Source organism: Natrix helvetica (assembly GCF_964273705.1).
Source record: "Natrix helvetica genome assembly, contig: HAP1_SCAFFOLD_224, whole genome shotgun sequence".
In the NCBI taxonomy this organism is placed as follows: Eukaryota; Metazoa; Chordata; class Lepidosauria; order Squamata; family Natricidae; genus Natrix; species Natrix helvetica.
The window spans coordinates 1-71,849 of NW_028113552.1; the positions used below are offsets into that span (position 1 = coordinate 1).

Below are 71,849 nucleotides of genomic sequence, written 5' to 3' on the forward strand. Positions count from 1 at the left end.
GGAAGGGAGGAGGAGGAGGAGAAGTGGAGGAGGAGGAGAAGAAGAGGAGGAGAAGGAGGAAGGAGAAGAAAAAAGAGGGAAAGGAGGAAGAGAAAGAAAAGGAGAGGGAGAAGAGAAGAAAAAGCAAGAGAAGGTGGAAGAGGAGGAGTAGGAAAAGGAGAAGAAAAAAAAGAGGAAGAAGAGGGCATTCTTTTCCCCCCCTCAAATGCCCAAAAGTGTCCCATCGCTTTCGTTCACCCCAAACAATTCAAAACAGAAGAATAACTCAGATCAGGTACCCGTGAAAATGCTCTGCCGTTTTCCTTCTCAGGGACTCCACCGTTTCCTCCGAATCCGCCCATTCCAGCACCAGCCTCCTGCCGTACAGATGGGTACTGTGGCACAGGGCACCGAATGCTCTCTGCAGGGCAGGGAAAGAATAAAACAGAGTCACCTTCAGAAAGTTGTCCGAGAAACTTGCTTTGAGCCAACTTTTGGTTTTAACTCAAGAGTCCTCTGCCAACTGATTAGCACCAGCCTCCAACAAGGATCTTCTCCAGACTACCTAGAGCTCTCCTGAGTTGAAACTTGGACCTCTTAAGATTCAAAGTTGGTGGTCTAGCACAAAGTTCTTAAAGATAAAGGTTCCCCTCGCACATATGTTCTAGTCGTTCCCGACTCTAGGGGGCGATGCTCATCTCCGTTTCTAAGCCAAAGAGCCAGCGCTGTCCGAAGACGTCTCCATGGTCATGTGGCCGGCATGACTCAACACCAAAGGCGGACGGAGCGCTGTTACCTTCCCACCAAAGGTGGTTCCTATTTTTCTACTTGCATTTTTTTTACATGCTTTCTAACTGCTTGGTTGGCGGGAGCTCACTCTGTTACGCAGCGCTAGGGATTCACACCGCTGATCACATCCGGAGATGTTGACAATTGTGGGGTCCTTGCTGTTGTCTGAGCTTGGCGGCTTTCTTGCAGACGTTTCATGACCAAACTAGATAACACTGAAACCACCAAACTCCGAGAGCACCAAGGATTCCACAGTTCAACCCTGAAGAGGAGCAGGAGCACGGGAAGAAGAAGCGGAAGAAGAAGAAGAGGAGAAGGAGGAGGAGGAGAACAAGATCGCAAAAGAGGATCTTCTTGACACATTGCAACTGTCATAAATAGAGGAGGAGGAAGAGGAGGTAGAAGAAGAAACAGAAGAAGAGGAGGAGGAAGAAGAGGTGGAGAAGGAGGAGAAGATCTCATGTTGGTGATGATTGTCAATGATCACATATTGAAGTACACTTTGCCCCCCAAATAATACATCGTTGGCCAGTGCATTTGTGAATGCTTTCCCATCTCCCCATCTTAAAAGACCTACTTAAAACTAAACGTTGCACTTCAATCATACATTCAAATGCTCACTAAACAAACAGTTGCAAGTCAAAGACTTCTCCTATGAGGTGTTTGGTGTGTGTGTGTGTGTGTGTGTCACATCTTGAGACGTTTTGAGAAATGCCATAAATAATGTGTCCCAATGGATCTCAGGAACTCTCTCCAGAACTTCCTTTGCAATCTGGAAGATACGCAGGGAAGTGACTCATCATTAGCTTCTTTTCTCAAAAGGCTACAACATTTCTAGGTCCATTCCCAATAGTGAAGATAATTAACCCAGATTACAGTTCAACTCAGTCTACCCAGAAGTCTTGGGATACGCTGGTTATAACTCTCTATCAGAAGGGGTACATTGTATTTCTGTAGTAAAATAATAGTGTGGCAGGCCAAAGATCCTAAAATGAATATGACTGCAGGCCTGACATAATGCTATAACAAAAAATCAGCTTCAGCTGAAAAGTGATAGAAGAAATTCAGAAGAAAAGATACAAGACCTATAAAAAGAAGAAAAAGAGAAAAAGAAAATCTAGGAATTGGAGATTAGTAGAATGAAATGATAACATTTTAAACATGGCAATTGTATGTATCTAATTAGGATGCTCAATACCTTTATGTGTGCAAAGTAATTATGTTAAATGCTTACTATATTAAAAAAAAAGCCTGAATTTGAAGATGCACGTGGCTTGCAGAAAATAGATGGAAAGGGAAGGATGAATTTGGTTTATCCTTAAAGGAAAGGGGAAAAAAATGATATTGTTTGTGTTTATAATAAAAATGACAAGTTGGAAAATATGAGAAGAAAAGGAATACGGCAAAAATTGGAAATGGAAATATAATGTAAAATGAATTATGTATATATAAAAATGTTAAAGGGGAAATCCGGACAACGCTTTGTCCATAAAAGAATGTTTAATTATGTAACAAAATAAAAATAAAAAACGTTTTAAAGAAAATCAGGTTCAGAACCCTGGACAGCAACCTAACAGCAAAGACTACAAGGACTTATTAGGAATGTAGAGATCAGCTCTCTTCACATGGAGTCAACTGTTTGCGTTGTATCATTCATTAAACCCACACCACACCTCAAGCCGATTCAGTTTTTCATTGGGGACAATGATTAGATTCAGGAGCATTCAGTTTTGAAAGTCAAACCACCCGTCTTCTCCTCCTGCTACAATTTAACGTCAGCACCAAGTTAAGAAGAGACCGTAAAACCGCCACCTAGCGGTTGGCAGGGAGCTGGTGTAATTGTGCAACCTTTGTGTAACGCACACCTGACAACCGCAGGCTTCCATGTCATGAATAATTACAACAGCCACAGCCTCGGGAGCCTAAGAAAAACGATCTATTCCAGCAAAAGATATTACAAGTGGGTCATAATGCCATTTGGGTATCGTCGGCGTCTTTACCAACCGAAGCGCAAAATGTTTATATTTCAAATCTAAGAGGCTCCATTTGGGGAGTGAAACGTTTTCAAGTATTCTGAGCTCAGCAGAGCATGCTTCGAACTCAAAACGGCCGTCTGGATTTCGGAAGCCTTCCAAAATGATCAGGATGGGACCTTTCCAATTTGGGAGAGGGTTTAAATGCGATACGTTTTGCTAATCCAAAACCGTTGCTTCGATTCTTGCTGGACTTCAAAAAGTGCAATCCAAGGAGAACGACGTTTCAGAACTGTCAACATTTTCCTCGTCAGGAAGCCGCCAAAGGGACCATGCAACTTGCACCCAGCCTCAGTACGAGCAACAACTGCCAAGCGCCTGGTTTTTTTGGATCAAGCGACCAGAGCTGCAATGGCTGTTAAGCGTGAAAACTTGTCGTAAGTCCCTTTCTTCCAGTGCTGTCATAATTTCGAACCGTCACTACATCTACGGTTGTCCAGCCAAAGGTCTACCTGTACTTAAAGAGCGAAGGGGACATCCACACGAGCGTGCAAACAACCCACAGCATTGTTGGCACAGCCCTTTGGGCTGACACACAGATGTACCGTATTTTTCGGAGTATAAGACGCACCTTTTCCCACCCCTCAAAAAATGAGGGCGAAAATCTGGGCGCGTTATATACACTGAATACAACATTTTTGGCCTAGTGAAACATGGAAAGGGTTTGGGAGGCTTGCAAAGTGCAAGCAAAGTTGCAAGCGGGTACTCTACAAGCCTCCCAAAGCATTTGCATGCTCATTTTTGAAAAAAATGGCCCGCTTTTACAAAAAAATGGGCCCTTTTTTGCTCATTTCTGCCCCCCACCTCCAGCCCCCAGGAGCAATCTACAAGCCTCCCAAAGCTCTGCATGCCCATTTTATTTCATTATTTTGTTTTTTGCAAAAAACGAGGAGTGCAGAGGATTTAGGAAGCCCGCAGAGTACAAAACCTTTTTTTTTTAAATGTACCTCTTCAAAATCATGGTGCGTCTTATACTCCGGTGCATCTTATAGTCCGAAAAATACGGTAAGCTGGGCGGGAACTGTCTGGGCTTCTCCCACGACGGATGGCAACGGGTCATAACGTTCTAACTTCAAACCGTTACTAAATCTACGGTTGTCCAGTTTGGTATATTTTCCCTTTAAATAAGAGAGCGAAGAGGCCATCCACAAGCGCGGTCAAACAACCCACAGCATCTTTCGCCGGGCCCTGCAGGCTGACACAGATGTAAGCCGGGCCGTGCGAGCTGCCACACAAGATGTAAGCCAGCCGGGAACCGTCTGGGTTCTACGATGACGGACGGCGCAAATCAAGCAAGGAAGCCTCCGGGGTCACCTCCCCGAAGGGCTCCCCAGCTCCCCAGATCTAAATGGTTGTAATTTGGCGGATGGGGCCACTCCGTCTCCTCTTTCCCCGTTGCCCTATTAAATGCTCATCCCGGCAAATCCAGAGGGAGAAAGCCATTCGTCAGATGCACAAAGAGTCGACAGCATTAGGGGGTTGATAGATTTCTCATTCTTCCTCCAAAACAAAAGGGTGAGCAGAGCAGAGGGCACGGCCAAAGCATGGCAGCTGAGTCTTTTCTGTCAAGAGGGAGAAGATTCATTCCTTAGTTGGAGGGGTTTTTGTTGTTGTGGTGGTGGTGGTTGTTTTGTTGGGAAGGACGGTTGACTTTTTTTAAAAAAAAGTTTTTTATTTTTCCCTTTCAAATTCATTCACAAATATACCTTCTTAGAATTGCTATTAGCATTGATCTATCCGTCATTCATCTTTATCGTTATTTTCTTACAAAATATATAGGATACAGTTTGGGTCACTTTCTTGTCACCCCGCGCAAGAAATCTTATTTTACAACAACCTTGCTCCTTCCATCTGCTTAACCTCCCTTCTCTGCCTTCTTCTTTCCTCCTCTCCTTCCTCTTTTCTTCTTCCCCTTCTTTTCCCCCTCTTTCTCTCTTCTCCTCCTTCTTCCCTTCTCCTACTCTTAATTCCCCTCCCTTACTTCCTCTGCTTTTACCCTTTCTTCCTTTCCCTCCTCATCCTCCCTCCTTTCTTCTTCCCCTCTCTTTCCCCCACTCCTCCCCTCTTCTCCTGCTTCTTCCCCATCTCTCCTACTCTTAATTCCCCTCCCTTACTTCCTCTGCTTTTACCCTTTCTTCCTTTCCCTCCTCATCCTTCCTCCATTCTTCTTCATTCCCCCTAGAGTCAGGAAGAACTAGCACATATGTGGTCATAAGAGTGGGGCAAATCTCGTTTAACAGCCACTCTGCTTAGCCGCAGACATTTTGAGTTTAGCTGCAGATGTAAGCCACCTGTTGTTCTGACCTTGGCTTCCCCAAAAAGCACAAAGAAGATTCCTGGTCCCGACAAAACAGGCTCCAGCTGTTCTTCTGCCCCACTGATGTCCGAAGGCAGCTGATAACTGTCAGACGGCTCTGGCCCTATCTCTGTCTCCGACACAGAGCCCACATCAGAGCCTTCCCCAGACTCCAGGACTGGCCCATCTTCCTCCCCAACCTCCTCACTGTCCAAATCTGCTGCCAGCTCTGCTGGTGGGCCACAACATCTGTGTCACCCTGTATCGAGACCACCCTGTATCCAAGAACAGGGGATGCGCATGGAAGAGTTCGCTCACCTTCGCATCCTGCTTGGTCAGGAAATCCACAAAGCCGAAGCCGCGATGAGCTCCCGTCCCGAACATTTTCTTTGGCAGGCGGACTGTCTTCAGCTCTCCAAAGGTGCTGAGGCAGGAGGGAAAAGGAGGAGAAGAAGAAAAAGGAGATGAATTTCTAAGTAAAAGTCCAAAAAATCTAAGAGGGACGCAAACCCCTTTTGTGACCTTCTGACCAACCAAGTCAACGGGGAAAAGATTCACTTAAACCACTGTGTGACTACGTTAACAACTCCGGCAGTTCATTTAACAACTGGTGACGAGAAGTGTCATAAAACAGAGCCAAACCCGCTTAACAAATGTCTCACTTTGCGACATGAGTTCTATTCGGCTCAATTGTGGTCGTAAGTGGAGGGGTACCTTTCCAGGTAATCCTCCACTTAACATTCGTTTAGTGACCGTTCGAAGTTACAATCAGAACGTGACTTATGGCCTGTTTTCACACTTACGACCCTTGGTCATGCAATCACAATTCAGACGCTTGGCAACTGACTCGTATTTATGACGGTTAGAGTGTCCTGGGGGTCACACGCACCCCCCCCTTTGTGACCTTCCCAGCCAGCTTCCGACATACAGAGCCAATGTGGGGGGGGGAGCAGATTTGCTTCACGACCACGTGATTTACTTAATGACCGCAGGGATTGGCTTAACCACCCTGGCACAGCAGGTGCTAAAATGGGTCGAGACTCCCTTAAACAACGAACTCACTTGCTCAGCCACAGAAATCCGGAGCTCAATGACGGTCGTAAGTTGAGGACCCCTTATATGTAGATATATGCAAGGAAGGGAAAGTGGCACAATTTCCCGGGCTGATTCCACAACAAAGCAGCTGTTTTCTCCCACCGCCCCAACTCCAAGTCAGACCCATTTATCAACCCCGATGTGCAAATCGGAGATTCCATGAATATTTGATGTGCACTCCGACCGGAAAGGTGTTCTGTTTTATCCAATGTTCTCCCCACCCCCCACCTCCCCCGCGAAAGCACAGGGCTCGGGGAAGCCGGATCACGCACATCGGGGAATAAACACGGTAAAAGTGTTGTCAACGCTCTCGTGAAAACGATGGAAAGCTAAATCCGAGAAGTTAACCCCTCTGCGCCAACGGCATGACCAAGCATCCATCTGCCGAATTTCGCCGGGGCGGGGCGGCGGATAAGTGGAACATGATGAAGCCTCTACATGAATCCACACGTTTCCCTCTCTCTCTCTCCTCGGAGTCCCTCCCTGGAGGACTCCTCGTGCCTCCATTCGCCTTTCGGCATTAACACACACACACACACACACACCAAAATCCAGTGGAGGAGACAACATTGCTGTCTTGAAAGAGCAGCTTAAAGCAGAGCTGGAATCGCGCAAGGCGAGGATGGAAAAAGGGAACGCACAAATGTGTGGTGGCTTTGCTTGTTATAAAAACACACACAAACGTGATGGGTTAACTAGGAGCCTGTGATTCTCTTCTGCCCCCCCCCCCCCACACACACAGTTCCCGGTGCTTTGCATCTTGTCCTTTCCACTTTCGATTAGCATTCAGGGCACCCTGGAGAAGCAAAGGGGCTCAGACGTGCTGACCCAAAATTCCAGGCTCTGCACGCCACCGATGAGAATCTGTGCATCTCAAGGATAACATTGGGATAAGAGTAGAGTAGAGCAGAGTAGAGTAGAAAAGAATAGGAAGGAAGGAGAATAGAATAGAATAGGAAGGAAGGAAGGAGAATAGAATAGAATGGAAGGAGAATAGAATAGAATAGGAAGGAAGGAAGGAAGGAGAATAGAATAGAAGGAGAATAGAATAGGAAGGAAGGAAGGAAGGAAGGAAGGAGAATAGAATGGAAGGAGAATAGAATAGGAAGGAAGGAAGGAAGGAAGGAAGGAAGGAAGGAAGGAAGGAAGGAGAATAGAATGGAAGGAGAATAGAATAGAATAGGAAGGAAGGAGAATAGAGTAGAATGGAAGGAGAATAGAATAGGAAGGAAGGAAGGAAGGAAGGAAGGAAGGAAGGAAGGAGAATAGAATAGAATAGAATGGAAGGAGAATAGAATAGAATAGGAAGGAAGGAGAATAGAATAGAATAGAATGGAAGGAGAATAGAATAGGAAGGAAGGAAGGAAGGAAGGAAGGAAGGAAGGAAGGAAGGAAGGAAGGAAGGAAGGAGAATAGAATGGAAGGAGAATAGAATAGAATAGGAAGGAAGGAAGGAAGGAAGGAAGGAAGGAAGGAAGGAAGGAAGGAAGGAAGGAAGGAGAATAGAATGGAAGGAGAATAGAATAGAATAGGAAGGAAGGAGAATAGAATAGAATAGAATGGAAGGAGAATAGAATAGGAAGGAAGGAGAATAGAATAGGAAGGAAGGAGAATAGAATAGAACAGAATAGATTTGAGGAATGAGGAAATAGATTAGAATGAAAAGTAGAGTAGAATAGAATAGTTAGAAGGGACCTTGGAGGTCTTCTAGTCCAACCCCTTGCTTAGGCAGGAGACCCTACACCTCTTCAGACAAATGACTATCTAACATCTTCTTAAAAGACCTCCAGTGTTGGGGCATTCACAACTTCTGGAGGCAACTTCTGTTCCACTGATTAATTGTTCTAACTGTCAGGAAGTTTCTCCTCAGTTCTAAGTTGCTTCTCTCCTTGATTAGTTTCCACCCATTGCTTCTTGTTCTACCCTCAGGTGCCTTGGAGAATAGTTTGACTCCCTCTTCCTTTGGGGCAACCCCTGAGATATCGGAAGACTGCTCTCATGTCCCCACTTTAGTCCTTTTTTTCTTCATTAGGCTACACATAGCTACTTCCTGTTCCCCTATAGCTGCTCCTGCTATATATTTGGCGTTCAGGTCATTTAGATGATCTATAGCAGAATAGCAGACTTGGAAGGGACCTTGGAGGTCTTCTAGTCCAACCCCCTGCTTAGGCAGGAAACCCTACACCATTCCAGACAAATGGTTGTCCAATCTCTTTTTAAAAACTTCCCAGTATCAGGGAATTTCTCTGTAGTTCTAGGTTGCGTCTCTCTTTTGATTTGTTTCCATCCATCGTTTCTTCATCATTCTCCTCCCAAAGGAGGAGAACCATTTTGAGATTAACCCCTGGATGTTCTACTCCCCCAAGGGAGCCATTAGTTATTGCCTCGGGGTACAAAGACTTTCGGGGGGGGGGGGAAGGAAAGACTGTGCTGTGGGCTCATTAACTTTAGGCTCAATTTTTCAAAATGCCTTTTAAGATCTTTTTTAATTCTGTACACCACCCAGAACCCCACCGTGGGGGAGGGGGAACTGGACACTTCTTAAACAACATCAATACAACATCATTTTAAAATATCTCCGCTGGGGGAAGGCATAGAAGCCCACCACCACCACCCCAAACCAAGAATTCCAACAGGCTTCTCCATCACCCACCTACCGCCTTCGGCAGCGGGAGAGAACAATGGGGTAAGTAAGGATTCCCAGAGCGGGGAGGGGCAAGCTCGCCCCCTCCCTTCCCCGCTGTGTTGATAATTAGAATCCATAACACGGCCATAGACATCTCCGAAGCTGCAAAGATGAAACGCTTTCATGCTCCCCTCTTCCTCCTCCTCCTCCGAGCCCGAGTGAGTCTCTCACACCTCTTTTCCAATTACGATATTCACCTTTTAAGGAATCGGAGGTGGCACCAATTACCCTCTCCGGAGCTCGTGGGTGCCCTGTCTACGAAGCATAATTTATGTTTTGATCAACAAGGAGAGTTCTCACATTTCTAATTTGTTATGGGGGCAAGGGATGGGGGCTCTCTCGGCCGTGGGCGTCTGGGGAGGGGTGCGTGTGTGTGTTTGCGGGTGGGGTGGGCCTGTGGCGGGGGGGGAGAGGAGGGGGAGGGGGAATGAAGGTGGTAGGATGTCCTGATGGGACCGAATAATTCTGGTTTTTCTCCAACAGCCCCAAGGGGCAGGCGTGTGCGAGAGGGCCCCTATTTGTATGCAGATGAGTGTGTGAAAAGAATAATTGGGGAGGGGGTGTGTGGCACTCTTCTCCCTCCCCCCCGGGTGGTGGGGAGGAGAACGAGCTCATGCCAGCAGGCGAGCCGAAACATGCTTTCCGAAAGGACATGGAGACATCCAACTCTTCGTCCTTCCTGCACATTTTCCAAAGGCTCCGTTTCGTTTCGACCAGCTCTGATGATGTTATGACCTACTTTAGGTCATGAGACATTGGCAAGAAAACGAGCAAGCTCAGAGACCACCCGGGGCCCCTCCCCATTTCATTTCGTCGGCTTTCATGCCTCTGGCGGAACTAGAACTCACGATGTCTCCTGGTGATTGGCCCAAAGTCATCCAGTCGACTTTCATGCCTAAGGCAGGACTAGAACTCACTGTCTCCTAGTGATTGGCCCAAAGTCACCCAGCTGGCTTTCATGCCTATGGGAGGACTCCCCGTCTCCCAGTGATTGGCCCATAGGCACCCAGTCAACTTTCATGCCTAAGCTGGGACTAGAACTCACCGTCTCCTAGTGATTGGCTCAAAGCACCCAGTCGACTTTCATGCCTAAAATGGGACTAGAACTCACCGTCTCCTAGTGATTGGCCCAAGGCACCCAGTCGACTTTCATGCCAAAGGTGGGACTAGAACTCACTGTCTCCTAGTGATTGGCCCATAGGCACCCAGTCGACTTTCATGCCTAAGCTGGGACTAGAACTCACCGTCTCCTAGTGATTGGCCCAAGGCACCCAGTCGACTTTCATGCCTAAGCTGGGACTAGAACTCACCGTCTCCTAGTGATTGGCCCAAGGCACCCAGTGGACTAGAACTCCCTGTCTCCTGGTTTCTGGCCCAATTGCCTTAACCACTACATCAAATTGACCATTGGGGGGGTGATTCCCCCCCCCTCCTAGCACAGATGTGATCCAGTGGTTGAGCAGTTGTTGTTTTTTTTAAAAAAAACCTATTTCTCTCTTGGCTTCTGAATTACCTGGACATCCCAGCTGGCCCCTTTCTCTTTTCAATCCTTCCCCAGCTTCTTCCGTACTTTAAACTCAATCCTTCTCTTCTGTACTGCCAGGAAAATTGTCTCAATCTTTGGCAAATTGTTCTCTTTTTCTCCCCCCCCCCCCACCGTGCACAATAAATGGGATTGGGGGGGGGAGAGATATTATTTTGTTCTTCAGCCCTGAACAATGCCACCGATCGAGGGAGTCTCACTGCAGTCGTGAAAAGTCTTCGCGGGATTTTCTTATCCCTACCTTCCCTTCCCACCAGCCGACTGGTTTCCTGCTACCCCCCCCCCCATGCAGGCAGTCCTCTTAGTTACGACCCTAAGGGAGCCTGCTGGGATGGTTGCAAAGTGGCTCATCGGGCGGCTAACCTGATTTTTGCAACCTTTTTTTGGGGGGGGGGGGTCCTTAAGTGAACGCTGGGGTTGTAAAAGGAACCAGTCGCTTGCTACGGGTTGCAGAGGTAAACACGGATTTCTGGCAAAAATTAGCCATAGCAATAGCACTTAGAATTATTAGCTGCTTTCCCATTGCTTTATGGCCGTAAGACGAGGACTACCTGTATTTGTTATCGTCCGATTTTCTCCTGGTGTGGAATCGTTGTAGGTCAAGGAATTAAAAGGGGTGGGCTAGGAGGAGGGGAAGGAAAATCCCCGTTTAAATCCTTTCCAATTATACTAACGTTACGCGTGTCTTTGGACCAGAGAGAGGAAGAGAGTAAGAAGGAAGAAGATGAAAGAGGAAGGGAGGGAGGAAGAAGGAAAGAAGGCAGGGAGGGAGTGGGAAGGAAAATGAAGAATGGAGTAAAAAAAGAAAAAGGGAAGGAAGGAAGGAAGGAAGGAAGGAAGGAAGGAAGGAAGGAAGGAGGGAAAAGAGAAGGAAGAAGGAAAGAGAGAATGTGGAAGGAGGGAGGAAAATGAGAAGGAAGGAAGGAAAAAGAGAAGAAAATGAAGGAAGGAAGGAAGGAAGGAAGGAAAGAAGATAGAAAGAAGAGAAGGAAGAAGGAGGGAGGGAAAAGAGAAGGAAGGAAGGAGGAAGGAGAAGGAGGAGGGACGGAAAGAGGGAAGGAAGAAGGAAAGAGGAAGGAGGAGGGAGGGAAAAGAGAGGGAAGGAAGAAGGAAAGAGGAGGAAGGAGAAGGGAGGGAAAAGAGAGAGAAGGAAGAAGGAAAGAGGAGGAAGAAGGAGGGAGGAAAAAGAGAAGGAAGGAAGGAAGAAGGAAAGAGGAGGAAGGGAAAAGAGAGGGAAGGAAGACCCCCCAATTATTGTACAAGATGCCTCTTGCAAAGAGAACCTTCAGAAGGAGACAATGCCTCCCTCCAACCTCCCAAATCGCACAAGTCTGAACAAGAAAGCTAGAAAAAATCTGTGCTTGGGGGGAGTCTGTGTGTTTGGGGGCGGGGAGAGAGAAACCTGCCACAATCCTTCAGCTCTCTCAGCTGCCACCAAATAGCATTTTTCTCCAAAGTAGCCACGGCCAGTTCCCTTCCAACTATTCTATTCTACTCTTCATTCTATTCCATTTCCTCATTCCTCTATTCTATTCTCCTTCCTATTCTGTTCTATTTTACTCTTCATTCTATTCTATTTCTTCATTCCTCTATTCTATTCTATTTTATTCTATTCTCCTTCCTATTCTATTCCATTCTATTCTACTCTACTCTTCATTCTATTCTATTGTATTTCTTCATTCCTCTATTCTATTCTATTCTATTCTATTCTATTCTATCCTATTCTATTCTATTCTATTCTTCATTATATTCTATTGTATTTCCTCATTCCTCTATTCCATTCCATTCCATTTCTATTCTATTCTATTCTTTTCTACCCTACCCTACTCTATTCTTATCCTATCCTATTTTCTGGATCAATACGCAGTCCTCCATCCTAGGGTCCATATCTTCACCCTAAGAACGGAAACCGGGACTCTCTCCTCCCCCCCCAAAGAAATGACAGGGTGGGGGGAACCCCCCCCAGGAAGAATGGTGCAATTGGCACAAAAGCTGCCACAGCTTTAACAGTGCCAGTTTCCTTCTCCTGCCCACCCCCTCCCCACCCTTCCTAACCTGCTTCGGATTTCACCCCATAACACCTTCATGGTTTGGCAAGATGTCACGAGGCAGGTGGGATCGTCTTGATTAAGAAAGAGAAAAAAAAAAAGGCACCGTCGAGATATCGTAATTACAGCGGTCATTAGCAAAGCACACAGCAGAGGGTCTTGTAAATGAAGTGCAGATTTGAGTCTCTTTTCAACTCACCGGGAGTATGAACAGTCAGTCCGATTAGTTAATGGGACCAGTTTCTTAGAGAAGCAGGAAATGGGGGAGGTTGGGAGACACCACTTAAAGAGGAAGAAAAAAAATCGCTAATGAAGCCAGCGATGTTTGATGAGAAAAGGCAACGCTAACTCTCATTACCCATCTAGGTAACATTATCCATGCTAGAAGGGAGTGGGAGAAGAAATTGGGCAACCATTTGTCTGAAATGATTCCTGCGTGAGCAAGGGGCTGGATGAGAAGACCGCTAACTCTGTTGTTCTGTTATACGTCTCCTAAATGATCTTCCACCAAAGACATATGAATAATATCTTTATCACCCTTGCAAAATTGGGGAGCAGGAGTGGGAATGGGAAGAGGAAGTAGGCATGTATAGCCTAATGAAGGGAAGGACTAGGGGAGACATGATAGCAAGGTTCCAATATTTGAGGGACTGCCACAAAGAAGAGGGAGTCAAGCTATTCTCCAAAGCATTTGAAGGCAGGACAAGAAGCAATGGGTGGAAACTAATCAAGAAGAGAAGCTGGAGAGAGGAGAATGACACATCTGGGGAGGTGTGGTTGCTGTGCAATAATTGAGCGCAACTGAGCTGGCTCTTGGAGGAGAAAGCTCACCACGGAGGGGATGAAGGAGAAGGTCAGCAGAAGCATAGGGGCTGACTTCGAATTTTAAAAAAATCCACCTTCTCTGAGAGAGAGGGCTCTCTCTGACCCCAATTCCTAAACTTACAGGGATGCTGGAAACATTGCCTCTCAGTTGGCACAGAAGTTCAAATCCCAGAAGGGTATGGCTAGCTTGTTGTTAGTTGCAAAGTTGTGTCCGACCCATCGCGACCCCATGGACCACGTTCCTCCAGGCCTTCCTGTCCTCTACCATCCTCCGGAGTCCATTGAAGCTCACGCCGACTGCTTCGGTGACTCCATCCAGCCACCTCCTTCTCTGCCGTCCCCTTTTTCTTCTTTTGCCCTCCATCATTCCCAGCATGAGGCTCTTCTCCAGGGAGTCCTTCTTCCTTCTCATTAGGTGGCCAAAGTCTTTGAGTCTCCTCTTCAGGATCTGGCCTTCTAAAGAGCAGTCAGGGTTGATCTCCTCTAGGACTGACCGGTTGGATGGCCTTGCAGTCCAAGGGACTCACAGGAGTCTTCTCCAGCACCAGAGTTCAAAGGTCTCCGTTCTTTGGCGCTCAGCCTTCCTTATGGTCCAACCTTCACCGCCATCCATTGCAACTGGGAAAACCACAGCCTTGACTAGACACGCTTTTGTTGGCACTATAGTACTGAAGGAAGCACCATCACCTTCCCACCAAAGGTGGTCCCTATTTTTCTACTTGCATTTTTTACCTGCTTTCAAACTGCTAGGTTGGCAGAAGCTGGGACAAGGAACGGGAGCTCACTCCGTTACGCGGCGCTAGGGATTCAAACCGTCGAACTGCTGACCTTTCTGATCGACAAGCTCAGCGTCTTAGCCACTGACCATAGCTTAGTGCAAACCTGGACCCAGCTAAGGACAGAATAAATAAGAATGAAGAATGACAGTCGCAAGTATGAACCACTTGTCAAGCATCTGAATTTTGTTCACGTTGGCCGGGGGAGGGGTGCTGCAAAGGTCGTAAGTCCCTTCTTTTCAGTGTTGTCGTGACTTTGAATGGTCACTAAATGAAGCATCGTAAGTCGAGAACTACCTGCACATGGTTACAAAACTTGCTTCAAGAGGTTTTTTTTTTTTAAAAAAAATAAAGTGTCTTTTTTTAAAGACATTTCTAAATCTAAAACTTATTGGACTTTGATGTTGGCTTTCTCTAATTCCACCCAAACTGGCATCGTCTTCATTAATTGCTTTAACGAAGAGAGTAAGTCGAATTTGCAGAGAAGATCAAATGAATGCAAATCCACTAAGGTGAAGAGAAATCTCATTAAGTGTCTCCATTAAAGAAATGAAGAAGTCTTGAAAATTCAAAAAAAAAAAAATCTTTAGAAATGAAGGAATGTCTATCTTTCCTCTTCGGGGCCTTCAGAAAAAAATCAAAAAAATAATCCCAAGAAGCTAAAGGGGGAAACAGAAGCCCAAAGACTCCCAAACTATCTTGAGAGAAAGAGAAAAAAACAAACTCTGCTTTTCTAGCTAAACTGCCATCTCAAATACAGGCTGTCCTCGACTTACGACCACAATTGAGCCTCGAATTTCTGTCGCTGAGCCAGACCTTCGTTAATTGACCTTCGTTTGCCCCGTTTTACGACCTTTCGGGCCCCAGTGCTTGAGTCAAAATCGAATCGAGTTTCTTAAAATCAAATCAAGTTTGTTACAGTCGAAGACCAGGATTCTTAAACCGATTCCTTGCTTGAGAGAGGGAGAGGAAAGAGAGAGAGAGAGAGAAGGAGAGGAGAGAGAGAGGAAAGAGGAGAGAGAGGAGAGAGAGAGGAAAGAGGAGAGACACACAGAGAGAGACAGAGAGAGGGGGAGCTTGAGAGAGGAAAGAGGAGAGAAAGAGGGAGAGAGGAGAGAGAGAGGAAAGAGGATAGAGAGAGGGAGAGGAAAGAGAGAGAGAAGGAGAAGAGAGAGAGAGGAAAGAGGAGAGAGAGAGAGAGAGAGAGAGAGAAAGAAAGACCCCCTTTTGCTTGTGCTCCTCTGCTGTTAATCAGATTCTAATTGCATTCAGCACGATGCCAGAGGTGCCTGCAACCAATAAGGAGGTGATGGCAAGCAGCTGACAGAAGCTGTCAAAATAGGCCCCGAAAAAGGGCGTCCCAGGCAGGGGGGGAAACTTGACGATAATGCGAAAATGAGATACAAAACTAGGGGGCAGAGAAGGAGGTGTGGAAATGGAAACACACACACACAGAGACACACACACAGACACAACTTTCCTCTGGCTACGGGCAATATTTACTATAAATTTACAATGCACAGAGAACGCTTTAACATTGCGACCCTTTTATAAAAGGAAAAAGAAAAGAGTCACCCCTGGTGGAGGGAAGATTCTGAGAGAGGGGGTTGTTATTATTCCCATTTCTCTGACGGGGAACTGAGGCCCGAAGCGGATAAGCAGGAGGAGGAGAGGAAGAAGCAGCAGCAGAAACGGCTGAAAGGGAAGCCAGTCTGGACTAGTGGTGAAGGCTCTTGGTTAGAACCAGGAAATGGTGAGTTCTAGTCCCGCTGGGTGACTTTGGACCCATCACCAGGAGACAGTGAGGGAGAAAAGAAAGAACCTACAACAATAGAAGAAGGAAGAGAGGAGAGGAAGAGGAGGGGAGGAAGATGGAAGTAAGGAGAGGAAGATGGAAGGGAGAATGAGAGAAAGAGAGAGAGGAGGAAGGGAAAGAGGAAGAGAGGAGTAGGGGAGAGGTAAGGGAAGAAGGAAGGGAAAGGAGAGGAAGGAAGAAAGGAAAGAAGGGAGGGAGGGAGAAAAGAAAGAACCTACAACAATAGAAGAAGGAAGAGAGGAGAGGAAGAGGAGGGGAGGAAGATGGAAGTAAGGAGAGGAAGATGGAAGGGAGAATGAGAGAAAGAGAGAGAGGAGGAAGGGAAAGAGGAAGAGAGGAGTAGGGGAGAGGTAAGGGAAGAAGGAAGGGAAAGGAGAGGAAGGAAGAAAGGAAAGAAGGGAGGGAGGGAGAAAAGAAAGAACCTACAACAATAGAAGAAGGAAGAGAGGAGAGGAAGAGGAGGGGAGGAAGATGGAAGTAAGGAGAGGAAGATGGAAGGGAGAATGAGAGAAAGAGAGAGAGGAGGAAGGGAAAGAGGAAGAGAGGAGTAGGGGAGAGGTAAGGGAAGAAGGAAGGGAAAGGAGAGGAAGGAAGAAAGGAAAGAAGGGAGGGAGGGAGAAAAGAAAGAACCTACAACAATAGAAAAAGAAAGGAGGAGAGGAGGAGAGGGGATGAGAGGAAGAGGAGGGGAGGAAGATAGAGGGAAGGAGAGGAAGATGGAAGGGAGGAGGAGAGAGGGGAGGAAGGGGGAGAGGAATAGAGGGATGGGGAGAGATAAGGAAAGAAGGAAGGGAAAGGAGAGAGGAAGGAAGAAAGGAGAGAAGGGAGGGAGAAAAGAAAGGGAAGAGAAGGTTGTGTCAAAACAGGGGAGGAGTGGTAAACAAAGGAACCCACATGGTATGTTAGAACCCTGTAAGTGGAACAACAAAAGTATAAGAACGAGGGATGTAAAAAAGAATAACAACGATGTGAATATATACCTACAATTGAGAACAAAAATTTAAAAAAAACTTTGCTGGAAAAGAAAAGAAAAAGGAAAAAGCCCAAGATGGTTTAATGAGATCAAAAGCCTCAGAAGGAAAAAAAAAAAACACTTCTGCATTCAAATATTAAAGAACAAACAGCCAGACAGCAGGTGGGTTTTTTTTTTTTTAATGTTGTTATTTCTACTTCTCCTACTCAGCTCCCAACTGGACTTTTTAATCTGTTCAAGTACCTACCAATTTCTACCCAAGAGCTGCTATTAGGTTGAGTCAGCCCACTGGCTCACCTCCCTCCTTTGGCAAAGCTCGGGAGCGCCCCCTGCAGATCCAAGAGGAGAAACGCTAACGGCCCATCCATTTTTCAGCAGCTGGAAACAGCTGGTTAAGTAGATCCTAAGGCTAAGGCTGTGGTTTTCCCAGTTGCAATGGAGGGCAGTGGAAGCTGGGCCATAAGGAAGGCTGAGTGCCAAAGAATGGAGGCTTTTGAGCTCTGGTGCTGGAGAAGACTCCTGCATTGAGTCCCTTGGACTGCAAGGCCATCCAGCTGGTCAGTCCTAGAGGAGATCAACCCTGACTGCTCTTTAGAAGGCCAGATCCTGAAGAGGAAACTCAAAGACTTTGGCCACCTGATGAGAAGGAAGAAGGACTCCCTGGGGAAGAGCCTCATGCTGGGAACGATGGAGGGCAAAAGAAGAAAAAGGGGACGGCAGAGAAGGAGGTGGCTGGATGGAGTCACCGAAGCAGTCGGCGTGAGCTTCAATGGACTCCAGAGGATGGTAGAGGACAGGAAGGCCTGGAGGAACGTGGTCCATGGTTGATACAACTTTGCAACAAACAACAACATAAATTGTGGCTCATCCAGAATTGGATTTTGTTCTGGTACATCTCCAGACAAGCCAAGTTACCTTCAGTGTGACATTTATAAACACCGTCTAGTCACCCAAAGCGTAACAATACCCATACAGTGACTCCTCCCACACCCCACCTCGGAGACCAGTGTTGTTGCTGTTGTTTTAATTTTGGCAACTTTAAGATGGGTGGACTTCGATGGCCACAATTCTGGCCCTTGAGATCCACCCGTCTTAATCAAAGAATATTTGCAGTTCAACTGTGGGATCGTTGGGTGTGAGCCTCTGAGCTTGGTGGTTTTTCTTACAGATGTTTTGGTACCCAACTAGGAAATGTCATTGGGGCTAGAAGGCAATGGGGTTTGCAGAGAGGAGGAGAGGAGAGGAAAGGGGAGGAGGAGGAAGAGAAGGAGGACGAGGAGGAAGAGGAGGAAGAGAAGGAGGAGGAGGAAGAGGAGGAGAAAGAAGAGAAAGAGGAGGAGGAGGAAGAGGAGGAGGAGACTGAGACTGCGGGGACTTTGGTGAGGTTTTTTGCAGACATTTCAATACCCAACTACGAAACTTCATCAGTGCTAGAAAGAAATGGGGTTTGCAGAGAGGAGGAGGAGGATTTGAGTTTTCTTGCAGACATTTCATTACCCGACTAGGTAACATCATCAGTGCAAGAGAAGGTGGCCTTTGCTCCTGGCAAACATCTGAAAGCAAACAGCCAAACTCAAAAGAGCACCAAAGACTCCACAAACTAATTGAAGAAAATATTTATAGCTGTGGGGGTTCATGATACCTTCTGAGCTTTGGTTTCCTCGGATGTTTCATTATCCAACTAGGTAACATCATCAGTGCTAGTTGGGATAAGGTTAAGCTGGTTGGGTAACGAAGTAACCAAGCTCAGAGAGCACCAAAGACCTCACCGCATCCATTTCTTTGGCTACAAAGGGCAGCCCTCATCCTTACCTGAAAAGTTCTCTGATCTCTTTCACCGAGGCCTGGAAGGGGATATTCCGCACCAAAATCTTGGAATTCACTTGCTTCTTGCTGACTTGCTTCTTACGAGCGGTTGCCACGGTGGACCTGGTGATCCGAAAGAGACGGGCATCAGTGCTGGGAGCCAGGATATTTTTGTTCTGACCGAGGCTTCCCGAGAGCCTGAAGCCAACTCCTGGTCCCAACAAAAAAACCCTTTTATGAATTGACTGTGAATTCTGCTCATTCACATCCAGCAAAGTCTTTCGAGGGAGGATTTACAGTCACAGACCTTCTCTGGCTTGGAAAGCTGCCAGGCTGATATCTGTAAAACGTGACAAGGAGCCTCGGAGAGTCACAAACCAATTAAAGGAACTAATTGTCTCCTGCAAACTCCACTCCCCTTTCGCTCCTCTTTTGTTTCCTCTGGGAGGGGCCGTTCATCGTCCACCTGTGGCCTTACTCCCAAGTTGACCCGTTTTCTTAGTTGTTCTTGCCTTCTGGCAACTCTGCGCATGCACACACTGGGAACAGGCTCCAGCTGTTCTTCTTCCTCACTGATGTCTGACTCTGACGGCAGCTGATAACTGTCAGATGGCCTTGGCCCCCTCTCTGCCTCCGACACAGAGCCCTCATCCGAGCCTTCCCCAGACTCCAGGACTGGCCCAGGTTCCTCCCCAACCTCCTCCCTGTCCGAATCTGCTGCCAGCTCCACTGTCCGGCCACAACAGTTTTCTTGGGTCAAGCATGAGATTGAAGCCAAGTCCGTTGGCATTTTAGCTTAAGGGGACCTCCAAGATCTATTGAGGATTGCAAAGAAGCCAAACCACCCACCATCTAACTGTTTTGACCCAGCTCCCGAAACATGACACACCCTCTGACGTGAACTCAAAAGATTCCTTTATTAGGAATGCTGGCAGTCTTGGCAAAAAGTTTCTCTCACACAGCAGGCTAACAAGTCTGTCCGGCCAGGAGATGAAAAGTTGCCTGCCACATCTATTCATCTCCGCCCCTGCCTTTTATCCCCAGAGCTAGAGTGGGACTCTGCTTAGCAGTGGTGGCTCTTTCGTCCCAGGGACCGGCCCATAGATTTCCACTGCTCTCCTCTCCTCTGCCTTCTGCACATTCGCACGTCTGGCACTGGACTCAGCTGTTCCTCCTCTTCCTCATCAGCCACCTCCAGACCTGGGGGCTGTTGACTCTCCATCGGAGGGCTGACAGACGCCCCAGGCTCTGCCTCTGCCTCTCTCCTTCCAGCTCCATTCCCTCTTCCCCCTCGGAGCTCTCAAGTTGCCTTGATGCTGACCCAGACTCCCACGTGGCCTCCTCCTCTGATTCCACTGCTGGAGGAGCCAGTGGCCAACAGGACTACACTAACACAGGACTAACGCCAGGGACCAATTCCCATCACGATCTGGGGAACGGTCCAATAAGAGGCAGCATCGCCTACAACTGGATAGCAGGCAGTTTCTTGGACTGTAAAGGAGATGGAGAAAGGTTGTACTTGCAAGATTCAGCCACTCACATACACACACAAACGTTTTACAGCCAAAGAAACTAGGCAGGGTACCTTCTGAGCCTTTCCACCCCACTACCCACTCTCTAACTAAGGGCTAAGATAGTCCTTTATCGGATTGTTCCCTCCGCAGCATCTCTCCTACCAGCTTCCCAAGGTCTTCCCACCTACCAGCAAGTTATCTGAGACCAAAAAGCCCACTTCCACGCCTGACAAAAGTCCTGGTGGAATTTGGTAACCGAGTCTTCCAACCAAGGTCAAATTGCCAGGGTCAAGTTTACACGCCCGCATAAAATGCTTGGATGGAGTTTTTCCAGATAGGAGAAGGACCACCAGTTGGGGGTCTCTTCTCAAAAAACTTACTTGACGGCTCTTTCAGATATTTTCACTTCCAGCTGATGGCCGTCCACAGAGCAATCCTGAAAGAAAGCAAATTTGGCTGATGCAAAGGCTAGAAAACCCTTTTCTTTCCGCCAAATAAAAATGCCGCAAGGAAGAAAAGATATAATAGGTACAAAAAGAAGAAAAAGAGGGGGACGAAATCTAGGAACAGGGGATTAGTAAAATCAAATGAAGTATGATCACCATGGCAACGGTATGTGGCTAAGTAAGATGTGAGTGAACTATGCTAATATTATGAATTGTGCAAACTGATTTAAGTAAAATGTTTATTATATAAAAAAACTGAATTTGAAGAGGCATGTTACTTAGAGAAAATAGATGGAAATGAAATGATAAATGTGGTTTATTTTATATTTAAGTATGTAATAAAAATTAAAAGTTGGAAAACAGGGGAAAAAAATAATACGGCTAAAATTGGATATGGAAATGTAATGTAAAATGAATTATCTATAGGTTAAAGGGTGGAAACCGGACAATACTCTGTTTATATATATTTTTTAAATTATGTAACAAAAAATAAAAAACTTTTTTGGGGGGGAAATGTCGCAAGGAGTGCCTAGCGAACTAGCCACAGAAGCGGGTTCTCTGACACCTCGAATGAAAGCGGGACTAATTGCCGTATTTTTCGGTTACAGCGTTCCGAGTGACTCAACATATTGTTCTGTTGACTAGCCCGGGTTCGAGACCCAAGCACTGATTGACAGGGTGAGCTCCCATTCCTGGCTCCAGCTCCTGCCTGCCTAGCAGTTCGAAAACATGCAAATGCAACTAGATAAATAGGTACCACTTCGGTGAGAAGGTAACAGTGTTCTGAGCGCCTAAACATATTGTTCTGTTGACTAGCCCGGGTTCGAGACCCAAGCACTGATTGACAGGGTGAGCTCCCATTCTTGGCTCCAGCTCCTGCCGCAGTTTGAAAGCAAGCAAATGTGACTAGATAAATAGGTACCACTTCGGTGAGAAGCTAACAGTGTTCCGTGAGCCTGGACGTATAGTTATGCTGATCACATGACTATGGGCCATTCCCACAGACCGCCAGGCACTGTTACCTGTAATTGCTTGACTGCTTTCTGGGCATAATCTGGCTTCTTGTACTCCACAAATCCAAACCCCATGGAGAGGAGGTTGCCTAAAAAGAACACCGGCGGAAGATCAGAAATGGATTAATGCTAAAATACTTCCCTGTTCCTTCTCTAGCTTAGCAATCCTCAGCCTTCAAAGTGGCCAAGTGATTGAATTTGGCTCCTTTGACCGTGAGGATGCTATGAGCAAGAACTGGTTGTAAATCTATTTTTTCATTGTTTGAACAGTCACCGTTCTCACCCAGGCTTCCTTAAAAAGCAAGAAGCAGAGTCTTGGTCCTGACTAAATCTCTTTTATTTACACAACTGTGAATTCCTTTCATTCACAGTCAGCAAGGCTTGGCGAACAGTCTTTCAGAGGAATGTTTATCCACACGAACCTTATCTCGCTTGGAGAACTGCCAGATCACTAGTTTCCAAATGCAGGGCAAGGCACTTAACTCTTATAATCACAAACAGAACTTTCCACTCTTGAAATGACCAGAGAAATAAATTGTTTCCTGCAAAATCCCCCTCCCCGTTCTCTCCTCTTTTGTTTCCTATGGGAGGAGCCAATCACCTCCAAGGTGTGGCTTTACTCCCAAGTCGACCCTGCTTTCTTAGTTGTTCTTATCTTCTGGCAGCTCTGCGCAGGCGCACACTGGGAACAGGCTCCAGCTGTTCCTCTGCCTCACTGCTGTCTAGCTCCCTCTCTGCCTCCGACGCAGAGCCCACGTCTGAGCTTTTCTCAACTCCCAGGACTGGCCCATGTTCCTCCCCAACCCTCCTCACTGTCCAACTCTGCTGCCAACTCCGCTGGCCACCCACGGGCCACAACAGTCACCAAATAAATGGTTGTAAGTCAAGGACCAACCAGCTGTGGGTTACAAGAAATAAAGTCAAACACGCCCACGGTACAAAAGAACTGCAAGGAAAAATACTCAGGAAAACACATACCGGTTTTATCTTTCTTCTTGGTGATGGTGCAACTCCGCACAGCGCCAACTTTTGAAAAAACCTGGAAAAGAAGAAAGAGGAGCATACTTTTAAGTTTTATTCTCCTGTATAGTGCCCCTCTGCTTTTCTCCCAGACGGGAAGGACAAAGGGAGAGAAAGTGGGAAGAAAGATGCTATGTGACATCAAAATTATACACTAGCAAGCAAGACAGAGTATGGACGGCCATGAAGTACAAAGCAGGTTTCATAATGTGGAAAGAGGGAAGGAAGGAAAAGAGAGAAAAAGACAAAAGGTAAGAAAAGAGGGAGGAAAGGAAGGAAGGAGGAAGAGGAAGGGAAGGAAGGAAAAAAGGTAAGAAAAGAGGGAGGGAAGGAAGGAAAAGACAGAGAAAACGTAAGGAAAGGAAGGAAGGAAAAGAGAGAAAAAGGCAAAAGCTAAGAAAAGAGGGAGGAAAGGAAGGAAGGAAGGAAAAGGAAATAGAAAATCAGGAGTGACTTTATCTGCCCCACTTCTTAAACCAGATAGGAATCAAAATCAGATGAACTAATTCCACTTCATTGTCAAGCTACACTGACAGACTCTTGCAAGTCCAACAGTACAATTGTCCCCCTGCCACCTTTACCACAAGAGGGTTTCTTCTAGTCTTCATCTGGTTGCCCCAACCATTCTCCAGCTGTGGGCTATGCCCTCTCTTATCTGACCATTGTCTCTTCACTCTGTCCCCCACTCTGTCCCTCTTTCTCGCAGGCCATTACATAGCCATGAAATCCCTGAAAATCACCTCTTTTAGCGTGTCTTCTGTAGTGCTGAAGTTGAGGTTTTTTATGAAAATGGTACAGCCTGGAAGAGTTTCTTCCTCCTCCTCCTCTTCCTCCTCCTCCTCTTCCTCCTCCTCCATTTGCTTTTCAGAAATCCCTGCAAGAGAAGGAAGGATGAGTGCATCTAAGGGAAGGTGATGATCATTGGTGGCTCAGTGGCTATGACGACAAGCTTGTCGATCAGAAAGGTTGGCGGTTCGAATCACTACTGCTGCATAACAGAGGGAGCTCCCGTGACTTGTCCCGGCTTCTGCCAACCTAGCAGTTTGAAAGCATGTGAAAAATACAAGTAGAAAAATAGGAACCACCCTTGGTGGGAAGGGAACAGCGTTCCGTGCGCCTTCGACGTTGACTCATGCCGGCCACATGACCACGGAGACGTCTTCAGACAGCGCTGGCTCTTTGGCTTAGAAACGGAGATGAGCACTGCCCCCTAGAGTCGGAAACAACCAGCACTCCTTCCTTCCTACCCGCCCTCCCTCCCTCCTTCCTTCCCTTTCTTCCTGTGCAGTACTTGGAAAGGAGTATCAAAGGCTAACTCTTCCAACTGTAAGCAGTTCGATCCTGACCGGCTCAAGGTTGACTCAGCCTTCCATCCTTCCGAGGTGGGTAAAACAAGGACCCAGATTGTTGGGGGGCAAGAGGCTGACTCTGTAAACCGCTTAGAGAGGGGCTGTAAAGCATTGTGAAATTGTACAGAAGTCTTAAGTGCTGTTGCTGTTACCGTCTGAGATACTAAGGAGGGTTCCTTTCTCCGTCCGTTATGCAGCCATGGGTTTTTCTCCCTCTTACCTGACCCAAACGCATGATAACGTGGAAGCAATTCTACTCAACTGCCCCAGCCCCCCCCAAAAAAAACATACCTTCCTGGGTTTGTTCCTCGCCTTCCTTTTGCTCTTCAACCTCTGACATTTTTCTCCCAGGACCAGAAAAGACCCCCATGGGTGCCCATTCGAGGTAGAGAGGGATATGTTGGAACTGAGCAAGGAAGAAGGAAAACGGTGCAAAGAAGTTAAAACGAGGAAGGGCGAAAAAAATATTCGGTATAAATCAGTGCAAGGATTTTAAAAAAAAAAAACAAGGAGGGAAGGAAGGAAGAAAAAGAAAAGGGGGAGGGAAGAAGGAAGGGATTGCTATCATGTCTGGGGTAAGCTATCCATGCGCCCACCGGAATAGCTGAGACCCAGGCAACAGAACTTGAGGCTTACCTTGGAGTAGGCCAACTTGGTGAATGCTTTCTTGGCTTCGGTGGGTTCCAGGAACTCCATGATGGCTGTCACTCCTCCTTCGGGCAGCAGGACCCGCCCGAGGCTCCCGAAAGGCCCGAAGACCTCCTCCAGCTGTTCTGCCTTCGTGCCGGCAGGCAGGTTCTTCACCAAAATCACCGTCTTGCTCCGTTCTCCAGCCGCCTGGAAGAAAGGAAAGAGAGAGAGGCTGCGTTGCAAAGGTGACAGTTAATTTGAGAGCCGATCCCTACGATCGCCCCGAAAGGCTACAAAAAGCAAAGTATTTTACAGCCCAAGGGAAGCAAGTATGCTGATTGCTCAAATTTTCTTTTCTGACGGCTTCAACCGCTACTTGCGACGTCACACATTTAGTGAGATGGAATGAGGGTTCAAACGGCCGCCATTCCCTTACCTGGCTGAAGGAATCCAGACTGACTCCGTTGTCCAGCAGGAACTGGCGTACGTTTTGAACAAGTTCTGTTTCCCCAAGTGCCACCCTCACCGCCACGCTGCCCTTGCCTTCCTGCCGAGAGAAAAAGGAAGTTAAGAGGCATCCAGTTTTGGTCACCACACTATCAAAAAGATGTTTCCCTCTCTTCTCTCCCTTCCTCCCAGGCAAAGTATAACTTCTGCCCTTTGAATAGCATGTCTCTGGGGTTCAGTTTACATCCAGTTTTGGTCCCCGTCACAGAGAATCTCTACTGCACCCTTGATCAAAAAAGGGCAGGAGACCTCCGAAGTATAAATCTGGGACATCCCCTCCAGCCAGAATCCGCCACCAATTGGTCCCCGGTTCCTGTAGATTAGAATATCCCTCTTATGGGAAGAGAGTTGATTTGCGAGGCTCCATCAGCCCCAGCTGGATACACAAGAGGGATGGAAGAATGCCAAAGGCTGGCATCTAGAAGACCTCGATGGTGCCATGATGTCTCTACTGGGGAGCCGGGCCCTGTAACCTTGAACGGTTGCAGGAACCGGGCCTGGCTAGTCTAGTGAAGAGAAGGACCAGGGGAGACAGGATAGCAGTCTTCCAATATTTGAGGGGCTGCCACAGAGAGAAAGGGGGTCAAGCTATTTTCCAAAGCACCCGAAGTCCAGACAAGGAATAATGGATGGAAACTGACCAAGGAGAGATTCAACCTAGAAATAAGGAGGAATTTCCTGACAGTGAGAACAATCAACCTATGGAACAGAAGTTGCCTTTGGAAGTTGTGGGAGCTTCATCACTGGAAGCTTTCAAGAAGAGACTGGACTGACACCTGTCAGAAATGGTGTAGAGTCTCCTGCTTGGGCGGGTGTGTGTGTGGACTAGATGACCTCCAAGTTCCCTTCCAACTCTGTTAAAAAATTCTCAAGATCCCTAAAAGTTGTGTGCACAACTAGTGACCTGTTAGATGAGGTGGAGGGATGAGGGGAAGAAAGCTATTATACATCATTCCAACCAACAATCCTATAAAAAGGAATATTTGTAGCTCAGGGTTGAAATGAGAAGTCCTTGGTGCTCTTGAGTCTGCTTGACAACTAACTCCTATTTATGACGGTCGTAGTGTCCCGGGGTCACGTGATTCGCTTTTGCGACCTTCTGACAAGCAAAGTCCAATGGGGAATGCAGATTCACTGGGACTAATCCAACAGATGCAATGATCCACTTAACAATGCTGACAAAAGAAGTTCTAAAACGGGGTGAACTCACTTCGCAAATGTTTCCACTTAGCAGCCTAAATTTTGCCCTCCCTTGTGGTCCTAACTCGGGGGCTATGTGTAACTTCAAACAATTGCTAAATTGTTAAGCTACCTGACATTTCCCAGGTAATGACATCCTAAAGTTGCCAAGCTTGAAAAGTACTGAATTAAGGGGAACAAAAAAACAAACAAAAAAAACACCCACACCATTCAGTCTGAATTTTTGGCCGAAGATTCTACCCGATGGGCAAAACCTACAGTTCCAACAAACAAACCATGATAAACTCACATGATCCAGCACTTGACTCTTGGTAGCGTTGTATTTGTGAGCAACAGCGTCGGCCACGGCATTCGTTCCCATGAAGAGGGTGTTCCAGTTGTGGGAGCTGGGGAGAGGAGAAACATTGTGAGTTCCGCTGTTTGGGAGGACTGGAAGAATAATATTCCCAAAGTGGGAGGAACGGGTTGCGAACATGTCACAATTTGCAGAAACGGCTGAAGCGTTCGGTTTGGCCCTAGAACCAACAAAGCAATGTTTGTCTTCGTTGAGCAAAAAAGCCCATGTGAGGTTTCCAGACTTGTTCTTGTTGGTTTGGACAGAGACCGATCAACAAATCTGGGAAGAATGGAAACCTTTATGTGGACTTTTTGCTGAATGAATCATCAAAAAAAGAAGGGATGATTTATGGATCTGAAGATAATTTATTAAATGAGGAGGCCAGGAGATTTGCAAAAAGTTTAAGGAGAGGAGGGACGATAAGATTGTAATTATTAGAGAATAGATGTATGTCAGGCCTGCAGTTATATTCCTTTTTAGGATCTTTGGCCTGCCACACTCTATTATTTCCATTATGCTGTTTCATTAGTGTAGAAACTGGGAGGGGGAATAGAAAGGAGTAGACTTGTGGAATGTGTTGTTGTCATTCTTTTCTAGAAGCCCAAGGTCATCTTTTGTCTATATATATATATATATGTATTTGTGTTACAACCCCTGGTATGCCCAGGTTCAAATCCCAGTATGGGTATGGCTAGCTGATGAGAGCTAAATAGCTTGAAATAGATCTATACTAGTCTCCCTTTATTTATTTATCAGCACAAATACAACACACACACACACACATATGGATATTGAAGCAACCTATAGAATAGTGATGTATATTATTGGAAAGACTAAACACAAAGGTAATTTAAGAGGCATATTAAAGTTAACTGGCAATATATATACTTATGATATTGATACAACTTATAGAACAGTGATGTATATAATTGGAAAGGAAGAATAATGAAATAGCTGTTATGTAATTATGAGTGATACTGATACTGGAGCGCTATAAAGATTGAAAATGTGTTATAAATGACGAAGCATGTTCAATAAATAAAATCTAAAAAAAGATTGTAATTATCTGTTAAAAAGGAAGATCAGAAGTCATTTAACTCTTTAGTTTTCATTTCTTACTCTTTTTTTTTCACTTTTTATTTCTTTTATTTCTATTAGATGAAAGATATAAACAAACAAAAAGAGAGGAAGATAATTTATGCAGGCACAAACCTCAAGCTGTTTGCTTTATCTTTCGAGGCCTTTTGCTTCTTGTACGAAGACGACCCTGCAGACTCTGAGCTCTCTGCTTCTTCCTTCTTGATGGTTGAAGGCAACACGTGAAGCATTCGGCCCTAAGAGACAAAATGAAAATTTGAAATATCGATCCTGGAAACAGAACAAGTAGAAAGGCCTAAAGTTATCCTGGATCCTTAAGTCTTGGAAAATCTCTGCAACTGACAGGCTCCAAAACCTAAGAAAAAAACACGCTGAGGTTCTTCTAAGCAGTTTTCCTTATTGCTCTTTGCCTATAGACTGAATCTTGCCAACTTCTATGCAGTTTTCCTTATTATTCCTTTCTATAGACTGAATTTTGCCAACTTCTATGCAGTTTTCCTTATTATTCCTTTCTATAGACTGAATTTTGCCAACTTCTAAGCAGTTTTCCTTATTGCTCCTTGTCTATAGACTGAATCTTGCCAACTTCTAAGCAGTTTTCCTTATTGCTCCTTGCCTAGACTGAATTTTGCGAACTTCTAAGCAGTTTTCCTTATTGCTCCTTGTCTATAGACTGAATCTTGCCAACTTCTATGCAGTTTTCCTTATTGTTCCTTGTCTATAGACTGAATATTGCCAAATCAAAGAAGACTACTTGCACCATAAGACACATCCTCTGGGAACTATGATGGAGGTACTATCTTCACCCTCTTTCACCCACAAAAAACTACTTGTATTGCAAAGGACTACTTGTAAGTTGAATCTGGTCCTCATCCCATTAAGAAAAAAATGCTATTATAATTTACACCGGTCCTTCAATGGAGCCCCAAAATAAGTTTTCCATATATGGGAAACCCAGGAAAGAATCTTTAACTGCCCAGAGCATCCTTTGTCTGACTCCCAGGGCCGCATAGAGACATCCACCAATCCGTTTGTACCTGGAAAACCTGCCCGTCCACTTCTGCAAAGGCCTTCACGGCATGCTCAGGAAACATGTAGGTGACAAACGCAAAGCCTTTGGGCCTCTTGGTCAGGCTGTCAATAGGGAAGTGGATCTCGGAGAGAGGCCCTGTGGAATAATAACGGATCCATGTGGGAGAAGCTACAGTGGCACAGTGGTTAGGGTGCAGTACTGCAGGCGACTTCTGCTGCCTGCCGGCTGCCTGCAACTGGACAGTTCAAATCCCACCAGGCTCAAGGTTGACTCAGCCTTCCGTCCTTCCGAGGTGGGTAAAACGAGGACCCAGATAGTTGGGGGCAAGAGGCTGACTCTGTAAACCGCTTAGGGAAGGCTGTAAAGCACTGTGAAGCAGACTATAAGTCTAAGTGCTATTGCTACTTAGGAGGAAGGCCACATTAGAATATAATAGTTTCGATAGAACAGTTGATTGTTTTCGTGGTATTGTTTCATTAGCCAATTAGGTGATATCACTGATACTAGAATGAGGTTGTGAGGAGGAGTTGGAGGAGGAAGAGGAGGAAGAAGACTGTGTGGTGTTTGGTGCTCTCTAAGCTTGGTTATTTTCCTGCAGACATTTCATGACTCAACTACGTAACATCACTAATTCTAGAAGGGAATAAGGCTTGTGGAATGATGATGAAGGAGGAGGAGGAGGAGGAAAACTATGAGGTCCTTGGTGCTCTCTAAGCTTGCTTATTTTCCGGCAGACATTTCATTACCCAACTACATAACATCACTAATTCTAGAAGGGAATAGGGTTTGTGGAAAGGAGGAGGAGGAAGAAGGCTATGAGGTTCTTGATCTCTGAACTTGGTTATTTTCTTGCAGACGTTTCATTACCCAACTCAGTAACGTCATCAGTGTTTGAAGGGAGTGGAGTTTGCTCTCATTTTATATATTAGAACTGACCCCACTCTTTATTAGCACTGATGTCACTTGGTTTAGTATTAAAATCCTCAACCAATGACCAACACACTCCAACGTTGCTAAGCAACGTTGAAATCTTAAGAGGATCTTTCCTGTTTTCAGGGAACAACGCTTTGGAAAAGAGGCTTCAAGCAGCACAAAATAGCAGGACAATTTACCATGTTTGGAAAAGATGGCCTCTAATTCCTCTTCCGTGCAGGTGTAAGGAAGGTTCCTCACGAAGAGCCTTCCAGATTCCGAAATATCTTCTTCTTCCTCATCGTCTTTTTTGGTCCTCTGCCAGACCTGGCTGGACCCCTTCGCGGAGGGCTGCCCCTTAGTGCCCCTCTCTTCTGGAAACAGCTCAATGTAGCGACCACCTGCCGGGCGAAAAGCAGAATGCAGGTAGGTTCTCGACTTACAGCCTACTCTGCTCTATTCTGATTCTATTTCTATTATTTCTATTTCTATTCTATTTCTATTCTATTTCTATTCTATTTCTATTCTATTTCTATTCTATTTCTATTCTATTTCTATTCTATTTCTATTCTATTTCTATTCTATTTCTATTCTATTTCTATTCTATTTCTATTCTATTTCTATTCTATTTCTATTCTATTTCTATTCCTATTCTATTCTATTTCTATTCCATTTCTATTCTATTCCAATTCCTATTCTACTCCTTTCTAATCTATTTCTATTTCTATTCTGTTCCTTTCTATTCTATTTCAATTTCTATTTCAATTTCTATTCTATTTCTATTCTATTCCTATTCTATTCCTATTCTATTTCAATTCCTATTCTATTCCTTTCTAATCTATTTCTATTCTATTTCTATTTCTATTCCTTTATATTTTATTTCTATTCTATTCTATTTCAATTCTATTCCTTTCTATTCTATTTCCATTTCTATTCTATTTGTATTCTATTAAAACAGCAGCACCCCCGCCCTCTTTGTATGTGAAGAAAAGCCACTTAGCCCAAATAATTTTTCCCTAGGGGGAAAAAAAAAGCAGGAGACTTACCCATGTATTCTCGATCCCTCTTTAGGGCTTTCTGTTGTTCTTCCTCAGTGTTAAAATCGACAAATACGTACCCTGTGGAATTTGAAAATGATTGATATTCTAATTATTGAGAGAACTTAAGAGTGATGGGAAGAGAGACAAGGAGGAAACAGCACTCTATCCGTTTGAATGACAGTTTAGGAGGACAGCATTATGACAAACATAAAATGGCTTTACTTTTTCATCCGAAGTTGAACGTACGTACACATACATACGCACACCTGTGGCAGACTGCATCATTTATGATAAAAGTTTTGGTCTTGAATTGATTATGAAACGGAGCCCTTAACATACACAGACACACCTACTACACATTAGAGTAATAAATATAGACAAGCAAATTTAACAGGAAGAAAGGAAGGAAGAAAGGAAGGAAAGAAGATTGAGGGAGGGAGAGGGAGGGATTGAGGGAGGGAGGGAAGGAAGGAAAGAAGATTGAGGGAGGGAGGGAGGAAAGGAGGGAGGGATTGAGGGAGAGAGAGAAGGAGGGAGGGAAGGAGGAAGGAAAGAAGATTGAGGGAGGGAAGGAGGAAGGAAAGAAGATTGAGGGAGGGAGGGAGGGAGGGAGGAAGAGGGATTGAGGGAGGGAGGGAAGGAAGGAAAGAAGATTGAGGGAGGAAAGGAGGGAGGGATTGAGGGAGAGAGGGAAGGAGGGAGGGAAGGAGGAAGGAAAGAAGATTGAGGGAGGGAAGGAGGAAGGAAAGAAGATTGAGGGAGGGAGGGAGGGAGGAAGAGGGATTGAGGGAGGGAGGGAAGGAAGGAAAGAAGATTGGAGGGAGGGAGGAAGGAAGAGGGATTGAGGGAGGGATTGAGGGTGGGAGGGAGAGAGGGAAGGAAGAAGGAAGGAAGGAAGAAACAAAACTGTAACCTACTTCAAGATGGGATTGTATAGGGAGCTGTAGGAAACTAATAATAAATGTGCAATCATGCTAAATAATAAAGCTGCAATTTTGTTCAGAATCTCAGAATAAGTACAATGGGCTGGGGAATTCTGGGATTTGAAGTCCACCTAACTTAAAGTTGCCCAGTTTGAAAAACACTGCTCCAAATGATCTTAAGCAAAGATGCATTGCCACATGCATTGCAAAGGTCTCGTTTAGCCCTTTCCCTTTAAAGAATTCTACTTATCATAGATTTCTCAGTTCTGGTCTTCAACCAAAATATCCTCTTTTTGGCTTTTGCCAGACATTAATGAGCAAGCAGCATAAACAATGCCAGGGGATAGATATACTACCTAGGACTTGTGCAAAGCACTCTTAACAAACCAAAGATAAGCCACGGTCTATCTAAGAGCACAAACGACAAATACCCAATATTACCTGTCTTGTTCCCATGCGCGTTCCTTGCAATCCGGATGGCCAGGGGCCGAAGTGGCACAAAAAACTCCTTCACGTTTTGCTGCATCCATAAAAGGTAGACAATCATGAAAAAGGCAGTTAATCCTAGAGCCAACCCACATCCCTGTTCATCCCCACATGCCTGCTTTATGCTTAAACTGCTATGCTTTAAAAGAAAGAGGAGGAAAAGGAAAAACAAGACAAAACAACGAGGAAAGGGGGGAAGAAAGAGCTCAACTACCCATTGTCTCTTGCCCGCTTCAACACCTCAGTTGCTAATATGCTTTTTTTTTTTTAACCTGTCTCCCCCATTCCTTTCTTGAGTCTCCTTCTATATCTACTTCTTGGATGTCCAATCTAAATATTCCTCCCACCTCTACCCTTGAAGAAACTGCTTGGATGAGAAGCGAAACATCTTCAAGGAAAAACTAAGAATCATTAAAACTGCCCAGAAAATCACCAGGCTCCAGCTACGACATCTTCGCATCTCGCTGTTCGAGGAAGTTGCATAACATTCTCAGAGACTCTTCCCATCCTCCTTACAATCTTTTTAGACTGTTGCCTTCTGGCAGAAGATTTAGAACAATTAAAACTCGGACCACACGTCTTCTGAATAGTTTTAATCCCAGAGCTATAATTGCACTCAACAATGAACTAAAGGGCCACCATCAGTGAGCTGTTGGACAGTGTTACTTGGTCTGTTGTGTGGATGCTTGGGTGGTTTAGGGGTGGGGCATTTTTTGGTGGGTGGGTGTGGTGCTTGGGGATTGTTATGTGTGTTGGGCCTGGCCTCTGGGTACTATGTGAATTTTGTTGTATGTGTAAACTGTGTATACACATGTACAATGACAATAAAGGGTTAGGGTAGCTTACCTCTGTGACATTGAACGGGGCACCCCGCATTTTGACTGTAAATGCTGTAGTGGGCTCCCCGGTTGCGACTGATCTGTTTTCCTAAGTAAAGAAACACAAAAACATCTGTGTTTTATTTCTAACCGGAGCATTTCAACCACTGTAGCATTAGAAACTGCCTTCTGCTGAACCGAACAACTGAATATATACCGTATTTTTCAGACTATACGACGCAACGAAATTTACAGGAGGAAAACAAGAAAAAAAAGAGGTTTTTTGGCCTCCGTGTGTCGCATTTTTTGCCCTCCCAGCCCCCCAGCCGTACTCTGCAGTGCTCCTCCCGGGCCGTTTTAGCTTCTGGGGGCCTGGGAGAGCAAAAATGTGATGCGCGGAAGGCTTGGGAGCCCAAAAATGGGACGCATGGAACACTGCAGAGTGCTTCTGGGGGCTGGGGAGGGTGAAAACACGACACGCGGAGGGGTTCAAGAGTCATGGATTGTTCTCAGTCAGTTATCAGTTATGGAGTGTTTTCAGTGGAAACCACTCGGTGATCAGTCATGGAGAGTCATGGAGAGTTCTCAGCTGGATTGCTTGTGGAGGAGGAAGATCCCCAGCTAGTAAGCCCAATTCCTGGCAGCTCCTATGGTTTCCCCCGGCCGAATGGCAGCGCCAGGCCTGTGAGCTCGCTGGAGCTGACATCACGCAGCATCCCTGCGCCCCCTTTTGGCTTCCAAGTTGGTCCAGGCCCCAAACACCCTGTCCCCTGTGCATGCGTGGCAGAAATCCAAAAGACCAGCTGGCTGGCGGACGACGTGGGCACATGTGAGGTGGAACTGGGCTGGGGCAACGGCTGACGTGCCCACAGAGAGCATGCCCGCAGAGGTTTGCCATCCCAGATCTAAAGTTCGGGAGAAATGAAGAACTGGATCACAGAGCCTCAAAACTGTTTGATCCATCGGGACGTACCTGTGATGTCATTTTGGTACCCTTGGTGTCCTCAGTGAGATTCTGGACACTGACCTTTCCGGTCAGCTTGGTCTTGGTGTTAGAAGCAGCACTTGGCTTGAGGCTGGTCTTCTCTTCCACCTCTTCTTCTCCTCCTCCATCAGACGCCTCGCTGTCCGTCTCCTCGGCCTCGCTCTCCTCCGCCGACGAAGGTGAGGATTCATCGCCCTTCACCACTTTGGATCGCAAATAATCCATGTCGGAGAGCTGTCGCTGGGTTGCTGCCTTGCTCGGAGAGCTTTCCTGCTTCGCTAGGGATGGAGAACAGAACAGAGCATCGGCTATCAACTCTTCGGAAGACATAGCAAACTGACGCGGATCCAGCTGTAAGATTCCAGCTTGCAAAAAGTATCAGCTCTTATTTATGGCCATCGCAAAAGCTGGGTGACAAAACCATATCCAAAACATACAGACAAATGCATGTAAGGAATAGCCACACCCTGCAAGAGAGGCTCAGAGTATTATATATATTTTAGGCAGATAGAAAGAAAGTTTATCCAATCCGAGACAAAGATTGGTTACCAACGTGATTTTTAAAGCGTTCTTTTGTTCAAGCTCCTGTGTCTGCCTACCTTATTTGTATAGGAGTATTCCTATAGCCTTGTGTAGGGGGTGGCAGCCCCCCTCCTTTGCCAAGTTGTTTTTCGGCAGAATGCTTTAAGGATTTATGAGCCAGGAAAACTGCCTAGTTTGGTTCCTTTATCTATGCGGCCTGATATTCCGGTGTAACAATTTCTTCTACTAGCTTCCAAGAATGTGCCTAGTTTTTGAAGCCAAGAATAGAAGCTAAAGACACAGCACTGAGATAACATTTGTAATAGTGCCATCCAGTATTAAGGTTACAATTTTCTAGGCTCGAAAACAACTAATTTCTGACAGTATACAATAATATAAGCAGAAGCATAACTCTGGAACGCCTCGAGCAATCTCAACCAAACTTGGTACACAGATGACTTACCCTCTGGAAACAAATACTGTGGTGATAAGATACCCCTAACACCCCTCGGGGTGTGTGTTCTGTTAAGATAAAACGGCTTCTACCGTACTGCCTTAAAATGGCTTCTACTGTACAGCGCTGTGGAATTGCCATGGTAACGGCTTCACAGCACTCCACAAGGGGGCTCCCTCTGGTAAGGGGGAAAATCCAACATTAGGAATTGTTCATGGAAGGAGGGTTGGGATAAATAAATCCCTGGGCAGCGCTGGGTTATCAGCTAGTTATTAATTTAAAAAAAAAACATCAGGAAAACAGAATGGCTCCATTACTTTGAGCAACCTCCGCATCCATATCCTCGCTCGAGTCGTCATCGGAATCAAAATTCAGATAATCTTCAAGCACCTTAGCACGTTCCTCGGCTTTTGTGTCATTGGACCAAGTTGCAACCTGGGACCGTTTCTGATGGACAGCCAAGAAGTCTTGAAACGCCGTTTCTCTTTCCAGCTGGGCAAAGATAGGATCGTGGTTAGAAAGGATCGTAGTTAAAAGAAGTCATGCAATATTTGGGGCAACTCCTTCACCAAGGGTGAAGTTTGAAGGACAATGTCTCCTATTTCAGGATGGAGTTATTTTAAGGACATGAGGGGGGAAAAAATGATACTGGGTCTCCTCTTGCAGGGGGCTGGATTAGAAGACCTCCGAAGTCCCTTCCAACTATTATTCTATGTTCTAAAAATTGAAGGATGTCTTGGGGTTTCAGACAAATCTCCATCACTGACACAAATCTTGCAGAATGTTAAATTAATGTGGTCAATGTTCAGTTACTAATTAGTTAATCCCTGACCTCCGGTCCTTTCGACGCGCCCTAAAAAGTTGGCTTTTCCAGCAAGCCGGCCTGGCCTGTTAATGTTAATTTTAATTTATTTTAAATGTATTGTTTCTTTTTTAAAAAAAATCGGTTTGGTCTTTTTGGAAATGGGTTTAATCTTTTTTTTTAACTTTTGTGATGTGTGTTTTTAATGTTGTACGCCGCCCTGAGTCCTTTTGGAGAAGGGCGGCATATAAATCCAAATAAACCTAAACCTAAACCTAGTTGATAATCTTGTTGACTTAGCAGTATAAAAATAAAATAAACAAGCATTTTTTCCCTCTACCAATTTTTTTTTTTTTTTTTACAATGCAAGGAATATCGGGACATGGAAAGTTAAGCAATAAAGTAAACAAACAGAAGAACATAAGTAGCAAAACCAGAAGTAAAAGCAAAATAAAAAAGTAGCGTATTAAAAAACCAGCCATAACCCATTCAAGTACAAGAATGATACACTAGCAATCTTAAAAAGCAATGGAAAGTGATGTTACAAATTCAGTAACTCCCCAAGCAAAAATGCCCGTGTGTTAAAAAAAAGAAAAACCAAACTCCTTAATTTAAATGCTGACAAACCCCCCTCTTTTGTTTCTCCTGGACATCTCTATCCTCCTTGCAAATGATTCAGATTTACCTCTTTCAATTGTCCTGCTTCGTTTTTCTTCTTTGTTCCATCCTAGGAAGCAAAAGGGAAAAAGCGTTAAAACATCGCATACCCCGTGCCAGAGGAAAAGTTAAAATAAATTTAAAAGTCAGTTGGTTGAGGTAAAGACAAGAAAGTAGAATAGTTGAGAGTCTTTATCTAAAGGCAATTTGACAGGTGAGAAAGCTTGCAGGGGAGGAAAAAAATCTTTTTCTTACTTGTTTTTTTTCTCCGTGGTCTGAATTCTTTGTGGGCTTTTTAGAGGTTTCCTTTAAAAGTTGGGGCTTATTTGAATGTTTGCTCCAAGCTTTAGGCTTTGATGGATCCCCAAAAGACTTACATACTTCAACCTGGGATAAAAAAAGATATATTTATAAGCTCACTGTCTTATAGAGGTTCTCAGTCATCCAGGTCAGGATTGTGGAAAGTTACTGTTCAAAAGACTGTTGGACTTCCTTGGGAGTGTTTTCTCCCCTGAAAATATTTCGCTTCCCATCCAAGAAGCTTCTTCATTTTTAACTGAAGAAGAGTTAGAACTGAAGAAGCTTCTTGGCTGAGAAGCGAAACGTTTTCAAGGAAAAACAGTAAGCCCACCCAAACCTCATTCTTGTTTCATGAAAGTAAATTTATACAGAAGATCAAGACTTTAGGTGGTGTCTTCATCTGCCTTAGATCAAGGAGAGAGACTAACACAATCACTCTACTTTCTGAACAACAGACTAAGACAGGGATCGGCAATCTTAAACACTCAAAGAGCCATTTGGACCAGTTTCCCACAGAAAAGAAAACACAAAATCCACAAAATCCTTCCTGTGCCTGACTATTTATTAAGCAGCCACAAAACTAACATATGTAGTTGAATTAAACATTCTGTTTTCTTCTGAAACATTTCTTTTCTTGGATTTATCCACGGTTGGCCTACCAGGAGTCAAAAAGCTCAATAAATCACATGCCGGCGGGTGTCGTACATTGGCAGTTGTGACACATATTTTGAGCGACAGGGAGCCGCACCAGAGGGACGAAAGAGCCACATGGGGCTCCAGAGCCGCAGGTGGCTGACCCCTGAAACTAAGGAATAACATTGTGCCTGAACCTTGGGAAAGGTTAGCAAACCTATTTTGCACCTAAAACGCCTAGAAAACATCCAACAGCCTGAAAATGTCCAGAATTTCTTGGCCAATTTCAAAGGCCACCTTCCCCTATGCTTCACAGAGGGTAAACAAATTTAAAAGCACAGATTTGGCTCACCGTGACTCTGGACGTGTCTATGAAGCTTTTGTTGAAATGAGACTGGGCTGTTTTGGCGTCTTCTTCCGACTGAAAGCCAATGAACCCAAATTTGCGGAATTTGCCATCCTTGGTGAATTTCAAGCAGCAATCGGTCAACGTCCCAAAGGCAGCAAAGAGGTGGCGAAAACGTTCTTCCTTGATCTGTAGGAGAAGCAGTGGTGATCAGGTCATCCAAGCAGAGCTAAGAGGGCTGATGTGAATCGCCTTACAAGGTCACATCCTCTGTCATCTCCTGGATGAAATATTTTTTCTTATCAAGGTCAATTGGTTTTTGTTTTGGTTTGGTTCAATGGTGCCTGATACTCTTCCAGTTTTCTTGACAAGGTTTTTCAGAAATGTTGTTGCCTCCATCCCAGGACTGATAGAGAGGGACTGGCCCTAAGTCACCCAGCTCGCTTCGCTCCCAGAGTGGAACTAGAACTCATAGTCTCCCACTTTCTAGCCTGGCGCCTTAACCATCAGACTTAACTGCCTCGCAATTGTTTTTATATTATTTTCCTTTTGTTTTTCTTCCCATTCAATCGTGTCTGATTCTTAGAGGCTGCATTGACAAGTCTTTGCACTTTTCTTGGCAAAGTTGCAGTGGTTTGACATTATTGCCTTCCTAGGGCTGAGAGAGAGGGACTGAATCAAAGTCACCCAGCTGGCTTTCACACCTAATACAGGACTAGAACTCTCAGTCTCCTAGCGATTGGCCCAAAGTCACCCAGCCTGCTTTCACGCCTAAGTCAGGACTAGAACTATCAGTCTCCTAGTGATTGAACCAAAGTCACCCTGCCTGCTTTGATGTCCAGGCTGGACTAGAATTCCCCGTCCCCCAGTTTCTGGCCCCTGATACCTTAACTCCTGCACCCAGCTGGCCATTCCGTGCATGCACCTGCAGCCGTCCAAACTACAACTGGCTCTCCAGCTGTAACAGGAAGCTACCTTTCACACCTACAATGGGACTAGAACTCCCAGTATCCTAGAGATTGGACCGTGTCCAGGCTGGACTAAAACTCCCGGTCTCCTAGTGATTGGCCCAAAGTCACCCCGCTGGCTTTCACGGCTAAGGCAGGACTAGAACTCCCAGGATTCCGGTTTCTAGCTCCTGATACCTTAACTCCCGCACCCAGCTGGCCATTCCTTCCATGGGCCCGCAGCCATCCAAGCTACAACTGGCTCTCCAGCTGTAACAGGAAGCAAAGAAGCCACGGCTTCTACGCCCACCGCAACCCCCTCGCCCGGCCTTTCTCACCCCGTTGGGCAGGTTCTTCACAATCAGCCGCGACATGCTGGCGTCGGAGGCGGCCGCTTCAGGGAATAGCCTAGCTCGCTAAACACGCAGCCGTCTGGGCGCCGCCATTTTGCCCGGGCCGAGAGATCACGTGACTCCAAGTCCCCCTCCTTTGCGCCTGCGCGTTCGGCGCAACGCCTCGGCGTAGCTGTTCAAGGCGTCCGGGTGCTTCTCTTTCCAAAGAGGAAGAGAGAAAGAGCGATAAGAAGCTTTGCATACACACTTCCGGTTCCTAATGCGGGGATTGAAAAAAGTTTGAGGGGGCCTTTCTCTCTCTCCCTCCTTCCTCCTCCTCCTCTTCTTTTTTCTTCTCTTCTCTTCTTCTTTTTCTTCTCTCTCTCTCTCCTGGATGCATAGGATTTCAACCGTTTTTTGCACTTTACAAAGATAAAAATCAGAGTGGCTGCAAAGAATCAAGCTATTCTCCAAAGCACCTGAAGGCAGGACAAGAAGCAATGGGTGGAAATTCATCAAGGGGAGAAGCAACTTAGCAGTAAGGATAAATTTCCTGACAGTGAGGACAATTAATCAGTGGAACTGCTTGCCTCCAGAAGTTGTGAATGCTCCAACACTGGAAGTCTTTAAGAAGATGTTGGACAGCCATCTGTCTGAATGTTGTAGGGCTTCCTGCCTAAACAGGGGATTGGACTAGAAGACCTCCAAGGTCCCTTCCAACTCGTTTATTCTATTCTATTCCATTCCGTGTCTTTCCACCTCCTGATTTAGTGCCCCTTCATCTACAATACATATGTTCTTTGGAAGCGTTAAATAGGTTCAAATGAGAACCGGCAGTAGGCATCTACATCTCCGTCTTCCTCTTTGCCCGGGTCCTTTGAAAACACTTGTTCCAGGCATGCGCACAGGCAGCTCGAGTTAATTCAATGCTTCTGAGAATGGTCAGCAGGTGGCGGCAGAGGACAGGAACAATGTCCAAGTAGCTCGCCCGGGAATCTCTAATGGTGGGATCTTAGAGGAAAAAGTATTAAGAAAAAAAATGTGATTTCTTCATTTATTTTTGCCCCTGTCACTCAACAAGAAACAGAAACTTACTGAGTGGATTCACAATAAACCTGACTTTTGTTCAACCATGGTAGCTAGTCCTCGACTTATGACCAATTATACATGCTTCCTCCTCCTCCTCCTCCTCTTCTTGTAGACCTTGTAGACCTAAAAGGCAACTGGACTTCCCTGTCTTTTTCTTTGAAAACATTTAGCTTCTCATCCATCCTTCTTCTTCTTTTTCTTCCTCCTGCTCTTCCTCCTCCTCCTCCTCCTCTCCTCCTCCTCCTCCTCTTCTTCTTCTTCCTCCTCCTGCCCCTCCTCCTCCTCCTCCTCCTCCTGTCTCCATTTTCTTCTTCTGGATTAGGGAACCTAGAACAGTTCCTATTTTTTCCTCCTTAGGGTTATTTTTATTTCACTAATTGTCTTGTTGCATCCTTTCAATTTGAATCTTCGGGTTGCCTCCCTGTTGTCATGGCTGAACTGAATGAAAACTTTTTTAAAAATAAAAAAAAAGGCAAGAAAGAAACCCCGGGGCTGGCAGGACGGTGGTGGGAAGAACGACTGGAGCTGGCTAATGCTAAGAGTAACTAAGAGTCTTTCTCCCACCCGTCCCGTTCAGATCAACCTGCCAAGTGTCATTAGGCGTCTGCCTTTATCTAATGAGCTGGACATACGATGGCAAAACCCAAGGGAGCAGAGGTCACCTGGCGAGGAAATAATATTATGGGATGCCTGCCGCCCCACGACTGGATTCTCACAGGGCAGACAAGAGACCAAAAGACGCACAGCCTCTCTGGCTGGTCTCCTGCGGATGGGCGCCAAAGGGAGGGGGGGTGGCCAACCAGCTGCGGCATCCTTTTTTTTTTAAAAAAAGTTGTTTTTATTGAACACAAATTAAAACATTGGACGCAGCGTAACCGTCCTGGCGAAGTCTTTGCCATACATACTAAAATATAAAGGTATACATTATAGCCACTATATGCTTATTTATATTTGCTTTATTCAGTATTTACAAATATAAAAATATCGGAATTCCATCCATGTTGCTTTGTTTTGATCTTGTACGTTTTCACCGTTATAGCTTCACACATAATTCGAATCTCTGAAACCCACGATAAAATTTATCCCAGATCTTATAATATTCCTGATTCGTCTTTGTTCTTTAGTTCCCACGTCAATTTAGCACATTTCAGCACAAGTCAGGATTTTCCTAATTACTTCCTCTTCTTGGGGAATTTCCCTGTTTTTCCAATTTTGGACAAAGAGCATTCTTGCTGCTGCAATAATATGTATTGTTAAGTAAATTACTTAACAATACATATTATTACAGCAGCAAGAATATACCTTGTTATATTTATTGTTTATGATTCCCAAAAGAAATAGTTCTGGTGTAAATTCTACTTCCTCTTCGGTTATCTCTATCAGCTGTCCTTGAATTTTCCGCCAATATTCTTTTGTTTTTTGGCATGGCCACCACATATGATAGTATGTCCTGCTGGGCCTTGCAAAGTCCGACTGGAGCATTGCATTATTAAGCCATGATTCATGAGTTTGGGGAAAATCCTGAATGCGGACAATGGCGGTCTTTCCCGGATTGAGCTGAAGTCCTTTCCACCACCAGGGAAATTACAGGTGGTCTTTTGCCTTAAGACCCCAAATGAGTCCCAAATATCCTGTTACTAAACAAGGCAGTTGTTAAGTGAGCTTGGCCCCCGTAGGACCTCCTTTTCTTGCCACCGTTGTTAAGTGAATCGATGCCGTTGTAAAGTCAGGCACACGACTGTAACATTCATCTGGCTTCTCCCGTTGAGTTTGCCCGTCAGGAAGTCAGAAAAGGGGGTCAGATGGGATTTTGCATGGCTCTGGAATTTGGGGTGGCCGATCGTGGTCTGCATATTTTGTTATGCAGAAAAATAGGCATAACAAAGGAAAGGGGACATTAAAAATGGAATTTTCTCTTGAAGTAGAATGTCCCCCCAAAAAGCTTCTGGTTTTGTCCTAGAGGCAGGTGGACATCTCAAATGACAGTTGGGCTGACTGCCCGCTGCACACAGAATCCTATCCCAGCTTAAGAAAACCTAGTTTCTGTGCTCACTCAGTTCCCCAAAGGATGCTCGATGTTTGGAATTATGGCTCCATCCTAGTTTACACCACAAGGAGGAGCAATGGCTGGACCTCCCACCAGACAGAAAACCACCTTCTAACCATGTCTATGGTAGCCAGGTGATAGTTAGCCTAGCTGGAGAATCCAAAAGTGAATTCCATAACAGCCCGTTTGGTCTACTGGTTGATGGTTAGAAAGCAGGAGACCATGAGTTCTAGTCCTGTCTTACGGGTGACATTGGGCCAATCACCAGGAGACTGGGAGTTCTAGTCCCCACCTTAGCGATATAAGCCAGCTGGGTGACTTTGGCCCAATCACCAGGAGACTGGGAGTTCTAGTTCCGCCTTAGCCATGAAAGCCTAGTGATTGACTTTCGCCCATTCACAAAGAGACGGTGATTTCTAGTCCAGCCTTAGGCATCAAAGCCAGCTGGGGGGCGAGGGACTTTGGGCCAATCACCAGGAGACTGGGAATTCCAGTCCCGTTTTAGGCATGAAAGCTGACTGGGTGACTTAGGCTTAGTCCCTCTCTCTCAGCCCAAATCACTTCACAGCGTTGTTGTTATGGGGAAAATAGGAGGAGGAAGGTATATGTTGAATACGTCTGATCCCTTGAGTTATTTGTAAAAATAACAAAGGCAGGATAAAATATAAAGAGATAGATGATAGATGATAGTTAGTTAGATAGATAGATAGATAGATAGATAGATAGATAGATAGATAGATAGATAGATAGATTATAGATAGATGACATATATAATGAGAGAGAGAGAGAGAGAGATATGATAGATTGATAGATGAGAGAGAGACATAATGAGAGAGAGATATGATAGATTGATAGATGAGAGAATGATAGATGGGAGAATGATAGATAGATAGATAGATAGATAGATAGATAGATAGATAGATAGATAGATAGATGATAGATAGATAGATGAGAGATATATAATGAGAGAGAGAGATGATAGATTGATAGATGAGAGAAAGAAAGATAGATAGATAGATAGATAGATAGATAGATGATAGATAGATAGATAGATAGATAGATAGATAGATAGATAGATAGATAGATAGATAGATAGATAGAGGCAGGCAGGCAGGCAGGCAGGCAGGCAGGCAGGCAGGCAGGCAGGCAGGCAGGCAGGCAGGCAGGCAGACAAGCCAGCTAGCAAGCAAGCCATCATGGAGCCAGCATCTCTACAGCAAAAGAACCTGGAGAAGACACAGCCGCCTGATCCTTCCCACCATCCTGGTCCTTCTCCATCCATCACCCTCCCTCCCTCCTGGTTTCTTTCTCTGCTGGAGTGGGCTCCGGGGATAGTCCAGGCAACAGCTGCCTTTGATCAAACCCACATCTGGGGTTGCCAGCGCTGCAGAAAGACTGCGCTGTGATCAAAGGTTGGAGCCCTCTGACAGCCTGATCGAATGGGGGGAGGGGGGCAGAGAGGGGGAGGGGAGGCTGTCGACGCTAGCCACCTCCTCCTTTCCATGCGCCCCCCCCTCTCTCCAGTCTCCAAAATCAGACAAGTGGGTGGGGTGGGGTGGCCCAGGGCCTCCCTAACTCCTCCTCCCCTCCATCTCTGCCCTCTTTTCTCTCCCCCACTCTCAATAATTTCACTGGGTCGAGGGTTGATCCAAAGTGCAGCGAAAAAAAAGGAAATCTGGTTGATGCATTGTTGGTCTTAGGCGTTCAGGCAGAAAACTCCTATTGCAAGCTGGGTTCCTGAGCATACGAAGAGTGCTAAAGAGCAACAGCAGGTTCCTTTTTTTAAAAAAAGAGGCTTGTACTATGTTGCCTTGGATGCAGAATAGAATCTCTGTTGAGGGGAGATTTACTGAAATCCGGGCAGTCCTCGTGTTACGACCATAGTTGATTTACATTGCTAAGTGAAACATTCCTCCTCCTCTTCCTCCTCTTTAATAGTAACAGAGTTAGAAGGGACCTTGGAGGTCATCTAGTCCAACCCGCTGCTCACACAGGAGACCTATACTAGGGATTCGAACCACCGAACTGCCGACCTTTCTGATCGACAAGCTCAGCATCTTAGCCACTGAGTCACCTAGTTCTATTCTTTATTCTATTAATAATAAAATAATAAATACACAATACATTATTATTTATTCTATTATTTCTCCTCCTCCTCCTCCTTCTCCCTTCTTCTTCTGTCTAGTTTCCTTCTTCTGGATTATAAACCTTCTTCTTCTCCCTCCTCCCCTCTGCCCCTACCCCTACTTTTCCTACTCTTCCCTGCTACAAGCACCCTGTGAATTCAGTTAGAATGAGAGAAAGGAACTGGTTGTATTTCCCAACTGGTATTCATGCCTAAGCGGACTAGAACTCACAGCCTCCGGATATCTAGGCTAGCATCTTCAGCACTGAAGCCAGACTGAATCTCAACGACATTTTATTTTTGTATGTTCCAGTTGCAAATGACTTTGCTCCCAACCTTCACGGCCCAGAGGTCAAGCACAGAGAAAGTCTGAGAAGTAATTCTATCCCTCTTGTTTATCTCCGGACCTGCCACTCCCACCCACCCACCCCCACCTGAAAAGATTTACAGAAATAACAAAGACGCCTGCCGAGAAAAATTAAGGGAAATTGTCAGCATTAGGCAAAAAGAGACATCTGGCTAATTTACAAAACGATTTCTGAGGGTGATATATATATACACCATCTTGCCTTCAACGTTGCACTTTGGCGAGCCGATGCCCAGTAGAGCTGCTGAAGACATGTGAATTGGCCGGTGGATATTTTTTCACAACTTTCTTCTGAAACCACATTGGATCTTACTGGATGGTAGTCCAAAGTTTCCTCGCGGTCATGAGAAGTCAAGTTGCATCAGCTGGGCATGAAGTCACACCTAAGAGGAGAAGGAAAAACAAGTATGTGTGTGTGGGGGGAGAATAACAGAATAACGGAAGATGTTTTAGAGGTCCTCTAGTCCAACCCCGCTCAAGCAGGAGATCCTATACTATCCCTGATAAATGGCTGTCCAGTCTCTTCTTAAAAAACATCCAGCAATGGTAGACCCTCAATCTCTGGAGGCAAGCTGTTCTGCTGGTTAATTGTATTTTCATATTTATTAGTTTGTCAAACATGTACAAGAAAGCAGATATAAACATGGACACGAGCGAAAGAAATGAATGCAAATAAATGGGGACAATAGGACAGGGACAGAAGGCAGGCTGGTGTGCTTATGCACGCCCCCTTTATGGACCTCTTAGGAATGAGGTGAAGTCCATGATAGACAGTTTGAGGTTGAAGCTGTGTGGGTTAGAGGATGTAACAACGGAGTCAGATAGAGTACTCCAGGTGTTGACCGCTCTCTTACCGAAGTCATATTTTCTGCAATCAAGTGTGGAACGGTTTACCTTGTGTTTGTATCGATTGTTTGCCTGTATGTTATTGTGGTTGAAGCTGAAGAAGTTGTTGACAGGCAAGACGTTGTAGCAGGCAATTTTGTGTACTGTGCTTAGACCACACCGCAGGCGGCGCAGTTCCAGATTTAAAGATTTAAAAAGATTAAAAACGAACAAAAGCTAATATAAAGCAAAAGAACAAAGGAGAAGAGGAAGACAAGAGGAAGACAAAATGCAAAAAGAAAAGAGGAGAAGAAATATGAAGAAGATGCTTCCGGTTTTCTGTGCAGCATATAAAAATTGTCAGGAGCTGGGGATATCAGTAGACTTAGGCAGTTCAAATGAAATGCAAGCTTAAGCTCTCTACAAGAATCTGACCAACTAACAGTCAAGGGAAATGAGCGGGAGTGAAGAATAGAAAGGAATTTAAGGTGGGCTGGATTTAGATCTCTTTTGGGCAGGCAAGGACTCATGACTGATGATGCTTTTGACCTCTCACTCTGCCTGGTCTTTTCCTACAAAAGCAGGGTTACAAATCTATCTTACTCTATGATCCCAAAAAAGAAGAAACTCTCTTTTTATTATCTATTTTTTCTTAAATCTTCAAATCTACAAATCATCAGTTCATTTTTTTTTTTAGTTTCATGTGAAAAGTCTATAAGAGCTTTCCAGTCAGCAATAAATGTAGATATTGTCATTTTTTAAACCAAGGAATTACGTTTGGCCATCTCTGCAAGTCCCATCATCTTCATCAATCATTCCTCTATTGTGGGAAAAAACCAAACCTTTCCACTATGGAACTTATAATAATCTTGCTGTAGTTAACAAAAACATAGTTCCATGACTTTTTCCCCAGCTGTCTGTCTGTCATTAATCCGCAAAGAAAAGCCTCTGATTTGAGTTGTACTTTAATCTTTAAAATCTTCTGAATAAGGGAACGTATTTGCATCCAAAAATGTCTTGGCTTTATTATACGTCCACCAAACATGATAGATGGTCCCTTTGCAGCCTCTTCATTTTCATGTAGAACTGATGGTATTTTTCAAGTTCCACTAATCCTTCCTCGTTGCATTCCACTAACAGAAGCTTCAACTACCATCCTATACCCTGAAGGAGTGTCAAACTGGAAGCTTTAAACATTTCTTTCCATCTGTCTCCTCTCTGGCTAAGCTGGAGTTGCTAGTTTCGTATGAAATTCAGTGTCTGAGCCAAAACTAACACAAGCACAGAGTTTCTCATTCATTACTCTGATTCCATCATAAAACTGCACTGGATCTCTTCTGTTTGCTTTTCGACTTGATCGATGGCCTTTTCTGCAGAAGGAGCATCAGATGAATAGGGCACCGGGCATAGGTCAACGCAGGGAAGTCCTCTAACAGCAGGGAATTGCTCAGCTAGTATCCAAATGAAGTCAGAGATGCTGACACAAACTTGTAGTTTTATATAAATAAATATACTACACACACAAACACACACACACACATCAATATCGATATCTACTATATCTATATATCTACATTACCTCTATTTCTACCTATCTATCTTTATCTATTTATCTATCCATTCATTTATCTATCTTTATCTATCTATCTATCTATCTATCTATCTATCTATCTATCATCTATCTATCTATCTATCTATCTATCTCTATCTATCTATCTATCTATCTCTATCTATCTATCTATCTATCTATCATCTATCATCTATCTATCTATCTCTATCTATCATCTATCAATCTATCTATCTATCTATCTATCTATCTATCTATCTATCTATCATCTATCTATCTATCATCTATCTATCTATCTATCTCTAGCTATCTATCTATCTATCATCTAGCTATCTATCATCTATCTATCTATCTATCTATCTATCTATCTATCTATCTATCTATCTATCTCTATCTATCTCTACATTCTATCTATCTATCTATCTATCTCTACATTATATTTATCTATCTATCTATCTATCTATCATCTATCTATCTATCATCTATCTATCTATCTATCTATCTATCATCTATCTATCTATCTATCTATCTATCTATCTATCTATCATCTATCTATCATCTACCTACCTACCGACCTACCGACCTACCTACCTACCTACCTATATCTATCTACCCATCTATCTATCTATCTCTATCTATCTATCTATCTATCTATCTATCTATCTATCTATCATCTATCTATCTATCTATCTATCTATCTTTATCTATCTCTATCTATTAATTTATCTATCTGTCTGTCTATCTATCTATATCTATCTCTACATTATATCTATCTATCATCTATCTATCTATCTATCTATCTATCTATCTATCTATCTATCATCATCTATCTATCTATCATCTATCTATCTATCTCTATCTATCTATCATCTATCTATCATCTATCTATCTATCTATCTATCTATCATCTATCTATCTATCTATCTATCTATCTATCTATCTATCTATCTATCTATCTATCTATCCATCTCTCTAATCTACCTACCTACCTACCTACCTATCTTTATCTATCTCCCCATCTATCTATATCTATCTCTATCTATCTATCTATCTATCTATCTATCTATCTATCTATCTATCTTTATCTATCTTTATCTATTAATTTGTCTGTCTGCCTGCCTGTCTGCCTACCTACCTATCTTTATCTATCTATCATCTATCTATCTATCTATATCTATCTATCTATCTATCTATCTATCTATCATCTATCTATCTATCTATCTATCTATCATCTATCTATCTATCTCTATCTATCTATCTATCCATCTATCATCTATCTATCTATCTATCTATCTATCATCTATCTATCTCTATCTATCTATCTATCTATCTATCTATCTATCTATCATCTATCTATCTATCTATCATCTATCTATCTATCTATCTATCTATCTATCTCTATCTATCTATCTATCTATCTATCTATCTATCTATCTATCTATCTATCTATCATCTATCTATCTATCTATCTCTATCTATCTATCTATCATCTATCTATCTATCTATCTATCTATCATCTATCTATCTATCATCTATCTATCTATCTATCTCTAGCTATCTATCTATCTATCATCTATCTATCTATCATCTATCTATCTATCTATCTATCTATCTATCTATCTATCTATCTATCTATCTATCATCTATCTATCTATCTATCTATCTATCTATCATCTATCTATCTATCTATCATCTATCTATCTATCTCTATCTATCTATCTATCTATCTATCTATCTATCTATCTATCTATCATCTATCTATCTATCTATCATCTATCTATCTCTATCTATCTATCTATCTATCTATCTATCTATCTATCTATCTATCTATCTATCTATCTATCTATCATCTATCTATCTCTATCTATCTATCTATCTATCTATCTATCTATCTATCTATCTATCTATCTATCATCTATCTATCTATCTATCTATATCTATCTATCTATCTATCTATCTATCATCTTATCTATCATCTATCTATCTATCTATCTATCTATCTATCTATCTATCTATCATCTATCTATCTATCTATCTATCTCTATCTATCTATCATCTATCTATCTATCTATCTATCTATCATCTATCTATCTATCTATCTATCTATCTATCTCTATCTATCTATCTATCTATCATCTATCTCTCTCTCTCTCTCTCTCTCTCTCTATCTATCTATCATCTATCTATCTATCTATCTATCTATCTATCATCTATCTATCTATCATCTATCTATCTATCTATCTCTATCTATCTATCGATCATCTATCTATCTATCATCTATCTATCTATCTATCTATCTATCTATCTATCTATCTATCTATCTATCTATCTATCTATCTTTATCTATTAATTTATCTGTCTGTCTGTCTGCCTGCCTGCCTGTCCCTGGAGCAGTGGGGGTCGTGTAATGAGCCAGAACCCACCATTTTGGCTAATTAACAAGGCAGCCTGGCGAACAGGAGGAGCTTCCTGAGGTAAATCACAGAGCAGAAGAAAAAGGCGGGGGGAAAAGGGAACCTCCCCCTCCCTCCCCACAGCGACCAATCACAGGGCAGATTACCTCATGCAGGAGCCAGCATATTCCCACTACTAGGACTAGGTTGTGAAAATGAAACTAACAGGCCACAAAAGATATTTGGTGCATTTTGGGATGAAATCGCGATTTAAATAGGAAAAGAAAGTTGTGGGGTTTCGGGGGTGGGTGGGGTGGGTGGGAATCATGGAGAACGGGGACTCCATTCTTCAGAGCCTCAAATTCTGGGATCAAATATTCATTTGCTGTCTGGCTTTTTTTTAGGCTCTTTCTAGCATCCTTTTTAACCTTGAAGCTTATATTTAATGGGAACAGCCTTAAAAGAGAGGTTTGGGGGTGGCTTGTTTTCTTTAGTTAGGGTAATTAAATTGATTTCCAAAAGATTCCAGATTTCACTCCCTGCTTGAAGACAGCAAATAAACAAACAAACAAATAAATAAATAACCTTCTATAAATAAAAGGCAATGGGGGGGGGGGTAAATTATCATAGCCTCTCTGGGAAGCATTAAGGAAGTTGAGATGAGGGGAAAATGTCTACGAGCTGAGCAAGAGGATCAGGCAGCAACCGGACAACCAAAGTGATTCGAAGCCTGACGCAAAGTGAAACCCTGACGCAAAGTGAAACCCGAAGCCGTTGCATTCCCAAGCATCTCCTGAGCCTTGGTAGGTTGCCTTCTCACAACTGGATGGGTGAAACCGTCTTGATTCCCAAGTGTGTTTTCTTCACAGCTTGATAAACGCAGCTGAGTTGTCCTGAAGCTGAAGGTTCATGTTGCAAGAGAGGAAGCTTAATTATTCCTCCTCCTCCTCCTTTTCTCCCTCTTTTTCTCCTTCTTGTCCGCCTCCTCTCCCCCTTCTCCTCCTCTCTCCTTCTTTGTCCTGCTCCTGCTCTTCCTCTTCTTCCTCTTCCTGCTCCTCTTCTCCTTCTCTTCTTCCTCCTCCTCCTCATTTCCCTGCTCCTCCTCTTCCTCCTCTTCCTCTTTCTGCTCCTTCTCCATTTTTCCTTCCCCTCCCTCCTCCTCCTCTTCTCCTCCTCTCCTCCACTTCTTTCTCCTGCTCCTCTTCTTCCTCTTCCTGCTCTCCTCCTCCTCCTCTCTCCTTCTTTCTCCTGCTCCTGCTCTTCCTCTTCCTGCTCTTCTCCTTCTCTTCTTCCCCTTCTCCTCCTCATTTCCCTGCTCCTCCTCTTCCTCCTTTTCCTGCTCCTCCTGTTGCTCCTCTTCCCCTTTCTTCTCCTTCTCCATTTCTCCCTCCCCTCCCTCCTCCTCCTTTCCTCCTCCTCTCCTCCACTTCCTTCTCCTGCTCCTCTTCTTCCTCTTCCTGCTCTTCTCCTTCACCTCCTCTCTTCCTCCCCTTCCTCCTCCCCCTTCCCCCTGTCCTTCTCTGTCTCCTCCTCCTCCTCCTCCTCCTCTCTCTTCCTCCTCCTCTGGCTGCGTTAGGTCATCGTTTATTATCCATCTGTACAATGTTCTTTTATAAGTTGAATATATGATCTACTGTTTCTTCTGCTTCATTGCATCTTGACTTTGAATCATTGGATGAGTTTTCAGTTCTGGCTTTGATTCTATCAATTTGGTATTATGATTGGTTGCACCGTCAACCAGATGTTTGGACTGGATTTAGCCTATTGAGTCCTTCACAAGGAGTTGGAATAGGCAGATGTTGATGTTTGATGGTGTTAAAAGTATCATCACAGGATATAAGCTGTACCGAGCAAAACTGCCTCTTGCAATGAACTGCTGGGGATTTTGTCAACGCCGTTGTTGTTCAAGTCACACTTGAGATTATTGTTATAGCGCTTAGCAATACCACTTGGATTTGTATACAGCTTCATAGTGCTTACAGCCCCTCTTTAAGCGGTTTACGAAGTCAGCATATCACCCGCCAAAAATCTGGGTCCTCATTTCACTGACCTCAGAAGGATGAAAAGCTGAGTCAACCTTGAGCCGGTCAGAATCGAACTCCTGGCAGTGGGGCAGAGTTAGCCTGCAATTTTGCCTTCTAACCACTTCACCACTACGGCTCTATTGTGATGGTTGGCTGCACAGTCAGCCAGATATTTAAACAAACTTGGCATTTTTATTCCTTAGTATTATTACTAGGTATGAGATCTTCCCTGTTCTCTGTGTTTGAAACATGCCCATTAGGGCACAGTTCAGTGTGCATGCAATTTTGTGCGTGCACATTCGCTTTGCCTGCCTGCGCCCTTGATGCGTACTCCACGTGCATACATAGCTGCCTATAAATAGGTCTCTGCATGCCCAGAACATTTTAAAATCAAACAAAGATGTCACAGTGACCGAGGAACTGGTTCGGGGGCGTGGTGAACATGCCGTCCCTACCGGTTTGCCATTTCCACTATCAGTTCCACCGAATTGGCACAAACCGGTAGGAACCCACCTCTGATGCCCATAACGCATGGCCTTTTCAGTGCCTGTCGAAGGATGACTCCATTTGTACATCTGTCCGAAATTGGGAACTGTGTCAGTTTATCTTCAGATATGAAGGAGAGAGAGAGAGAGAGAGAGAGAGAGAGAGAGAGAGACTGCTCTCTGCTCTTCCTCCCATTTGGCGGTGGCTTGCGGAGACATTCCTGAACAGTGGAGAACTTGAAGTATTAATGAAGTGCCCTAAAATGCTCTCTCTTTTTTGCCAATCCATCTTCATCAGGCCCAGACAAGGATGGGGAATGGAAGCAAACAAACTGTAGTCTGGAAGGGAAGGAGGGGAAACAGATAGACTCCAGCAGGTCCACTCAAAGTGATCCTACCCACTCAAAATATGCAAAATTTTAATTCTCATAGTACTGGAGGTCGTAACATGGATCGTGACCATTGCCTCTTTTTTTGGGACATTTGGGGGTATCTACAGAGTGGATATTTGAAGATGGTGGCCTGCGCATGCGCAAAATGTTAAAAAATGCGAAAAAATTAAATTTGTGCAATGAAAATTGTTCTGCCATGCACAGAACCAAAAATCAAGATGGCGTCGCTGTAGGAGAACTGGTTCTGGGGTGTGGCCAGCCTGGGTCGCTGCTGGTTTCAGCGACCCAGGCCGCCAAACCACTACCAGTTCGGCCGAACCTGTCCGAATCGGTAGGAATCCACCACTGGTGCAGCTGGTACATTGTTCCGGGGCCCATGAAGCTCAAAAGGGGCCCATGAAAGGGAAAATTTAATTATTATTATTTTTTACAAAACCACCTTTTTAAAACGAAAAGCAATATTGGATCTACACTTCATACGCTATACTTTCTGTGTATAGCAGCAGCGCCTTGCAGCCTTGTTTGACATAACATATAAGAATCTGACTCAGCGAACAGTTATGTATGCCATTTATTGAATTTTAATTTCATGGCTTATTTAAGTTTGCAAGTCTTTCGTTTATGAATATATTTTGTTTCATTTCAGTTTCTGAATGGTTATGAAACGTCACCTCAAAAATCTGGAGCTCAAAAACCCTCAGAAAATATTATCTTTTGCAGGAGTACCAGTTCTCTTTTTAATCTATTTGCAAGCGTGTTTGAATGTAATGAATAAACGTGCAATTATGACATTATTGAGTTATGTGTCCATGTGTAGGTGAGGGGCTCATATTCGTCTTGTTCCAGCACTTCATAATCTTCTCGGCGGTCCTTGTCCCAATGTCCCCATTTATTTGTATTCATTTCCTTTGTTCATGTCCATGTTCATACTTAGACCTGCTATCTTGTACATGTTTGACAAACTAATACATAAAATAAGAATAATAAAAGGCGGCCCCTTTACATGGAATCATGAGATTAAAATTAAGAGGGACGGATGCACTGCACTCTTCAGTGCAGCCTTCCAAGACTTTGATTTGCAGAGCCCTTTTGAGCTAATTTCTTGATTTTCATCGTCATTTCTATCGGGAAAGCACAACGTTTTTTGGGAGGGCCAAAGACAAAGCCCCTAGTTGGGTGGCGTCCTGGGTGGAGCCAGGGCCAAGCCAGGGAGGGAGCAGGACTCTGATTTAATGTGATTTTACATTCCACTGAGTTAGTGACATGGAGTTAATACAACGAGCGCTTGTGTGTTTAGAAACCTTCCCTCCCTCTCCGTTTGTGACATTTCAAAATGGCAATCCGGTGGCCACCTTTGAAAGGGTTAAGGTTATTCAGAGTTTAGCAAGCACTTGTTGATGTGATCCCCAGCTCCGTGCTTCCCTCTGAAGGGAATTTCCTAAATGAGCCTTGATGTTCTAAGTTAGGGCAAAAGTTGGCTTAGCTGGAAAACTGGTTGGTAGCCAGGAGGTGGCCTTTAACCCCGCGAGCAACTGAGACGCTTGGAGCAAGACGCACCAGAGACAAACTCCAGGAAGATCCATTCTTTGCTAATTCCATCTTAAAAAGCTGGAGCCACTGTCACATCTCATTAAGGGAGGCGAACGCCGTCCTCGATTAACATCTTTGCTGACCAGTTAAGCATGTGGACTCTGGGAGGGTTTTCTGCGCATGCTTGGGCTCAACATAAGCCTAGAACCAAGGCGGCTCAGGCCTTCACACATTGACAACTTCGCTCTGGGCACCATTTCCTCCCAAGTCAGCCCTACTAAACTCAATGGGGGCTTACACCTGAGCAGCCAAGACTAGCAGAATAACAGAGTCGGAAGGAACCTTGGAGGTTCCTTCTAGTCCTCTGGCATTTTGGCTACCCAAGTGCTGAGTTTCTCAGGAAGAATATTGACGATGGCGACGGCGTTGACAAGAAAAAAAAAGAAGAGGTGGAGAAGGAGATGAAGAGGAGCAAGAAGAGGAGGGGGAGGAGGAGAAGAGGAGCAGGAAAAGGAAGAAGAGGAAGAGAAAGAGCAGGAAAAGGAGGAGAGGAGGAGGAGAGGAGGGGGAGGAGAAGTGGAGGAGGAGCAGAAAGTAGAAGAGGAGGAGGAAGGAGAAGGAGGAGGAGGAGAAGAAGAAGAAGAAGAAGAAGAAGAAGAAGAAGAAGAAGAAGAAGAAGAAGAAGAAGAAGAAGAAGAAGAAGAAGAAGAAATAATTCATTCTGTCGTATTGGTCATTCTGTGGGCCAGGTCCCTCCACATCTTCTGAGTTTGCATGACACCTTTGAGTTGTTCTATGCTTTGGGTGCTTTCCAGTCATCTTGTTCTTTGATGACCTGGTTTCCTTTTACCACTAAGAGCTGAAGGAGCTTCTTGGATGAAAAGCAAAACATCTTCAAGGAGAAACAAAGAAAGTCCAGTGGCCTCTTGATAAAGCACCTTTGGGACAACTCTGACCTGGATGACCGAGAATCTCCATGGATACCTTGCTTAACTTCCATCCTTGCACTATGACCAGAAGACACTAGAGGTCTCCCCCACACACTAAATCACCTCCAGGTCACCTCCACCTCTGGCATATGGACTCAAAATCTTCTCTAGCCTTCCCTACCTGCTGAAACTTAGTGGTGCTAAAAGATGCCAAGATGCCCAGGAAGAACCTGAACTGAACTCTCTATTGCAGCTCCAGCTGTAAAAAAGAAATGAATCTAGTTTAAGCTAATGTTCTTACCAGCTAATATGGTGATTAGCAGTATCATATTTTCACTGGAGAAGGTTGGGGACTATGGAGTCCTTGGTGCTCTCAGAGCTTAGTCATTTTCTTGCAGACGTTTCATTACTCAGCTAGCTAGTATTATCAGTGCTGGAAGGGAGTGGGATTTGCAGAGAGGAGGAGGAGAACGACAATGACGACAATGACGACAACAACTGTGGATTCCTTGGTGCTCTCTGAGTTTGGTTCTTTTCTTGCCAATGTTTCGTTACCCAAACTAGGTAACTAGGACTAGCTTTGATGGTGTTACCTAGTTTGGTGATGAAATGTCTGTAAAAAAACAGCCAACCTAGCATCAAGGACCCCACTGTTCATCTGTGGGCTACAAATATTATCTTTGGATGTTCCATTGATGCTGTAATTAGGCCCATCCACCAAGCTCCTGGTCATCGCCTGCCTGCCTGCCTGCCTGCCTGCCTGCCTGCCTGCCTGCCTGCCTGCCTGCCTGCCTGCCTGCCTGCCTGCCTGCCTGCCTGCCTGCCTTCCTTCCTTCCTTCCTTCCTTCCTTCCTTCCTTCCTTCCTTTCCTTCTTTCCTTCCTTTCCTTCTTTCCTTCCTTTCCTTCCTTCCTTTCCTTCTTTCCTTCCTTCCTTCCTTCCTTCCTTTCCTTCCTTCCTTTCCTTCTTTCCTTCCTTCCTTTCCTTCCTTCCTTCCTTCCTTCCTTCCGTTCCTTCTTTCATTCCTTCTGTTGGAAGAACTTTCCTTCCTTCTGGGTTCAGTTCCAAGTGGGGAAAAAGACACTGGAGACATGGAGGCTGTTTGGAAAGATGGTTTAATGGTGGAGAGGATCACATGGCTGGAGCTCCTGAACAGAAAAGGGGGATCACATACTTCCAGATGTTGGGTGAAGAAGAAAAGAGAGTGAGATGCTGAAAGTTCTGGTTTTATGCCCTCTTTGGCCTTTGATCTTGATCTTGTATTCTGATTGGTTGTCGGACTCCCATGGAGCCATGCAGGGGCAACTCTCTAGGCTGTCTTTTGAGTCCACATATGGTTGAGCATGGCTTCTTCCCAGGTGCCCTGTGGTGAGATGGGTAAACGGCTAACACTACCATGCCTTAATCCCATCACCCTGGAGCTGAAGGGGGAGATCTTCGTTATGTAGAATAGACTGGCTCAGGCCTTTTAATGGCCCATTGACAAAGGTGGGGGCTATTAAGAGTGAGTCTGCTTCTCACACAAAATATGTTCCCCCATTTCTTATCCATGGAAATATAATATTCTGCCTTTCCAATATTTCCTAGGATATTTCATTTTTCTAGGAGAGGGGTGGATGCCAACTTCCTTCCTTCCTTCCTTCCTTCCTTCCTTCCTTCCTTCCTTCCTTCCTTCCTTCCTTCCTTCCTTCCTTCCTTCCACCTTTCCCAATTAAAGCTTTCTCAAGGATGCTGAGTCTTCTCAACTTCTGTTCAAATGATGAACATTTGAGCCTGATCATTTGTGTCTCGCGGGTTGATTCGTTGTAAGACCTCATGGATTTTTCTCTTTGTCTAAAAGGCCGGGTGTATCTCCAAACTTGGAAACTTTTAAGACTTCTGCATGCGGCTGGCTGGGGAATTCTGGGAACTGAAGTCCACAAGCCTTACAGTTGGAGACCCCCGGTCTATATGTAAGATGGAATAACAGTGAGCCTCAACATAACTTAAGGAAGGCTCTCACTGCCAAGGGAGAAAAAGGAACATTCTCAGCGGCCCAAGAAGTTTATTCTTTTGTATTTTGTAACTGGACTCTCCATCAGGTCCCAGATCTGGACTTAAGAACTGTGCACTTTTCTCGTCCCTGCAGAAGACAAGTTCTAAAACATGTTCCAGTGTAGTTCCAAAAACCGCCCAAAGAATTCACGATTTCCTTTACCCAGCATCCTCTGCTTTCTCTCCTCTGTCTCAAAGCCCGGCTTTGCCCTGCAAGCACCCAACCTCCCCTCCCCTCCAAATGGATCAGCTGAGAGAATATCAGCCCCCTGAGTGGCAGGAGATACAAGAGGGCCTTGATAAGATGTTTCAAGTGGCAGTTTGCTGTAAACATTCCCACTGGGGATGTTAGATTAGAGGGCTGGGGGGAAAAAGTGCCTTCCTGTGTGTGCCAAGACAATTGGGCTGATGGGTAGGCAGGCAAGGGAGCAGTTGAAAGGGGGGGGGGATGGTGCTGGGAACCGGGGGGGGGGGGGCAGGCTGTCCAAGGTGTATAGCTAAGTGGTTGGCTGCTCGAGTGTCAGATTCACAGTGTTGGTGATTTTGCAGGATGGGAAAGAAGGAAGGAAGTTTGCAATTTGTAAATTAAGTAGAGAAATGAAAGAAGGAAGGAAGTTTGCAATATGTGAAGGAAGTAAGGAAGGAAGTTTGCAATTTGAAAATTAAGGAAAGAAATGAAAGAAGGAAGGAATTTTGCAATATGTGAAGGAAGGAAGGAAGTTTGCAATTTGTAAATTAAGGAAAGAAATGAAAGAAGGAAGGAAGTTTGCAATATGTGAAGGAAGGAAGGAAGTAAATTTGCAATTTGTAAATTAAGGAAAGAAATGAAAGGAAGGAAGTTTGCAATATGTGAAGGAAGGAAGGAAGTTTGCAATAGGTAAATTAAGGAAAGAAGAAACAAAAGAAGGAAGCAAGGACATTTGCAATATGGGAAGGAAGGAAGGAAGGAAGGAAGGAAGGAAGGATCAGAATAGAGTTGGAAAGGACCTTGGAGGCCATTTAGCCCAACCCCCTGCTCAAGCAGGAGACCCTATTGCCATTCCTGACAGGTGGCTGTCCAATCTCTGTTTAAAAGCATCTATTCTCACTGCTAGGAAGTTTATCCTTAATTCCAGGTTGCTTCTCTCCTTGATTAGTTTCCACCCATTGCTTCTTGTTTCTATGCTCAGGTGCTTTGGGGAATAGCTTGACTCCCTCTTCTTTGTGGCAGCCCCTGAGATATTGGAAGACTGCTATCATGTCTCCCCCTAGTCCTTCTTTAGACTAACCATTCCTTCAACATTCTTCATATGTGTGCTTTTCTTTAGACTCACCTTCTAAATGGGTTCATTGTCTGTCCCCCCTTTTCTGAGAAATTTCAATAATGTTTTCCGCACTCAATGTGGTGTATATGTATGTGTAACTATTAGAGCAAATTGTAGAACTGAAGCCCAGAAATGGTTGCATATGGAACACAGCAGGCCCCAGTCAAAGGGAAAATCTAATCATGTGACTGGATTTTCCAGATCACAAAATCCAGAAAAAGGAAAGGAGGTAGACACCATACTGAGGGGGGAAATGTAAAACCAGCAGACTCGAGAATCAGATGGCAGATCAAGATCGGATCAGATGACAGCCGCGCTTGTTGTTTGTGTGTGCCTACTCACAAACGCACGCTTTTGACTAAGGGATGATAGATTTGCTGGAGTTGGGACTCTGAGACCCAGCCTTAGAGGAGGATAAAAATTGCACAGGCGGAGTTATTTATATCTTCTATCTTGCAAATAGCTCACCTATCTTGGTGTGCACATTTCGCTGAGTTAGCTGTTAAATGTTTACCCTGCATTCCTTTATTGACTTCTCCCTCTGCTTAATTTTGTCTTGGCAATGAAACCAAAGTGTAGAGTTAGGCTGAGATAAGGGAAGGGCTCTGTTCACACAACATGCTAAGTTTGTATAATTTTTATATTTTGGGGTTTTCAAGTCAGTTTTGGCTACTGGCAACTGCTTGGACCAGTCCTTACGATCTCCAGTCAAGTCATGAAACGTCTACAAGAAAACCACCAAATTCAGAGGTAACAAGGACCTCACAGTCCTCCTCTTCCTCCACCTTCCTCCTCCTCCACCTCCTCTTCCTTCCAGCACCCTTATAGAAGGGTTCACTGGATTTAAAAGTTGCCATGAAGACTCCTGCGAGTCCCTTGGACTGCAAGGCCATCCAACCGGTCAGTCCTAGAGGAGATCAACTCTGACTGCTCTTTAGAAGGCCAGATCCTGAAGAGGAAACTTAAAGACTTTGGCCACCGAATGAGAAGGAAGAAAGACTCCCTGGAGAAGAGCCTCATGCTAGGAAAGATGGAGGGCAAAAGAAGCAGAAGGGGACGGCAGAGAAGGAGGTGGCTGGATGGAGTCACCGAAGCAGTCGGCGTGAGCTTCAATGGACTCCAGAGGATGGTAGAGGACAGGAAGGCCTGGAGGAACGTGGTCCATGGGGTCGCGATGGGTCGGATACTACTTCACAACTAACAACAATAACAACAACAAACACACACATACACACAGACAGACACAAACACAGACAAAAACAGACAAATATACACACACAGACACAAAATACAAAGACAACCCTCAGGAAAGTTAAGACTTTCTCATAGCCAAGGCCTATTTCCTCTGCCTCGAAATTTATATTAATGCATTAATAACAATGTTTTAGCAATATATATATATATATATATATATATATATATTCATTCTTTAATAGCCTCCAAGGTATGTATTTATTTCTGGAAGCCAAAGGCCGCGTCAGATTTATGTGAAGTAACAGTGGAAAATAAAGCCTGTTGGTTATATTTTTTACAAGGATCCCTTTCCTGTTGTATTTTTAGTTTTATCTCTTTCCTGTTATAAGATCGTTCGGTGAAGCTGTGTAGGTTTTAGAAGGAACAGGATTTTATTATTTCAAATAGAAGGCTCAGTCACAATGTTTATTTGGTAGGTTGCCTAAGAGATGTTCTCATTGATTCTGGGTAGCTGTTTAATTTATTATATTTTGCCTGTGATTTTGTTCAAATGTCCATAAAATCCAGGAAATGCCATTCTTTCTTAAAAAAAAAACCAGTGCTATCACATCCATAACAGATTAACAGAATTGGAAGGAACCTTGTAGGTTGCTAAATGAATCTGCATTCCCCATTGGACTTTCCTTGTCAGAAGGTCGCAAAAACGAATCACGTGACCCCGGGACACTACAACCTTGGAGGTCATCTAGTCCAACCCCCGCCCAGGCTGGAGACCCTACACCATTTCTGACAGAGGGCAGTCCAGTCTCTTCTTGAAAGCTTCCAGTGATGAAGCTCCCACAACTTCCGAAGGCCACTTCTGTTCCATGGATGGATTGTTCTCACTGTCAGGAAATTTCTCCTTATTTCCAGGTTGAATCTCTCCTTGGTCAATTTCCATCCATTATTCCTCGTCTGGCCTTCGGGGGGGGGGGGCCTTGGAAAATAGCTTGAGCCCCTCCTTTCTATGGCAGCCCCTCAAATACTGGAAGCCTGCTATCCTGTCTCCCCTGGTCCTTCTCTTCACTAGACTAGCCATGCCCCGTTCCTGCAACCGTTCGTCGTATGTTTTAGCCTCCAGCCCCCTCATCATCTTGGGTGCTCTTCTCTGCCCTCTTTCTAGAGTCTCAACATTTTTTCATAGTGTGGTGACCAAAATTGGATGCAGTATTCTAGCTGTTACTTGCTCTTAGCTTCAACTAAGTATATCTGTGATGTGAGAACCCCAAAGGGAGACAACCAGGTTATCCTTGGGCAACAGGTTGGGCTGAGGAGATGAAAAACACCCTAGAATAAGTCATGATGAAACCATGTCCATGGCATTGCCAAGGAACCTTGAAATTACCAGGTCTTCATGTTTACCGTTGAGTTCTTGGAGCTCTACTAGACCAACAGTCACTAGACTAAACATGTCCAGTTCCTGCAGCCGATCTTCATATGTTTTGGCCTCCAGCCCCCTCATCCTCTTTGTGGCTCTTTGCTGCACTCTTTCCAGAGATCTCAACATCTTGTTCTATAATACGGTGACCAAAACTGGATGCAAACTGAGGCCAGGAGATTTGCTATTCAAAGGACAAAGATATACTTTGCCCGGGAGGAAGGGAGAGAAGAAAGAGAAATATGCTCGGCTCGCTTGCCATAACTGTTCCTGGCTGATTCCCAACAGATGTTGCCCTAATGAAGAGCAGTTTAATCTCGGTTCCTTAATATAGTGCCGGGATGATAACTCTGAAACGGCTGTCAGCGTTACAACAAAGAAGATCTGGTCATTGTCCCAGGCATGGACAGTTTTCTGATGAAGATCACATGAAAAATATTCATTTGCTCGCCACTTGCAATCTTCTTTTCCGTTCTCTCTGGTTCAAGGTTACAGGGCCCGGCTCCCCAGTAGAGACATCGTGGCACCATCGAGGTCTTCTAGATGCCAGCCTTTGGCATTCTTCCGTCCCTCTTGTGTATCCAGCTGGGGCTGATGGAGCCTCGCAAATCAACTCTCTTCCCATAAGAGGGATATTCTAATCTACAGGAACCGGGGACCAATTGGTGGCGGATTCTGGCTGGAGGGGATGTCCCAGATTTATACTTCGGAGGTCTCCTGCCCTTTTTTGATCAAGGGTGCAGTAGAGATTCTCTGAAGATGACAGATTATAGAATAACAGAACAATTTCTCTCTTTTCCACATAAGGCGGTATTTGTTTCAAACTCTGCTACTTTAAGATAGGTGGACATCAAATCCCAGAATTCCCCAGTCCTTTGTACTTATTCTGGGATTCTGAATAAAATGTCAGGTCCATTTATTATTTAACATTAGGTAAAGGTAAAGGTTCCCCTCATGTACATATGTGCTGGTCGTTCCCAACTCTATGGGGCGCTGCTCATCTCCGTTTCAAAGCCGAAGAGCCAGCACTGTCCAAAGACATCTCTGTGGTCATGTGGCTGGCATGACTAAATGTCGAAGGCGCATAGAACGCTGATACCTTCCCACCAAAGGTGGTTAACTATTTTTCTACTTGCATTTTTTACCTGCTTCAAACTGCTAGGTTGGCAGAAGCTGGGACAAGTAACGGGAGCTCACTCCGTTACGTGGCGCTATGGATTCGAACTGCTGAACTGCCAACCTTTCTGATCGACAAGCTCAGCGTCTTAGTCACTGAGCCACCACATCCCTATTATTTAACATTAGTGCACATTTAATTCATATAGCTTCCCGTACAATCCCATCTTGAAGTAGGTTACAGTTTCCTTCCTTCCTTCCTTCCATCCTTCCATCCATCCATCTTTCTTCTTTTTCTTCTATTATAGATGGGAATCTGCCCAAAGATTCAATGCAAATGTTCAGTTTGATTGCAGTTTGTTGTCTGGGTTTGTGTGTGTGTGTGTGTGTGCATGTTGTTGTTGTTAGTTGCAAAGTTGTGTCCAACCCATCATGACCCCATAGACAATGTTCCTCCAGGCCTTCCTGCCCTCTACCATCCTCTGGAGTCCATTGAAGCTCGTGCCCACTGCTTCCATGACTCCGTCCAGCCACCTCGTTCTCTGCTGTCCCCTTCTTCTTTTGCCCTCCATGATTCCCAGCATGAGGCTCTTCTCCAGGGAGTCCTTCCTTCTCATCAGATGGCCAAAGTCTTTGAGTTTCCTCTTCGGGATCTGGCCTTCTAAAGAGCAGTCAGGGTAGATCTCCTCTAGGACTGACCAGCTGGATGGCCTTGCAGTCCAAGGGACTCGCAGGAGTCTTCTCCAGCACCAGAGTTCAAAGGCCTCCATTCTTTGACGCTCAGCCTCTCTTATGGTCCAACCTTCACAGCCATCCATTGCAACTGGGAAAACCACAGCCTTGACTAGACGCACTTTTGTTGGCAGGGGGATGTCTCTGCTTTCTTTTTTTAAAAGTCTTACAGAAGCAAATTCCCACATCAGAACAGTCCCAGTGATTTTCGGAATCAATCTGACCGGTGAAATCCTATCATATCGATGATCCAGATTAATGGCTTGTACTGGAACGGATCCACACATCTCGGCTCTGAGAGGCCACAGCGCACATCTGCCAAGGCTGCCTTCTCCGTGGCAGCTGTCCAGCGGAAAGCACACCACACCTGTTTGCAATGGAGAGGAGGCATTAAGCAGCCCAAGCGAACCGTAATTAAAAAAAGGCCCTTGGAGGATCAGATATCCCCAATCTCTTTATATTAAAATTTCCCAAGCAGTAAAGGCCCAAATAAAAAATAGCCAGTTGAAAAACGAGCTTCTTCTAACTGCATTACTAGGATGCAATTTCTGTTGGAGTCTCTCTGATTGCTTTCCACTCCCTCCCTGTAAATGTCAGGTCGCAGAGCTCATGATTTACCATACCAGAGAGAGAGACAGCAGGTTCATGAGCAAAAACTGTTTGCAAGAACTTTTGCTTAGAGCTCACAGCGAGGGGGGGGGGGGAGGAAAAAGGATCTTCAGCTCGAAGCCCTGCAGGGATTTGAACCTCAAGGAGCCAAGGAGAACGAGTGCATAAAGCATTGTATGATTTAGTGGACAACCAACTTTGGATATCATATATACGTAATGCTTGAAGGATGTCTGGACGAAAAGTCTAAAATTCACATTACCGTATTTTTCAGCATATAAGACCCTCCAAACTATAAGATGCACCTAGCTTTTGGGGAGGAAAACAAGGGTGTGGGGGGAAAATCTGCCTGTGCCTCCCAGCAATTTGCCTCCTTGCAGCAAACAGCAAACAGTACAGACGATATACACTGTTTGTGGTGTTACATTTCAGACTATACTTGTACAGATGCTGTTAAAATCGATGTGCTTTCTGGAAGTATAGTTATTCTCTGCTATGTATCATTGGTATCTAACACTAGACAAGCTGTCAAGAATGTATAAAGGTATCTCAAATGAAAGTTGGCAGATGGGCAACAAAGCAAAGAAATAGGATAAAGAGAACATCAGAAATTGTGGATGTTCCAATACTGAAGATTTTGAAGAGGAGATTGGACAGCGCTTTGTCTGGAATGGAATAAGGAAACAGTCACCGACTGGTGGTACGTGGACCACTGGCAGTCCGCGAGAAAATCTTGGTGGTCCACAGAAAAATTATTTGCATCTTTTTATACAGCACTAAATCAGGGGTCCTCAAACTACGGCCCCTCGGATGGACACGTGCAATGAACGCTTGTGTTGCTGCAGAGAGTCTCCCCCTTCGGGATCTTTTTGTGAGGGTCAGAGGGGCCAGAAACTCCGATTTGGGGCCTGCTTCAGCCTCCTGGTGGGGGGCTTTGGGTGAAGGCTGGAGGGAAGCGCCGCTGGTGGCGAAGAAATGGAGTACCTTGTTCCAGTGGGACTGCATCATGGTCTGGAACTGGCTGACCATCTCAGCCCACTGAGCTTCCAGGCCTTGCACTCCCAAAGTCTTCCCTCTGCTTGGAAAGCCTATGCTCCTAGTCCTCAGTGAGGCGCTTCTGCTGAGCCTCCTTCTCGGCCAGATCCAATTTGAACTGAGCTGTTTTGCCAACTCTTTCTCCTGGTGGCTGCTTAGCTCCAGCAACTGCTTCCTCTTGGGGCCCTAATGAGCCCGGGAGGACAGGTGAGAAGTGGCTGGGAGGGGAGGGGCAAGTAGAGCGAGGCGCCTCTTGACATGAGTTGGCCACACCTACCTAGTCACATGACCACCTTGCCATGCCCACCCAGCCGGTCATTAGGCAGACAATATGAGTGGTCCGCGGAATTTAAAATGATCAATTTAGTGGTCCCTGAGGTCCGAAAGGTTGGAGACCCCTGGTATAGGGTCTCCTGCTTGAGACCCCAAAGTCCCTTCCAACTCCGTTATTCTGTGCATACATAGGTACCTCTTGGGAAATCCGTTGGTGTTGTACAAGGACAACCCCCGGTATCCTAATCTAATTAAGCTCTAGACTCTCCCTGCCTGGCCTAGATGATTCCCAGAGGGGAAGGAGCAGATCTTGGTCCCTTGTCTAGTCCAGCATGGCTCCAGCTGAGCTGCTGACTGTATCTCCCTGTTGTTTTGACCTCAACCTTTCTCTTCCACGCTGAGATATTGGCAGAGCTGTTGAATGGGGCTTTCAGTTGAGTGACCCTGGAGGGGTCATCTGTTTTCAGGCCATGAAATATGGCTGCCCAGCAGACAGAAGCACCAGAGATAAAACTCCAGCGAGGAACTTTAAGCAGCCCATGAGGCGTGACTAATGATGACTGTGTCTCATTAATCCGGGGCATAATTTATTGGGCCGTTGATGATTTAGCTGGCTGCCTATGGAATTAACTCTTTCAAGTCGATGTCTATACATAGCGGAGGGCTGGGTGGAAAGCTCTCGTCAATTCATAGCCCCTCCGCCCGGATTCCAAGTAGAGCTGCATACGGCAAGACTTCTCCTTCTCAGGGTCTCTCCCCCCCCCCCCCCGCCCCACTCTTCCTTGGTCCTGCTAGCTATCTGGGTCATTCTGACATCCAGCCGAAAATGCCTAGTACAGTAGTAGATTCAGGGAAAGCTGCAGGATGGGCTTTTAGTCAGCAGGTAGTTGATTTATGGCATTTCCCAGGCTGCATAATCCACATTTGGATGAGATTTAACTTATTTGTCAAGTTGCTTTTAGTTATGAGAAGGAGGTTCTGCAACTTGGCATTGCAGCATAGAGGCATCATCCCACAGGCTGCTACTGCCAGCCAGCCAGGTATGTGTCTAGCATAGGTTAGTCAGTTATATGCTCATCACCATCTATAATGGAATATGCACCTTCCTTCCTTCCTTCCTTCCTTCCTTCCTTCCTTCCTTCCTTCCTTCCTTCCTCTCCTTCCTTCCTCCCTCTCCTTCCTCCCTCCCTCTCTCCTTCTCCTCCCTTCCCGCTCTCCTCCCTCCCTCCCTCCCTCCCTCCCTCCCCTCCTTCTTTCCCTCTCCTCCTCCCTCCTTCCTTTCCTCTTCCTTAGAGTTGGGTGAAAATCAACTCAAATCCAACTGAAATGATTGTTTCTGTTCAGAAGATCACTTCAGTCTGATCTGATGATTTGGAAAAAAAACCAAGCTGACTCAATCTGTCACTTTGATCTGAGGCATCAAAGCCAGCCCATTAAATTTACTCTTCCAAAGTTGCACAGTCCCACAAATGGAGACATTCGGTTCACATGCGATGGTTTCCTTTTGAATAATCAATGCCATTCGCAAAATGGTTTTAATCTCAAGATTATATTAAATTGTCTTCAAAGTTGACCTAATATTCATGACTAAAGGGTAGCATGAGTTAACATGAGTAGAAGAACTCTTCAGGTTTCTCAGCCACATTCTAGTGTGACTCTACCATTGAACACCTGCCTGTTCTGACCTAGGCTTCCCCAGCAGTACGAAGCCGAGTCCTCTTCCCAGTAAACCCCTTTTATTTAATTGACAGTGAATTCCTCTCCAGCAAAGTCTTTCCTCTCCCACAGTCTTTCAAGACAGTTCACAATTACCAACCTTTCTCAGGCTTGGAGAGTGGCCAGGACGATATCTTTCAGACGCCGCAATACTTGGCAAGAATGCAGGAATGAACTAATGGTCTCCTGCAAACTCCACTCCCCTTTCGCTCCTCTTTTATTACCAATGGGAGTGGCCATTCACTGTCCACCTGTGGCCGTACTCCCAAGTCGACCCTTGTTGCTTAGCTGTTCCCTTCGTCTGGCCACTCTGCACATGCGCACACTGGGAACAGGCTCCAGCTGTTCTTCTGCCCCACTGAAGGCAGCTGATAACTGTTGGATGGCCTTGGCCCCTTCTCTGCCTCCGACACAGAGCCCTCATCAGAGCCTTCCCCAGACTCCAGGACTGACCCACCTTCCTCCCCAAACTCCTCACTGTCCGAGTCTGCTGCTGGCTTCGCTGGCTGCTGGCGGACCACAACACTGCCAAGGTCACTCCAAAAAGGAGATCCTACTCTTTTCTTGAATGTTTTTTACCTGCTTTATTGCCCCATGAAGGACATTAAGGGCCCCGTTTGTAGAACACACTTCATCTAGTTGACCTGTTCTTGAGCCGACACAATACACCAAGCTACTCAAAGACGCTAACAGACAAGGCACAATCACTAAGCAAATGTACAAAAGCAAGTCTCACCAAGTGTGCTGTGTAAACACAGAGCTTATGGAAACAGGATTCCTTTACGCAGTTCATCCTTCTCCCAATCCCTATGGGGGTCCATGTCAAGCTGAAGGCTTCTTCTCCTCCTCTCCCACACCTAACCTTGACTCCCTTCTTTGATTCCATAAAGTCTCCAGAATTGATTCTGTGGGTGGGTGTCCCCCCCCCCCCCCGTCACTGCCTTTACAGCCCCCCTGGAACATCCCATTTCAAAGGACAAAGCCTTCTAACCTTCCATCTCCAGAAGAACGAATGACCTTCCTGGGCTTGTTATGGTTATCGCCCCGCTGACCGCCCAAGGAGGAGATAGAAAAATACAACTTTGCCCTTGTCTTCCTCCCCCCTCCCACCATCCCAGGTGACAAGACCACACACGCCAGAAGGGATGGGCTCTTGTCTTGAGTTCAACCCCACGGGATGATCCTCTGGGCAGTTGAAGGAAGGGTTAATTAGGAAGGGAATCCCACACAATGTGCCGGGCAAAGATGGATGAGATGGAAAGTGATAGAGGAGGAAGAAGGAGAGGAGGACCGCCAACGTGTTCACCCAAGTTGCTTTTTTTTGTAGCTTCCGAGATGGTCCCTCTGAAATTGTCCTTCCTAAGGTAGAACATGCAGAAGAAAAAAATACCCTGTCTTGTTTTCAGGGAAACATGGTACATACATACATACATCTATCCATGCATACAAGCATGCATGCATGAATCCATCCATCCACCCACCCACCCACCCATCCATCCATCCATCCATCCATCCATCCATCCATCCATCCATCCATCTAGCTCTCCATCTATCTATCCCTTCATCCACCCATCTATCCATCCATCCATCCATCTATCCCTCCATCCACCCATCTAGAAAGAAACACAGAAAGAGAAAGATAGAAAGAAAGAGAAAGAAAGGAAGGAAGATAGAAAGAGAAAGAAAAGAAAAGAAAAAAGAAAGAGAAAGAGAAAGAAAGAAAGAGAAAGAAAAAGAAAGAAACAAGGAAGGAAGAAAGATAGAAAGAAAGGGAAAAGAAAGAGAAAGGAAGGAAGGAAGATGGAAAGAAAAAGAAGAGAAAGAAAAGAAAAAAGAAAGATAGAAAGGGAAAGAAAGAAAGAAAAGAAGGATCCTGAGGGAAAGTAAAACTGGCAGCTTCATTCATCTCTCAGAGGAGGCTGCTGTCATTGCTATCTGCCTGATGGCCCCTGGGGGATGAGATCTCCAGGGAAAATCTTTCTCTCTCTGTAATCTGCGATGGTTTTCAGACTGATACGGAGAATCATTCCCAGTTATTCGGCATGTTGGATGAACTGGCTTAGCCAGGCCATTTCCCAAAGAGAAATCTGGCTGTCAGGATACCGTGAAGAGAAAGAGGGCCTTTCTGTCTCTGAATCACAATCAGATTAGCCAAGACATGACCCAGCCATTGCTCTTCTGCTACAAGGTTAGAGGTCATCAAGAGGCTGATAAAACCAAGCATCTGAAGCCAAAGTATCTACCCAGGGGTGTTTGTGCATGTGTGTGTGTGTGTGTGTGTAGGGGCTGGGTGCTAAAAACGTGGAAGAGATTCCCTTGGGAATGGGGAGGGGTGGAAATGTTTTCTCATGGGCCCATTTCTCATAATCAACCAGTATTCAAGATAGATTTCAAAGTTGCCCTATTCTTCCTTGAGGAGTATCTCCTTCCCTCCCTCCTTCCTTCCTTCCTTCCTTCCTTCCTTCCTTCCTTCCTTCCTTCCTTCCTTCCTTCATCCATCTCCAATTCCTTCCTTCCTTTTCCTTTCCTTCCTTCCTTCCTCTCTCTTTGCCTTTTCTTCCTTCCTTCCTTCTTTCCCTTCCTCCTTTTCTTATCTTCCTTCTCTCCCTTCCTTCCTTCCTCCTCCATCTCCAATTCCTTCCTTTTCCTTTTCCTTTCTTTCCTTCCTTCCTTTCATCTCTCTTTTCTTAGACTTTTTCCTTCTTTCCTCCCCTTCCTCCTTCTTTTCTTATCTTCCCTCCCTCCCTCCCTTTTTTCCTTTCTTCATTCCTCCTTCCTCCATCTCCAATTCCTTCCTTCCTTTTCCTTTCTTTCCTTCTTTCTTGAGTACTTTGATTTCTTAAAACAAAAATGATTTCTGCACTGGAGCTCTAGTTTAAATATGAACATAGAATCCTAGGGCTGGAAGGGACCTCGGAGGACTTCTAGTCCAACCCCCTGCTCAAGGCTGGAGAGCATCTTAGTCAAATGGTTGACCCGTCTATTTTTGAAAACCTCCAGGGATGGATCAGGGATGGGTTACTGCCGATTCCGTGTGCAAGCGTTCATTGCACATATCCGTCCCAGGGGCCGTAGTTTTGAGGACTCCTGATTTAGTGCAATATAAAATAATGCAAATAATTTTTCTGCGGACCACCAAAGATTTCTTGTGGAACACCAGTGGTCCATTGTTCTAGTCCAACCTCCCGCCCGAGCAGTTAAGTCTCTGTGACTTCTCCTTAAATACTAGAAGGCAGCTATCATGTATTTTTCTATGGAAGTGATCTTCTGATTCTCTAGAGAAGCCCTGGCCATCATAGGAGGGCACTATTTTATTTTCCCTTTGAGGTGAGACACTTGGCCATGATCTCAAACCAGAGCCCATTCAGTCGAACTTAATTTTGATGGCTTTACTTGTTCTCTGATTGAGCAATATTGGAAAACAAAGCCATTAAGCAAGATAGGTCTCCGTAGTATGATGGAAAGTCATTAAGGAGAAGTGTTGAGATGAGGAGATAAATGGAAGACGGTGGGTGGGAAGTCGGATCAGAAATTAATGAGGAAAATGAGTCCCCCTCCCTCCTTATTTGAAGCTTGGACAATATACAAACTTTCCCAGCTGGGCTACTTCAAAGAGGTCTTCGATGTGCTGTCTATCAGTAATAATGGATAGAAGGGTTCATCTTAAATGGTCTGGAATTTCCTCTGTTGAACTTTGTGATGTAGGAGGGAGGAGGAGAAGGAGGAGAAGAAGAGGAGAAGGAGGAGGAGAAACAAAAGGAGAGGAGGAGGAGGAAAGAAGAAGAAGAGAAAGTAGGAGTAAGAGGGGAAGGAGGAGAAGGAGAGGAAGGAGGAGGAGGAGAACAAGGAGAAGAAACAGAAGAAATATAAGAAGAAGAAACATAAGAAGAGGGGGAGGAGAAGGAAAGAAGAAGAGAAAGTAGGTGTAAAAGGAGACGGAGAGGGAGGAGGAGGAGGAGAAAGAAAAGAAGAGAAGAAGAAACAGAAGAAGTGGAGGAGGAGGAAAGAAGTAGAGAAAGTAGGAGTAAGAGGGGGGTGGAGGCGAAGGAGAGAAAGGAGGAGGAGGAGAAAGAAAAGAAATAGAAGAAGCAACAAAAGGAGAAGAGGAGGGGGAAAGAAGAAGAGAAAGTAGGAGTAAGAGGGGGAGGAGAGGAAGGAGGAGGAGGAGGAGAAAGAAAAGAGGAGGAGGAGAAGAAACAGAAGAAACAGAAGAATAGAGGGAGAAGGAAGAAAGAAGAAGAGAAAGTAGGAGTAAGAGGGGGAGGAGGAGAAGGAGAGGAAGGAGGAGGAGGAGAAGAAACAGAAGAAGAAGAAGCAACAAAAGGAGAGGAGGAGGAGGAAAGAAGAAGAGAAAGTAGGAGTAAGAGGGGAAGGAGGAGGACGAGGAAGAGGAGGAGAGGAAGGAGAAGAAGGAGGACAAGGAGGAGGTGAAGAAGTCATCTAAGATAATATTTTCTCCTTTCTAATAGTCCTCCTTGCCTTATTATTCCAAGCCTCTTTAGCCCATAGCAATCAGCGCATCTTCTTCTTCCACGCTTGTGAATTTTTGCAGATCAGGATGACAACTTGACAGTTGTGACACGAAGCTGCCAAGTCCATCAAGAGATGACTGGGAGCCTCCAGCTTCCCCTCCGTTGTTTTCTTCGGTCCTCCCGCACGCGGTGATATCCGAAGGTTGCTCCAGCTTGAGAGCAGCATCGGATCTCTCTAAGCCCAATGAGTTGAGTCAACTGACTTGGTGACGATGAGGTTGATATCGCTGGGAATCTGAATAGAAGAACAAACATGGAAGGGACCTTAGAGGTCTTCTAGTCTAGCCCCCTGCTTTTGTAGCTCTGTCCTGCACTATTCTCTAGCCTCTCAAATACAGGTAGTCCTCAACATACAACAGTTCATTTAGTGACCGTCCTTCCTTCCTTCCTTCCTTTCTCTGTCTTTCTGTTACTGTCTGTCTCTATATCTTCCTTCCTCTCTGCCTTTTCTTCCCTTTCTTTCTTTCTTTCTTTCTTTCTTTCTTTCTTTCTTTCTTTCTTTCCTTTTCCCCTTCTCTTTTCCTTTTTTCTTTCCTTCTTTCCAGAAACACCTGCAAAAAGAGGGAGCACAATGCAGGAGGGAAATTAGGTGGAAACATTTTAGATCAGATGGTTTCAAAACCACCATATCCTTCCTCCTGGAAATCCATCTAAACTCTCCAGCCTTATAAGAGATTAAAGCGAGCTGTTTCCGATTTCCTTTCGAGTTTTTTTTTTTACAAATATATCAAATAAATGCATGAACAGTCTGGCACCTGGGTGTCATACATTCTTATACAAATAATAAAGTTAATCATAATTATTACATTAAATCAACATGTATGTTTCTAATGATGATACATGTTTATATTAGGGTGCAATCTGTCATTATTCAATTATTCCATGTTTTCTCTTGTTATTACTTTTATTTTATCGTATAAAGGTGGGTTGTTGTTGTTTTTGTTTTTTTTTGCTGTTTCAAGCTCCGATCCTTTCTAAACCCATTTCTCTCTCTGTTTTCTCCCAGACCCCTTCCGCCTGCTCCGAACAAACACAACTGCGACAACCGGCCCCCATTTTCTTTCCAGGGCTGAATTTGAACTCCCCTCTTCTATCAAGCTTCTATCTGGCGGCGCTAAGAATGTTTACTTTGAGCTGTAAGTACGA

General features: G+C 44.8%; 1 protein-coding gene across 1 annotated transcript; it reads right to left on the reverse strand.

Moving 5' to 3' along the window:
* Positions 1-278: 278 nt before the first annotated feature.
* On the reverse strand, positions 279-39,125 carry RBM19 (RNA binding motif protein 19; the record flags this gene model as incomplete). Its single annotated transcript, XM_081971841.1, has 23 exons — positions 38,976-39,125; positions 37,697-37,879; positions 36,667-36,798; positions 36,440-36,481; positions 35,270-35,444; positions 33,965-34,254; positions 33,020-33,100; positions 32,129-32,207; positions 30,771-30,842; positions 29,925-30,125; positions 28,817-28,947; positions 27,894-28,015; positions 26,634-26,730; positions 25,074-25,184; positions 24,644-24,844; positions 24,299-24,413; positions 23,399-23,532; positions 22,617-22,677; positions 21,648-21,727; positions 20,560-20,615; positions 18,672-18,788; positions 5,416-5,521; positions 279-400 (listed from the first exon to the last, which is right to left on the reverse strand). Coding segments are annotated over exons 1-23 (2,744 nt in total), but the record flags the coding sequence as incomplete, so codon positions are not given.
* Positions 39,126-71,849: the final 32,724 nt, after the last annotated feature.